General features: G+C 46.9%; 2 protein-coding genes and 1 long non-coding RNA gene across 3 annotated transcripts; all 3 read left to right on the top strand.

Annotated features, from left to right (window-relative positions):
• The first annotated feature begins 2,914 nt into the window (after nucleotides 1–2,914).
• Nucleotides 2,915–3,646, top strand: LOC144111517 (uncharacterized). Its single transcript, XR_013310073.1, has 2 exons — nucleotides 2,915–3,357; nucleotides 3,449–3,646. It is a non-coding gene; the product is annotated as an uncharacterized LOC144111517 (long non-coding RNA).
• A 12,065-nt stretch (nucleotides 3,647–15,711) lies between these two features.
• On the top strand, nucleotides 15,712–64,926 carry LOC144110447 (putative rRNA-processing protein EBP2). The gene is made up of 8 exons (XM_077643346.1): nucleotides 15,712–15,891; nucleotides 16,271–16,357; nucleotides 24,312–24,517; nucleotides 33,193–33,406; nucleotides 38,172–38,247; nucleotides 59,970–60,069; nucleotides 61,033–61,177; nucleotides 64,777–64,926. The coding sequence occupies exons 1-8, from the start codon at nucleotides 15,856–15,858 to the stop codon at nucleotides 64,831–64,833; spliced, it is 921 nt and encodes a 306-aa protein (XP_077499472.1). The 5' UTR covers nucleotides 15,712–15,855; the 3' UTR covers nucleotides 64,834–64,926.
• A 2,642-nt stretch (nucleotides 64,927–67,568) lies between these two features.
• LOC144109788 (uncharacterized) lies at nucleotides 67,569–70,711 on the top strand. Its single transcript, XM_077642577.1, has 3 exons — nucleotides 67,569–68,171; nucleotides 68,808–69,230; nucleotides 70,676–70,711. Exons 1-3 carry the CDS (start codon nucleotides 67,569–67,571, stop codon nucleotides 70,709–70,711), a joined length of 1,062 nt encoding a protein of 353 aa, XP_077498703.1.
• Nucleotides 70,712–71,322: the final 611 nt, after the last annotated feature.

Genomic DNA, 71,322 nt, shown 5'->3' with positions numbered 1-71,322 from the left:
CGCAGGACTGTTCCGCATAGTGTAGTCGATTTTTCTGTGCCAAAATTCCAAATTTGATTTTTGGTGGAGGGTTACCCTACCATACTCCCTTAAAAACGCACTGATATCATTGCCTTCAATACCTTTGATATTACTTTATTCATCGGGCGCACACGTCCACAAGACAATAACGATAACACGAGGGGATCGCATTCCAGGATTCCACCACGCAATTGCATGCTTCAGCGTTAAAGTGGGTATTACGAGATAGTAACTAGGGCCACATAGCAAACACGCGTGCAGATATTGAGCCAGGTGATGGCAACAGAAGCATATAGCGCAAGTATCGCAAACCTTCGTGATATTGTTGAATTGGGCATTTGAATGCTGTATTTTCTGCAAGGTACAAAGTTCCGCTTTTTGGCATGTACAGTGTATACATGAAATTATGGTGCACATAATCCTCCATGTTTTTCGAATATTTTTCAAGCATTGTTCATTCGTCACTGACAATGACAGTGCCTTCAGTTTTAACACCTTTCTACACAATATTTTCTAAAGTATTTTTTATGTATTTTACAGAGTTCCATGATTGGAAAGGACAGGAGGAAGCGAGCCAGGTGTGCAAGTTCGTAATATCCACAGGTGAAAAAAGGCTCACCAACGGATGTACGAGGACCTACTACGCTTGCAACAGGTCAGGAGTGGCACGACCAGGTCGAGGCAACAAGACTCGTGCGATGAAAAGTCAGGGAAGCTGCAGGAGCGGCAGGACATGCCTTTCTTTTCTGATCTTTACTAGAGACGAGGGTACTGTCAAGGTATCGTACCAAAGGTCGCATTATGGGCATGATGCAGATGTTGAACACCTGAGTATGACTGACCAGGAAAGGGCAAGCATTGCGGATGACCTTTCGAAAGGAGTGCCCATGAGGACAATATTGAAGAAAATAAGAGAATCGGTGACAAGCAAGCTAACTCCTCTGCATTTGACAAATCGCATGGACTTGCACAACATCAAGCGGCAATATAACCTCACAGTTCCTGAAAGATGTCATGATAATGATGCTGTGAGTGTAAGCATATGGGTGCAAAGCATGAGGAACAAGGGGCAACCTGTTCGCTTGTACAAAGAGCAGGCAGTTGTTGACCCAACGAATACCTTTAGTACAAAAGACTTTGCTCTTGCCTTAATGACGGAGCCACAGGAAGAGCTGCTGAAAGTTCTAGGTACAGGAACAGTCTGTGTTGATTCCACACATGGAACAACGGGGTACCAATTTGAACTGGTGACTGTTCTGGTGCTGGATGAATATGGAGCAGGATTGCCTATGGCTTACTTCATCTGCAGCACGATTAATGAGAAAAACCTATCAGCATTCTTTGAATCCCTGAAGTCCTCCACAGGAGCCCTGTCAGCTAGAACTTTCATGACAGATGATGCATCCGAATACTTCAAGGCCTGGTCAACAGTCATGGGCCCACCTCAACATCGACTACTCTGCACATGGCATGTGGACAAAAACTGGAAGCGAAGGATTTCTGAGAAGATAAAAGGAAAAGAACTCGCAGTAGATGTTTACCATGCTGTTCGTACACTGCTAGAGTGCCCAAAAAAAGACGAAGTGGCTGAGCTTCTCGAGTCATTTCTTGCCAACAAAGATCCCAGGCTTCAGGAGTTTATTCAGTACTTCAGAGGAAATTATGCTCACCGCCTGGAGATGTGGGCCTACAGTTTTCGAACTGGACTTGGCATCAACACAAACATGTATCTTGAAAGGATGCACAGGACTTTAAAGCATAGTTTCCTGGAAGGTAAGAAGAATCATCGTGCTGACAGGCTCATCACTGCACTGATGGACATGACATACGAGTCTTTGATGAAGAGAGTACAACACATTGTGAAAGCAAAGAGAACGAGCAAGATGAGCCGGATCGAGAAGCACCACAGATCTGCTGTGGCAATTACTACGCCTGCCAAGAGGAATGAAGATGGAACATGGACTGTGCAATCCCAGTCCACAAGAGGCCTCACATACAGGATTTCAAAAGAGAAAGGTAGTGCCTGCTGCCCTCTGAAGTGCAGCGAGTGCATGGTGTGTGTGCATAGCTATTCATGTGATTGTGAGGAGCACCGAATGAGCTTGACGATCTGCAAACACATTCACTGTGTGGTCATCGCTGGCGCACCTGAAGGAAGAGATCAGAAGATCCTGAAAGCTACTGAAGCAGTGTCATCCAATTCAAAGGCAAGCGAGGCTTTCCACATTTTGGAAAGTGTTCAAACAGCAGAAGCCTCTACAAGCATGACAAAATCTGACTTGGTCTTGGCCAAGATGGAATTGCTCAAAGAGTATGTCGCAGAGCAAGAAATTCCTCAAGAAGTGCACAACAAGGCCAGCAAGCTTTTGGACCCTGTACTGAAGATTTATGAAGGCACTAAGAAGCAAGAAATGCCCCACACATCAAGGGAGCCTGCAAACAAGAAAATCGAACACCAAGTCAGGTTTCATTCCACTAAGAAGCAGAGGCTGTCCAGCTCAGGTACAAGTTTTTCAAAGCCAACTGAGCTTCAGAAGGAGAACATAAAAAAGCAAATCCTTAACAGCAATGATGAGGCAACTGTTATAATAACATCTCCAGGACACAACTACATATGAAAGATGAGATCGACTCTATGGCACTCTCTTCTGGTTTACAACCCGTCTACAAGTTCATCTGTGTACTTATAGACCTCACCTATGAGGTGTGCAGCTGTCTCGAACCAGATGGATGGTGTGTGCGTTAGAGCGCGAGAGGCACCTCCATACTGGCCATATATGCTGCAGGTAAGTATATTTTCCTTTCAGCAGCAGCTTTGTGGTACCAGTAGGATGGTATGTGCGTTAGAGCGCGAGAGGCACCTCCATACTGGCCATATATGCTGCAGGTAAGTATATTTTCCTTTCAGCTCAGTGTGTTGCACACTTAAACAACTGAAGCGAAACCTACAGCACAATGGTTTCTCTGCATCTGGCTTAGCCAGACCATTTTTTTCTCTCGGCAGAACCTGACTGCTAGAGAGCGCGTCTCCCAGGTGGCGGATAGGGAGGCTCTTACCAAGCACCTGAAGTGTGCAGCTTGCAAAAGGCACAATAAGTTTGATTAAATGAGGGAACCTTCTGACATGGTGTGTCTTATAAGTACAGAGTGCTCGGTAAGAGTGGTGCATGCACCCGCGGACCAACAGGGGTTTCACTGCCTTGACACATTCCCCACCTGTACATGCTTCCTTTTTCCTCAGGTCCATGGCTACACATTGCTGGCAATTCACAAAGTTGCTGTTAGGGTGCAACTTGATGCAGACATTTTCTGAACAACTCTGCTAAGTGGCACATGGTACTATTATGCGCTGTCAAATAAGAGTTCAGTGTGTGCAGAGCTAAAAGCGACGACTGTTCTAATTTGCGCTGTTGTGATTGTCTTTCAGGTGACAAACAACCAAAGAGACGTGAAGACAACATTGATGGCCTTTCATGATTGTACTGAAGATGTCATTAGCATCAGTTATTGAAATACTTGGAAGATCGCAACTTATACTATGCCTTACCTTTCCTTCAGATTCTAGTATATTGCAATCTGCCTGTCATAGCACAGAAATAAACCTATATTTATTTTGTTCCTGCAACTGCGTTGTCGTCCAATCTCTTTGCAGGTACATGCATCCAGAGATTTGAATTCATTACCAGCATTGTCTGGCGTGCAGTGCAGAAATAAACAAAGCTGCAACACTTTTTAAAGATGCATTGTCACCACAAGCAATCGTAAATTATTTTTCCACTAAAAACAATCTATACATTGTAGATTGTTTACATATTTTCTTAAGCACCCACATAAATTAAAGTAGATAAACTGAGGTGTGACAACTGAACAGATGTGTGAATTGAGATATGGTTAAGTGAGTGCACAAAATAGACAAAGGGACCACAATAACACTGTTCATAACACTGCTCAAAATGCTATACTGTTGCAGTACTGTAGAATCTGCAGAAAGGGCCACACAGCATTTCACTGAGTTAATAGGTAAGATAGATTAGCCTGCATTCATAGTGACAGTCATTAGAACAGCTGCATGGCAAACTCTTTAAGAATGCATCCAAGTCATGAGAGCCTTTTTTTATTAAATAATTATTGCATTAGCACTGCACAAATATTTACTGTTTACATTACAATAGACTACATTGGTAACAATAGCTTGGATTATCATCTCCTGATATGCGTATACAGTTGAGCTTAAAGTGGTATAGACACAAAATTTTTGCTTACATCTTCTTTGAAATGATGCATCAAACATTAGTATAGACGGGTCATCACTTGACATTTGCCTACGGCCGCTAAATAATTTGTAACAATGTCACTAATTAGGTTACATTGTTCACGATACAAAATGTGTGATGCATGTTCTAGGTTTGGGCTAGGATTAGTGTAATGTATGCAAGTCATTTTTCATTTACAGGAGCTTATTCTAGATGTTCAATAAAGCCCAGGAAGGTGTTAGCAGAACACACAGTTATTCTTTTGATTCCATGACAGGTATGACTTAAGATGAACACCAAGATATTTATATCTTGTGATAAGCACGCTAATAGCTGTTATCTGGAAACTATCTGGAGGATATTCGGGCACTCTGTGAATGATGAATTCAGCATTAGAGACATTAAGGAGCAAGAAATTGTTTCATCGAGATGTGACCTTTAATATTAGCAGTCCATATGAGCAATCACACTGAGGTAAATCAAAGCATCATCAGTGAATAATCTAGTCATGCAGACAATCTTATATTACGTGTCGATCAACGACTGGTTCCATGTGATGAGTATAGGGTAAACTGTGCTTGATGACCTGCTTCAATTCGAACTTCCTCCCCCATAAAAAGTAATGCTGATATTCATATGCCCATACACACGCCCATGCCAATATTCATATGCCCATACACAGAGTGTTTAGCGTGGGAGAGTTGAGATGCAAATATGCAGCAGTATGCAGGCCTCCATTACATTTCTGCTACAAAACAGCTCGAATGAGTTCTGCACCAATTGCGTGAATTAATTATCAACTCTTGCAGGAGAAAATATACAATTTAGATTTCAACAACATATATCATACAAATGCTCACACTGAATTCGAAAATTTTGCTGAGGCTCTTGAGTCTGCCATATCGAAATGCACATTATGCACTACCCGTAGGTACGAACAATTCTTTGTGCCTGTGGATGAATCAGAACATACTTGAGGCTATACAAGAGAAGGATCAATGGTATCGTAAGTGGAAACGTCAAAAAGAAAACATTTGTTATTCAAACAAGTTCAGATCCTCCAGAAACTATGGAGTGGCATTAATACAGATGAGAAAGAAAGAATACAACTGTATGCTAATACAGAAAGCAGAAGGAAACTCCTGAAAAATGTGGGATGTGGGAAATAGCGTAATCGGTAGACAGTTAAAACAGCGCGTAGTTCCTGAACACATTGATGAAAACTCAGTTGATAGGTTTGATAATTCCTTCACAAACATTGGCCCTGAGTTTGTAGCTCATATCCCTAATCTACCATGCTCTGTTAATGACCCTTGTGTTCATGACACCTTCTTACCGCAAGCTGTTGCCGATTGTGACATCACAGCAATCAAGAAAACTCGTTGCAAACAAGGCAACCAGACATGACGGGATTACTTTGAGAGCATTAAAGAGAACATCCACCAACTTGCTCCACTCCTATCAACAATAATGGATCATGCAGTTTACGAAGGTATTTATGCAAATATTTTGAGGATCGCTGCAGCTATACCAGTTCACAAACAAGGATAGTAATGATTCAGGCAGTTACCGTCCAATCTCGGTTTTGAGTATCATTACCACTGTGTTCGAAAAACTTGTCGGAAAGCAACTAAATGACTACTTGGAGAGAACTAGAATCGTATCTCACTGTCAACAAGGCTTCAGAAATAACAGGTCTACATCTACAGCAGTAATGGCATTGTCTCAAGAGTTATGTTCATCTTTGCATAATTATGAAATGTCTGCAGCCTTGTTCCTAGACTTAAAGAAAGCATTTGATACTGTTAATCATAACATTTTAATTCACAAGCTAATGAAATATCTGCAGCCTTGTTCCTAGACTTAAAGAAAGCATTTGATACTGTTAATCATAACATTTTAATTCACAAGCTAGAGCACTATGGTTTTAGGGATTCCACTCTTGATTTCTTTACAAGCTACATTACTAACAGAAAACAATTTTTCCACATAAAACACTTAAAATCATCTCGACAGCCTGTGTGTGCTGGAGTGCCTCCAGAGGTCAGTCTTAGGCCCTGTGCTGTTGAGTGTTGCTTGCTAATACTTTGTTCACTGATCATTTATAACCAAGTTTCATGTTGGCATCTTCTGTTGCTGTAATAACAAATGTGTACAATTGGCCTATACTAGCTTCGGCTATTGACCCAGCAGTTTTTGCAAACGTTTTGTAGTATCTGAAGTTAAAAGAAAGTACATGCTCTGAATTAAGCATCTGTGATCACGACCACTGGTAGAGCCGGATCAAACAAGTGCATTACGTCACAAGTTGAAAGTAGTTGCTTCACTTCATGAAAGCTTTGAACTGCCTCAGAGTCCCAAGCGAAAGCAACGTAGTGTCACAAGAGCCTGCGCAGAGGCTCAACAACACCTGCATAGTGAGACCACAATTGGGACCACTTGTTAAAACCACTTGTTTTGAGGCGGCACCACTTGAAAACAAGTGGGACCGTTTGGAATCCCACTTCATATTTGGAATCATTGTCTATAAAGTGGGGACATTTGGAATCCCACTTCATAGACACCTCGAATTGCCATGAACTACTTAAGCGCACACTCCAAGGGAATGTTGAAAATCCGCTGCAGCACGAAGAGGCTCATGACTGAAAAAATGCAGATGCAGGAACCATTGGAAGCAAGCTGTTGTCAATGCACAGTGTTTAGAGTAAATGGTACCACAGGCCCACAAAGCGCAGATTTTGTTTAAAAAATCGGCCGTCTTGTTAGCATCAATGCCGCAGTGTCCAGGTATCCAGTGAAAGCGCATTTCTTTAACATGTAGTGGAATGAAAAATCTTAGAGAATGGCCCAGAAGAGCGTCCTTCGAGCCTTCGAGTGAGTCAGGACAGAAAGGCTGTCAGCAAGTATAATGACATCAGTAACGATGCAAGAGACCTTATCTATAGGGCCAACTGAACCCCTAGAAAATGAACAGCGAATATAGGTGTATAATCAGGGGCCCGAAACGAATAACTGCAATCTAGAGCCAATAGCTGCCTATAGGCGACTTCATGCAAACATTTAAAGCGAAAGCCTTTAATGGCTCTCGTTATCCATCCGTCCGCGAAATCTGTCACACAATGACGTCATCAATGGTATAATAACTGATATAACCCATATAGTCTTAGCAATTAAGAAGTAATTGGTGATTAGAAATTGCGCATTAGTTTGTAATTACACATTAATTTGTGAAGTAAATTAATAGCTCAAAACGAAACGTTAAAAATAAAAATAAATAACAATTTTAAAGAAACAAAAATAAAAAGGAAAAATTAACTTATGTGACAATGCAGTTTCAGAAGCGAAAAATTAAAAATAATTAAATAAAAAATAAAAGAAGCAGCCACAGTGGGCGCAGAAAGGCTTTCGCCTCGCGCACTTTACATCGCCAAAGTGACCACTGAATTTTAAAAAAAAGTGCCTCTTCGTACAAGCGATTAATCGCCTTTTCCCGGTTCGCCCTGCACCTTCGAGCAACAATTTCATCCTATGAAGTTGTCCGACGCAACGCCAGAAACGAGCTGATCACGAACAACAGTGTTCACGGAATTGTCGAAGTCGCAGTTCTACGCAGGTTCGCGTAACTGAGCAATGTAAACCTGCAGCTGACAGGCTCGCCAGGGTTCTGTAAACATATCTTGAACCGCGGTAGCGTTCCGTCGTGGCTGAGGACAGACGGTTGCAAGTGCTGAGCGCGGTTTGAAACGTATCTTCGCCTTTCGTAACTTCACTTATGGCGAATTCCACTGGTGGATCTGAAGTGAGGCGCTCGAATCGCAAAAGAGCGCCCCAAACCGCCTCGGAGCTGATCCGCCATTGGTCGGCGTATCAACCTTGTGAGCTCCGTTGGAACGGAGTTGCTCCAATCGACCAGCGGAATTCGCGCGGTCGGTCCAGGTCGACCAGTTGAACTCGAATTCGTCGTCGCGGAGCAAGAAAAGCTGCTCCAGCACGACCAGTGGAAATCGCCATTAATTTAGGTCCCTGCTCCTTCATTTTGCGCTCGTGGCAGGAGGCGTTAATTGCGGAACGACGCTGACCTTCGACGCCGCGCGACTGCAAAGGCATGGCTTTGCGCCGGGTTGCAGAAAACTCAGGCCAGACGCCTCTAAGTAGGTAGAAAACAGTGCCTTCCACTGGTTCCATGGTACTGGTGACTGGCCCGGTGTTTCTAGGAATGTACGAGGGGGCGTAAGATCCCGTGCAACTCATAGTAACTGTTTACCTCGTCGACACGTTGTTGTATTGTAGATGCAAGATCGAACGACACACCGGAGCGAGCGATGTCATGATGACGCCAAGTTTACGCCGAACCCCCCCCCCCCCCCTCTACTTTTCTTGCGTCACGTATACGTGGTGTCAAGAGACATGCATGTGACTGAAACTCTGAAGAAGCGAAACTGAAAGTAAGACAACCGAAACTGAAAATAAGAGAAGAGAAACTGAAACTGCCTCACAGTTCATTGCCTGATGGACACATGCAGTATCACGTATTATTTAACGTCTTCATAAAACCGCTGTTTGTTCTTCTATAGGATTAGCAGCATTAGTATATGTTTGCTATTAATGACACCCAGGTAATGAACATGATTTACCAACTTAAGTAGTGTTGGTTCTGGTGTAACACACGAAAAATTTATAGGCATGCCTTTGTGTATACGCCAGAAATGAAATTGTGAAGCAAGCCTTGAAACTGCCTGTGCATTTCTCATAAAAAAAAAGAAAAACATTATCTTGTTTTCAAAGCATGCGTGTCATCTATATCAGATGTGACTAATGTTGAGCTATAACTTTAAATGGCTCATGCTGGCTGCCATCAAAAATCACTTTTTTTTTATTCAACAAACCTCATAACTCATTTCTGTCACGAAAGCAACGAAATGCTTCACTTATATCTCATTGCTTTGGTGCAGTCATGGTTCATTATGCAATGTAAAATCTGATTCACGAATATTTTTGTTACTTGTTGCACGATACGTTTGTTCCTGAAATTCAGCACATCCACCAGTATTGCGTTCCCGCGCGGCTTTCTTTTTTTTAACTGAGTACAGGTGAATAGCCACCGGATTCTTGGCTGATCGCCCAGTGTAGGTATGTGCCATCTATCTTTTGATAGGCTAACAACATCAACAAAATTCGTCTTTCACTTCCAATCATGTGTGCTGCGGTATACTTTTTCTTCGACTTTGTATTGATTCCATCCGTAGTAGGCATGGGAGGCATTGGCCACGCTATCAGCTTCCGCAAGTTAGGTTCACGCAGAATTTGTTAGCTCCGCTTCAAGTTGATCTGATCTCCTTGCAACGAGTTGCTGAAGAAAACGGGTGTACGGGGCAGTGCGGGAAGAAGAGTCGTCGAAGGAAGACATTTGTAATGTTTCTTGAATATAGCCAAAGTTTCTGTTATCGTTATTCAGTTTTTGTCCCCCTGTGATTTATCAGCTATTATTCGAACCCCCAAAGTTTAAAGTTCAAAGTAGTAGCATTACTTTTAGATTCAGAAGAAGCTACTAAACATTACAATTGGGATATATTCGCAGGATCTGGCTTGGAGCTATTCTGTTTGTATCCCTGATTATACTCCTATATTCTTCGTAGAGTTTTTGGTTATTTTGGCTCTTCTCTTAATTCCCAGGCATGTAGCTTCAGTTCTCATTCTTGCAGACTGCCTTTCAGTTCTAGTCTCCAAAATTCCGGAAAATCGTTATTGAATTGGTCGCTTAGGTTTTATGTTCCGTGCACAGTGCGTGAGATCCACTTGGTCTGAGTACCTGCCTATTCGGGTGTTTATTTTAACGAGGTGGCTGATTTATTGGCAAGGTCAGCTCTCAGCGCTCCTGTAATCTTTCCTGTCCTTCACCTCATTATGTTGGAAACTTCACGTTTCCAGCGGTTCCAACATATTTCAGCCAGCTTGAGTGATCCGTTGCTCAATACCGTGGATTTTCACCACTTAAATTACCCATGGAATGTCCAGTGGTGTAAATCAAGGCGTTGCGAGGTGTCAGTGACGCTTCTGCGATGCAAAATCCCTCACTTAAATTTATACTTGCGCCGATGCGGGTTCGCTGCGACAAACCTTTGTGTCTCATGTGGGCAAGTTGAAACAATAGGTCATTTTCTCGTCTCTTGCCGGCGGTTCGCAGTTCAAGGAAAGCAGTATTTGGAGGTCCCACTTTCGAGGTTAGGCCTCCCTCTATCTCTTCCAGTTCTTCTCTCGTTCGGTGCGAGCGCCACGGAATTCCCGTTAAGCAGTGTTTGTGGCTACCTTCATGATCGCATAAGTGCGACTGATCGGTCACCTTGTTAGCTGCATACAAAATTCTGTTGCATGTCTAAAATGCTTGATTCTATTCTCGGTAATTCATATTTCTTAAATTTTATTGAATTTTCCAATTTTTATTCTGATTCAGTCTTCTACGCCGCCGCCTCACGTCTTTTTTTTCCCCCGTGCAAATATTTCATTGGCAATCTCCACTGTACCTTGGCAAATCCCCCCCGCGTGGGTATGTGCCATATACGTTTACTGACGTGAAGAAGAAGAGTGTGGGCTACAAACACTGTCTGTACTTGTGCTCTTCCTTTTATTTGTTGTCTGTTTGCATTGTAAGGCATTAATAGGTAGAAAGGCATGCACGTAATGGGCATACCCTGTACGCATGAATGCGGAAGATGGTCATGGTTGTCCAAGCATTGCCATCAAAGCAACGGGACCTTCAAGAAACAGCTAGGATATGGTTGTGACCCCTCACATGCAGTGATACTCACACAATTTGAAAATGTTGCAAGTTACAGCAGTCCCGTGGTTATATTGCTGCAAAACAATTAAGCTAGCCCATTCATGCGGAGATATTTTTAGAGGCTGCCAAAAAGGAACATGTCAAAAAGTTACACGTCCTGTTTCATTGTGTTTGAAATGAGGCTTAAGATTAAATTAATGTTACAAATACGCGCTGAAGAAATGAAACGATTAAACTCTCATGTGAAGGAAATACAAAAGGGTATATTTACGAAAACTTATTTACAAGCTAAAATAGCATCGCACACACACTCTCACGGGTTCCTTGTCGTCTGTCACTTGACTGAGTCGCCTCCAAGCGCTGCAGGCTACCGCGCACCTGCAGTGCACCGGAAGCGCACACACACACAAACACACACACTCTCACGCGCACACGTGCATGGGTCCACTTGAAAGGAGACGCCGCACGGCTCTCCGGTTCGTACTTCTGGCAGCGGCGGCATTTCCCGCGGCCCTAACGACCACACCAATAAGCTAACGAAGCGGGCGCCCATCGGTCCGTTCGCAGAACGGAGGGTGCCGCCAAGGACGCCCTCCCGCACCGAAAGCACACATGCGGGCACAAAAGAACGCTCGCTGCGCAGAACGACACTCGCAGAGAAACACATGTATATGAGAAATGGCCCCTTCTTACAAATGATGGTGGTAAACGAAATGAACAAGCAACTGCTGTGCAATCCATGCACTGTCATGCAGTAATTACTCAATCACAGTCCAGTGACTGCAGAGCGGTCTGCAACCAGTAACTTGCAAAAAAACTATACTATGCAGCGAGTTTGTTTGCACGGTATTTGTTACATTTATCGAACGATCACATGAAATTGGTATGGCTATTTCTACACAGTGCATTTCCTAAAGACTCCTTTCTGCCATACTGTACTTTTTACCCAAAATGCTTCTTACAGAGTCATAAATTGTTACGTACGCGTATAAAGATGTTTGTAGCAGGTGTGTGAGCCTGAACAAAAAAAAACCTTTTATTTTCCTTAATTCTTCAGTATTCCTGATTATGACGACATATGGGCATTTATATGTTAGTACAATTTTTTTCACGCATCACAATTAACTGATGCACCGATGTGTTTGGTACACATTCATCTTCAGACATTTCATGTCTGTTTGGTCAAAAAAATACGAAATAATAGTTGACTGCATTAGTTTTGGCTACCATCACACAGCATGCTCTTGAAATTCCTCTAGCTGTTGTACAGAAGTCTGTAATTGGCTTCATTGCATAGCTTCATACTTGAACCATTTAAACTCTGCAAACTGTTCTTTTTACCGCACATGGCGACATGGCATGCGAAGCCGCGTGGGAACGGGCGAGGAGGATTCGGAGGTACAGCTGCAACTTCGCTGGAATCCAAAGACAGCTAGGCACTTGTCACGGTTAATTTCGGAAAGGCGGCTATGCCCCAGTAAAGTTGCGTAAGGTCTTTCCTTGCAGACCTTACTAAGTTCCTTCACTTCGCACCAGAAATGCTCACCGCCCGATTTTCACGGCAATGAATAAGCTTGCAAGGAATGTTATCGGCGGTCGCACGTGCATGACAATCCTTTCGACATGCGTGACGATGCCCACCGAAGGCATTTCAGGCTGTCGAAGGGACTTGTACGCTGGCTAAGCGAAGAGCGCGGAACATGCGTCACCGACAGCCCCCTTCCTTTCGCCGTCTTGTCCATCGTGCGTCGCGCCGAGCCCGACAAAGAAAAGGCCGTCACCCCCCCTTCCCCTTCTGAATCGAGGGGCGGGAATTCCGCAAATAGTTTCCCAGAGGCATCCTTTTTTTTTCATGGGGTCAAGGAAGGTGGCCCAAACAGTGCGAGGCAACGTTCTCTGTTCATTCTAGAGAAGCAAGCTTACACTGCAAAATTAAACCTTGTCTTTCTCTTCCAAATGCAATTAACTAGGAGTCCTGTCCAAAACCATTTCAGGTTGTTATGTGGGCACCCCCAACCTTTTTTATTTCCGTGTAACTCCAGCACTTCTTCACCTTTGTCATTGTAGCCGCTATTGTTCAAGTACCATGCAACATCTTGTTATTAAAGGACCTTTTTAATTGGAAATGAGAGCATGTGCACAAGGTGGAAAGCGCGTGATCTGCCAGGAAACACTAAAGCGGCCCCGAGAAGGGATCTTTATTAAGGATGCCAGCCATCTTGGGCCTCTCCACTTGGCAACGACGACAAAGCGTGTGCGGTCCCTATGGTTAGGCCCCAGCTGTGGAAGCCATCCTCGGACACGACCATGACCTTCGACATCTGATGTTTTTATTTAAAAACACAGGGACCAAAGTCGTGCTGTATGCAGTGCAATCGCCATGTGGTTCCATAATCATCCATTTAGCCCGGCTCTTTGGACGGATTCAGGAAACGACTGAAAAGAACAAAAGTAACGAGCAAACAAAGGTGCGCTGCATAAAAGTTAGAACGTAAAGAGACGAAGGCACGCTGCGCTAATGCTGTAGCGAGGTCTAACATGTAAAATTTCGCGGCTGGCGTCGATTTCTACAAAGCGCGAGTAGTGCCTACGGAAATAAACAAAGGCGCACTGGAGATGGGTAAGTCTGTATACAAGCACGAGTTTTTGTCTCTACCAGCGATTTACTAGCTCACACCGCGCGATTTTGATGTCTGGCGTCGATTTCGACAGAGAGGGAATACGGGCACGAAACGGGACGCTCGCGATCTGCCAGGAAACAATGAGGTGGCCCTAAAAAGGGCCGTTTGCAGGAGCACTTCAACCGCGACCTGCAGCGGCGTGGCGGCGCGGTGAGCAGTAGGCCCAGCAGTGGTCCGTCTTGTGCCCTTTGGCTCCGCACCGACGACACCGGTGCACGACGTACACCTCTCCTGGTCTTGCCCTTGAAGCCGACGCTATCTTTGGTCCGTAGATCTTGACGAGGGCCGCGACGATAATCTTTGACATCTGGTCGATGCCCCGGTCTGCGGCAAACAAGGACAGCATCGGCTCGCCAGAAGCATCCAGGAAACGATGCTGCAAAAAAAGTTACGTTACAAGCGCCGCAATTTGGCGAGTTCTGCACGAGAAAACTTGCGAAAACGTTGTTCAACCCTTACCTCGTGATTGAGAACGTGCACGCCAGACAAGCGCTTCAGATGGCGACGCCGGCGGTCCTCAAACCGCGCCTTATGTGGGTCGTCGTAATGGAGTTGCAAAATTTTGAACACCAGCACGACGTGCTCCTGCAGCAGGAAAACGAGGTCCTGGAATGCGCAAGGCATGTAGGTAAGCGGTACAGCACTTCATGAAGCGAAATTTGAGATAAAATGCGTACCTTTATGTCGCTGGCGATTTCTCGCGGGTCAGCGCCTTTTGGGGGTCGTCGCAATGTCGTGGAAGCAAGAACTGTACAGAAATTTCAGCTGGCTGCGCCGACGAGCGCACCACGCAAAAAAAAAAAAACCATACCTGGACAGCTTCCGAAACGCGCGCGCCGCCGCCTACGCTCACGAAGAGAATGCCCGCAGACCACGCACGCCCGGCGGCCGGCCAGCCGGCCCTAGCGATTCCCTAGGCACTCTAGGGACAGGCCGAGAGAGGCGCGGCGAACCCACGTCCGGTTGAGAACGAGGGAGAAGCAGAAAAACGTCACGGAGAAGCGCATCCCATCGACCAATCAACGTTTCCAGCCCACCTGCACCGAAACGCTTCTCCCTAGCGCGCTGGTTGGTCACGGCGAGCAAGGAGCGCGCGCTGTTGACGAAAGCGTGGCGCCATCTGGCGCCGCCGCCCGGTGATCCTCCACAAGCTTACGATGCGCACTGTCTGCTAAATGTGAACTGAACGCATCATTCCTTGTGACCGAAACGAATAGAGTGCAATGGCTCGATCGGATCAACTCTGCAAAGCCGCTCTCAGATACATAGAGAGTACCCAGAAGTGTTAGTGCTAGGTCGTAGGATGTTTACAGAAAGGCGCAAAGTCCGTCGATGCAAAAAGTAGCCAGAGCCTCTAGTGGTGTATTTTTGTTTTACTTGCTTTACAGTGCTTTTATCTAGGGCAAACAAGTTGGTTTTGTTAATGTAATATAAAACACAAAAACTTGACAAAACGTATCTCTAGTTATTAACACAATTTGCAATACCTTTACTCTTTGTCAAATCATAAAGTTCGCCCACCGTGATGTCATATCTGATGCTAAAAACCGCCACTGTATGGTGACACCGTCAGCGCCATGAATTTGTTTTTGCGAGCTAATTAAAATATTAAAAACAGGAGTATACGTGGTACGACTGATGCTAATAGCATCACTATAACTCTTTATATGCAACCAATGGGCAAAAAATGCACTGAAAATGTGTTTCGGGGCCCCTTAATATACTGGCTGCGTACATGAATAATTATGAGTATGCAAGCGAGAGAGCGACGAAAATGGAACCAAATAAGATGAAACTATCCTAATCTACTCATAAATATGAAGTTTTTCTTTATCTTATTGCTATTTGTATTTTTTAAAGTAATATTAAAGCAAGTACGAGGAATTGTTTTTTTGCTAGGTAGACAGCGCTATTGTGGCCATGCTGGGAACTTTTCTAGCGTACCGCGGCATTGCTCGATAACGGGCTTACGTTTAATGTATATAAAGTGGCCGCGGCTGGCAGCGTGCGGCGTGGTTTTGACTTGCGGAGTATTCGTGTGCAGCGTGAGGCTCCGGATTTACTTGTGTTTCAGTGCCATCAGTTGTGTTTTTGCTATCACTAGTGCACACCAGAAGAGGAAATGTCTGACTCGGAATCTCTGGACACGGATGAAGAGGTATACCTGTCAGTCATTTCTACTATGCGTGCGTATGACAGTCGCAACACGTGTCCAAGCGATGTTTACTCGTTGTAGAGAGAATAGGCCGTCAGTGAATCGTTTACACGTTTTTGGTTTGTCATGGCCACTGTTTGGCGAAACGTTTTTATAACAGAGGCGCCGCTGCTTACGAATACTGTCTGGCAATGTTGTTGGCCATCGGTGCTTTCATTGCGATGTTTAACGAGGAGTTTGGAAGCGCACTAGTAACTACCTGTAGCGCGACAGCGTGCGATTTCGTTAGGATGTTATGTTCGTTTGGAGCGAATCCCAGCCTCCTACGGGGTGCCGAGATCGGTGGTAGATGGGCGATCGTTTGATCACTTATCGCTTTCAGCTGCAAGAGAGCCTGGCGAAAGGCGAACTAAAGCCCGGACTCTACGCCATTGCGCCTCATGTCAAGAAGGAGTTCATCAATAACACGGTAAGCGACGCCCGATACGTGATCTTCAACTTCCAAAGTTCGTTTTATTGCGGGTTGAGCCGGGTTTTTTTTTCAAGGCATTTCAATCATTTTAGCCGCTCGAGTCTGTGTAAGCACACCCCGCGCGGGCGACGGGCATTACTGGCTTAAAATGCCTTGAAAGGAATCGTACAATGCAGAGCAGTGATAATTTCTTGATCTCAGAAGATTTGCAGGGCCACACCAAAGGGCCGATCTCGTGTCAAAAAGGCCGGACCATCTGACGACGCAATAATCGCAATTAACGTCCATCTATCTTGGAATTTTCCGAGTTCGATGCACGGGACAAGTTAAGTGCAAAGATATGAAATCGACCTGAAGCTTTCTTTTGTATTCATGAGTTAATGTTAAATATGAATGTTAATTAAATATACATCTTGTCACAAAGAACACCACCAGCTTTCACATCTTATATCGAAGAAGTACCGGCGGTTTTCGGATAGCAATGTGTTAGCAAATAGTTGCTGACTGTTCAGTTTGGAACGAGTGTCGTCAGCAGTATGCCGACATTGACACAATTGTCCTCATTTGCAGTCTTGAGGGAAACTTTTGGCTTTCTCACTTTGGCTGGGGGGCCCACCACATAGTTTATGCCCTGTTTTGGCTTCAGAATTTATGCTGGCCTTGCTCAGCTGTAAATAATACTACCCAGTTTCATGCTCCACAGGCCAAATTCATGTCAATCTGTGGCCAAGGCTTCAAGTTCTAATGCCTGTCTTGATGCACTAGGAAGCTGCTCACAATTTATTTGCTTTGTGCTGTTCGGCACTCAGCTAGTAAGGATCAGTAGGCTCGATGAGAATCAGACAAACCACTAAGTCATTAGCCTATGCTCCATCTCATCAGTAATTTGCAGCACTGTGGATGCTATGGCGATCTGAGCCTATAAGAAAGGTGTACAGAAGGGTGGCTCCATCACTCGGCTGTGTCTCCTGCACGCAAGAAACTCAGCCGACTCTGGGGACCGCATATTTCCAAATCGAGACACACCACTTTGCAGCAGGCCTCCGCAGTGCTGTTTGTGCAGACTTTCTCTTCTACTTTAACCTTTGAAAGAAACACTTACCTTTTTCTCCAAAAAAAAAAAAGCCTGAACTGCCTTTACAATTACAGCAGTAATTGTTTGAAAAATAGTTCTACACTGTTCAAATATTTGAGAGCCTATTTGTTGTGTTCCTGCAGCCCTGATCAGCTGAGAGAGCTGTAGCTTGCTGCAGACAACTTGTGAAATAGACTATAGGTGGAGTTTAGCTTTACATAGTGTGTAAGTGCTTCATGCTTCAGAAACCCAGGCTTTGTTATTGCCGTTGTTTTTCTCGCTGTCATAGAGTCCGAGTTCACCTTCCTCACCGCACTTCATCTTAACCATGTCTGTGCTTTTAGGATGTCTTCACCCATTTATTCACCTTCATTTTCCTTTCATATTTTGGTGCTCACCGTGTTCATTTCCAACATGTATTGGGAGGTGGCTGCGCTGTACCTATCTGTTGGACATTATAACTCATTACCGGCTGAGCCTTTGTTGCGCGAGAGTATGCAGTGCTGGCCACATTTTCCGCTCATGTTATCAGTGCTCTTCACTTTTTAGCTCTGTGTCTAATTCTAGTGGAAATTCTGAGGATGGTGAAAAGAAACAATGCTATTGAACAGCATAAAAGCTCCATGTCCCCACACCCAACCCACAGAACAGCCAGCTGCTACGTGCCAACCGCAGTCAGCAAACTGGAGAGAGGGAAATCCCCCTCTCCTCTGGTGGGAGGAGGGAGAAACTGGAAGGGGGCTGCCGTGTTGTCCTCGAAAGTTTTTTGTCGGCAGTAATTTTTGCAAAGTTGGAACTATAATAAACCAAGTAGCCTGGGAATGCTCTATAAATGACATTTCTTGTACCAGGGCCTGTTTTCTGTGCAAAATGAAAACAAAGTGAAATGCAGCGGTTGGCAGTACCAGCCTCATTGTGGCTGCAACCTGCCAGTACTGGTTGGTTCCTGTGTGTGTCACGCACATTGCTGCTTCGTCCGCGTTCAGTTCATATAGTTGGAATTTCATGCTGCACGGAAGCAACTAGCCTTCCAGGTCTTAAGTTGGCCTGTATTGATTGATTACTGTGTTCTGACCACAAACAAGCCACTTTCGCTCGAAAACAAGCTTTTACAGTCTAGGGAAGGCCAAAGATCAAATACAAGTATCATTGTTGCTGGTTATGTCATGTCATGACAAGCATTGTATGCCTGAAGTGCAGCTACATAGTCATTCACTTTTTACGGTGATCATGGAGTTGTTTTTATAACTGATGTCTCAAGTTTGAATGCAGTGACGAGGAACAAAATCGATTGTTAAGGGTGATGAGGATGTTAGAAACTTTTTTATTTGTCAACACATCTTTGCTGAAACCTGGCATATAGGTATATCATAAAATGCTGAGTTTAAATGTAAATTTAGATTGCGGATATCTCACCTGGAAGAAAATATACTATAAAATAACATATCCTAATTAGGTCATTCCTCACCGGCCTTCATGGTCATTTGTCAGTTAAAGAACGCTTTTTTTTTTAAGAATATACAGACATTTCCTCCTTTGAAACTTTTAATATGAGCTATTTATCAATATTGTTTTGCTCTGATTACTAGGCAGAAGGAAATAACTTTTTCAGCTTTCCACACCGCCAAATTTTATATCTGTAAAAATCTCCAGAAAAGAATTCTTTATGCCTTGGGCTTGGCGCATGATGGCCTTAGTTGCTTATGTGCCATTAAACCCAACACAACAACAGACATTTTCAAAGGTCCATCACACATCATAAAGCTAACAAAATGCCTATAAAGTCATATTGTTGATCATAAATTGCAAAGTCTGAAATAAAAAACGATGCCGCGTTACTTAGCCTACATTTGGCCTAATTGCTAATGTATCATGATTGAAGGAAAAAGAGAGGCCTATAGGATATGCATTGGACCTTTGGAAATGTCTACATATTCTTAAAAATGCTTTTCTTTAGTTGGGAAATTACCATAAAAGCCTGTCAGAAATGACCTAGTTAGGATATGTTATTTTGCATTATATTTCTTTTCAAGTGAGATTTTTGAAGTCTATATGTATACTTGAAAGCACAATTCTATAATATACCTGCATGCTAATAAGTTTCAGCTGGCTATGTTGAAAAATAAAAAGTTTTTATGACCGTCATCCCCTCCAATGCGCTTTTTCCACCAATAGATCTTATCAAAGGCATAAAAGCGATACTGTTGATTTTTACACTGACTAAAAGATTGCATGGAGTTGTCCCCAATGTCCTTTTAAACAGGAATATCTTTAGAAGCAAAGAAGTTTGAAAAGCGAAGGTTTGAGGTTTGAACAACCTGGCAGGCTGTCACATATAATGAGACTAAATTAAATTTTAAAGGAAAGAGTTGTGAAGAAGACAACGTGAATTAACCAATTAACCGAAGAATAAAGAAGAGGAAGAAGAAGCATTCGGTGTGGTGGAGGGACATGATTGGTGGAGAAGCATTTGGTGAGGTGGAGAGATGATTGGTGGAGAAGAGAAGAAGACGACGACAAGGCTTACGTGGACTAACACCGAGGCTATAAAAGGTCGAGTGAGAGCGAGGCACTGGAGGGAACAGCAGAGAAACAGAGGCTCCGGCGGGTCAGGGACACTTTAGCTGGAAGAGAGCGACGCCGGCTACTGCTCCGTTCCGCTCGCGTTCTACGACAACGCATCCTGAACTTCCTGCCGTGCCTGAGTCCGTTCCGGGGAGTCGACGGAGGGCGCTACCACCTGCTACGGCCAGGGGTATCTCCAGCGCTGTTGCCACCCATCCGGGTGGTGCCCCTAACACCAACAACACCGGCATCACCTCCACGGGCGCTTGGACCTGGAGCTTGTACGACGCAGCAAGCTACGCCAGCCCAAGCGCGTCGAAAGCCGCCAGCGACGCCAGCCGAAGCACGTCGAACGCCGCCTCGATGCCGCCTACGGGATCCATACAACGCCGCAGCCGCACCGAACCAACCGTGAGCACGAACGCCGACCACGAATAGTAGAATGCTAGTAGTAGACGCTGGTAGCAATGTGCCCGGGTCGTGTGTATTTATAGCCTTTGCGTTTTGTGTTAGATTTGTTAGTTTTGTGTTCTAGTGTGTGTGTCACGTAGGGTGTATTAAATGTGCGTTTGTGTGGGTACACCCGTCGCCTAGTCCATTCTTTCGGTCCGAGTGTTCTCCGGAGAGATCCGTGACAAAGGTAAGTGGTGAGCCTGTGCCAGGATTAATTTCCTTTTTTCTTTTTGCGTTGGCTCGGATCTTTCCGATCTCTCGACGGCAGAAAGGATGGATTTGGCAAGAACGTTAGAACTGGCGCTCAAGCTAGGGTTAAGCAAGGAAGAGGCGATGCATCTCTATGAGGAGGAGGGAAAGAGGCAGAGAGAGGAAAGGGCACAAGCACGCGCAGACGCTCGCGAGGCAGAAGAGCGAGAAGAGAAAACTGCTCGTGATGCAGAAGAGCGCGAGGTGAAAAGAGCTCGCGAGGCAGAAGAGCGAGAAGCTAGAAGAGCCCGCGAGGCAGAAGAACAGGAGAAAAGAAGGATAGAGAACGGGAGAAGGAGTATTTTGTGGAAACAGGTGCATGTCGCGGGAGGATATGAGGAGATCACGGACAATGATCAGCGTTCCTTAGCGGGTACAGAATCTCCTAGACCGGCCAGAGTTTGTCCAAGAAAGCTGATGGCTCCTTTCGATGACAAGAGAGATGATTTGGATGCATATCTGCAACAATTCGAGTGAATAGCTTTGGGGCAAGGCTGGGAGCGCAGTGAATGGGCCATGGCATTGAGTATGTGTTTAGTCGGAGAAGTGCTGAATGTGTTTGGAAGGATGCCTGCTGCTGATTCCATGGACTACGATAAAGTCAAAAAGGCACTCCTCCAAAGATTCAGGCTTACGGCAGAGCGTTTTCGTGAGAGATTTCGCACCGCGAAACCTGAGGATTCGGAAACCGCTAAGCAGTTTTCCTGCAGGCTGACCAACTGTTTTGATAGGTGGCTTGATATGTTAAACACAGAAAAGAGTTTTGAAGGGGTGCGTGACAAGCTGGTCACAGAGCAACTTTTAGCACGCTGCAGCTCGAAGCTAGCGCTATTCCTGAAAGAAAGTTGTGTTCATTGGAAGAGTTCGCCGACACTGCAGACCAATTCCTTGAGGCTCAAGGGCTAAGAAATTTGAGTAAGGTAAAGGAGGAAACCCAAAAGACCATAGAGACAGATGCGGTAAAACGAACAGTATATGGCGATGCATCTAAGGCGCCAGTGAGGTATTTTCTCTGCGGCAAGGTGGGACACCGTGTAGTTGACTGTCGGACTAGTAGCGTTGCCCAAAAGACACAGGTTGTGTGTCAAGGTTGTTAGACCGGGGTCATACTCTGGATGAGTGCCGATACAGAACGCAGGACCAAGCTGCATGCGTTGTCGACTCAAGGGTAGAACTTGTAACGCCACCCGAAGTTCCACAACTGAAAGGAGAGCAAACGCCGCTGCAAAAAGGGGCAATGAGTTGAATACCCAAGTCAAAAGTAGCAATGCCGGTGGTGGTTGGGCAAATAGGGGACCGTCCTATATTGATGCTTAGAGGCAGCGGAGCCAACACAGTCTTGGTTCGGAGAAACCTGGTGAAGGACGAGGATCTTACAGGGGAATCATCGGCCGTCACTCTGGTAGACAGCACAGTAAGGTACCTTCCTTAAGCCAGGATTATAGTGTCCACGCCATATTATACTGGGCAGGTAGTGGCAAAATGCGTAGACCAACCCATCTACGATCTCATCTTGGGAAACATTACGGGTGCAAGAAGTGTCGAAGACCCCGATCCCGAGGGAAGGATGCTCGACGCTGAAGAACATCCAAAGGAGGAAAGGCCTGCGACAGCTCAGACGGGTGCTGTCAATTTCTCGTCGGCAGTGGAGACAAGAGCTCAAGCGACAGCCCGAGCAACGCAGCATCCGCTCTCTACTCCTGTTGCGATGTGCTTGAGCGTAACACCGGGCGAAATTGCAATTAGGCAAAAAGAAGACCCAAGCCTGAAGGCCTGCTTTGAAAGAGTCGGGGAAAAGGTGAAAAGAAGAGTCGGATGTCATTCGAATATCAATTGGTAAATGTTCTTCTGCACAGGGAATGCATATTTAGTTCAGGAAGGCGGGTCCAACAGCTGGTGTTACCATGAGATATGCGAGATACCGTGCTACGCTTAGGACATGACGCCATTATGGCCGGACACCAGGGTGTCCAAAAAACGGTGTCTGGGATCACCGAGGAGTTCTTTTGGCCGGGTGTTCAGAGTGACGTTAAGCACTTTGTTGGCTCATGTGACGTGTGCCAGTGCACAGTCCCGAAGGGAAGAGTTGGTCCCGTAGCTTTGGGCAAGATGCCAGCTATCGGCCTACCACTTCAAAGAGTGGCTATTGGCATTGGATAAAGAATTTGTTCTTCACAGTGAAGTACCAGACAGAGTACTAGGAACCGTACTTTTGCAAGAGCATCAAACAGTTCTAGCTATCTCTGGAATGTATCTTTTTGGTTTTGTTGTTGTTGTGGTCTTAATGTATCTCTGGGATTTATCTTGTTGTTGCTGTTGTTGGTATTATGTGATTATGCAAGGGAGTGTGTTGTGGACACGAACATGTTTATTAAGGACTCTGTACGGACAGCGGCAGTGGTGTGTTAGTGTTCTGAACACACAGTTTGGTGTGCTATGTTAGTGTCGTGCTCATGGTGTGTGCTGGACATCTACGGTGTGTTGTGTGCTGGGTCCAGAATCGCCACAGAAGATAGTCGGTTGGCCGGATGGCTTGAAGATGAGTGTGACGTGAGCAGTTTTTCATGGAAAAACTCTTTAGAGAGGGGGCCCTCGTCACATATATTAAGGAGCCTAAATTAAATTTTAAAGGAAAGAGTTGTGAAGAAGATGACGTAATAAAGAAGAGGAAGAAGAAGCATTTGGTGAGGTGGAGAGAGATGATTGGTGGAGAAGCATACGGTGACGTGCAGAGAGATGATTGGTGGAGAAGAGAAGAAGACGACGACAAGGCTTAGTGGACTAACACCGAGGCTATAAAAGGGTGAGCGAGAGCGAGGCACTGGGGGGAACAGCAGAGAAGCGGAGGCTCCGGCGGGTCAGGGACACTTTGGCTGGAAGAGAGCGATGCCGGCTACTGCTCCGGTGAGCTCGCGTTCTACGGCAACGCATCGTGGACTTCCTGCCGTGCGTGAGCCTGTTCCGGGGAGTCGACGGAGGGCGCTACCACCTGCTATGGCCAGGGGTATCTCCAGCGCTGTTGCCACCCATCCGGGTGGTGCCCCCAATGCCAACAACACTGGAATCACCTCCACGGGCGCTTTGACCTGGAGCTTGTACGACGCAGCCAGCGACGCCAGCCCAAGCGCGTCGAACGCCGCCAGCGACGCCAGCCCAATCACGTCGAACACCACCTTGACACCGCCTACGGGATCCATACAACGCCGCAGCTGCACCGAACCAACCGTGAGCACGAACGCCGACCACGAATAGTAGAACGCTAGTAGTAGACGCTGGTAGCAGTGTGCCCGGGTCGTGTGTATTTATAGCCTTTGTGTTTTGTGTTAGTTTTGTTAGTTTTGTGTTCTAGTGTGTGTGTTACGTAGGGTGTATTAAATGTGCGTTTGTGTGGGTACACCCGTCGCCTAGTCCATTCTTTCGGTCCGAGTGTTCTCCGGAGAGATCCGTGACACAGGGTAAATTCATCATCTTTCTTTTTCCCGAGCACAAACCGTTTTTTGGATCAGGTTTCAACGAGATTCTGCTAGAGCTTGGCCTGAAACTTTGTGGCGGCATCCACAGGCCATATTTGCCCTTCAGAATTGTTGACCGTTGGTTCTGTCATTGCAGGCAGCGCTGAAACAGAAGCTGGCAGAAATGGAGCTCGATTTGGATTGGGTCGAGACCCTGACCATGGTGAATGGGCTGGCACCTTTGACGCCGGAGCTGTCGGAGCAGTTTGGTGACATGGAGCTGCAAAAGAACCGCAAAGGCACTGTGGTCATGGGATCCAATGAAGACCCTGTTCACCATGACTTCAAGCGCGAGATGGCCTTGTGAGCCCTTTTTATACTTCTTTTTAGCTCTGGACTTTTGATACATGGAATGGTTGTACCAGTCCTAGGTGAGCAAATGTAAAGGAAGAAAGACGCCAAACATTTGATGTCTTTATTCTTTTCGCATGTGGAATTCACCTATGGCCTCTGAACGATTTACAGTGTAACTGTTCTTTAATATTCTTTTTTTTTCAGCTGTCAGGCTATGGCTGGGACATACAGCAGAATGTGGGATGATCTAAGGCATCCAAAAGCTGAGATATTACGGATAGTTCATTTTTTGTCTTCCGAGTTATTGGGCAGGCTGGTGTAGGAGTTGGCGTGAACTTAAAGGAAGGAAGCAACAATTGTGCTGCAGTTTTCATATGCCTTGCACGACTTCAAGGCATCTTGTATGTCATAGCCATCGTTTGTCAGCTGAAACCGAAACTGGAACAAAATTAGATTAAAAAGTTTTAAATTATTTACGTGACTTAGGCAGATTCCATGCAATGATTGATGTCTTCGGTGTCATTCCGAAAACAGAGCACACGACGAATATTTGGTTCCTCTGCGCCTGAAATGTCAACTGATGTTGTGGACTGTCTTACGGGAAGCTCTTGTGGTATAGCTTGGAACGGAACGATTTGCAAGCAGTTTGATTCACTCATTTCATTTTGTCCAAGAATGTTGCCTCAGTAGTTTGTTTCAAGAGCAAAACGAAATGTGCTGTAGAAATGAATCGATACTGTTTCTGGACATGTACAATAAGATCTGTCTTGCTAAAACATGGCTCACAAGGTTTTGTGACTGACCCCCTCACGTTAACCAAGTGTTTTGCCATTTCGCTTGCTGGGATATGAACTCTTGAAGACGCCGGCCAAGTTGCGAAGAAATTGAGAAAGCAATCGTGCGTGATGTGCACTAATATACGCAAGCATTCATAAACTTAAGTTCATAAGTTTATTAGCCAGGCTGGCCTTTGAGAAAGTTTGCATTTTGTGAATTTGCGACACAGTGCACTCAGTTGCACAACTAGCATGAGTCTGTACACTGTTCCTGATGAAGATTGAACAGAGTTGTCTTTGCTTGGAATGCTGGTTGCATTTGTAAGAATTTAAGTTTATTTGGTTCTCCCTGTTAGTCATTGGTGTCTTGTAAAAGTGGCAGTGTCACGTTTTTGGAATACTGTTTCTGTTCACTTTACCTGCTTTTCTGGTTTTTGCGGTGCCCTAGTGTGAACCATCATTGGCTGTTGTCCGCGCCCTCATTTAGCTCATATTCATCAGTATTTATTTTTTATTTATCCACAGCACCAGCTGGCATTACAGTGGGGGAGAGTGTACAAAAGGAGAAAACGTGACATAAGCATTGTCAGCCACAGAACATATCAACACCGTATCAAGAAGAAATGACAGAACAGAAAAGACAAAAATGCTCACAGCACCACAAAAGTGAAATGGTCATTGTAATATAGATAAGAAAAACACTACAGTCAATCCTGAATATATCGAACAGTTATAAAACCACCTTGGGAATCCCATGCAGAAAATTGCAAATTGCATTTAAAACCCCTATAGCAAGTCATGTGGAGATGAGGTTATAGTAAACTACTGTGGAACATCGATTATACGACTTTGAGGGGACCACGCAAAACCGTCGTATAATCCGGGCGTCGTATAATCGAGAAACAGGGAATATCGGCAGTAGTGTTCAGTCTTGCCCGAAAAACTGATAGCAACAGCCTGAATAAGCACATGGCAAGAATCGACACCACTCTAAGGGTGGATCAAATTATTTTAAAAATGTCAACACTCAAGCATTTGTTCGGAGGAAGTGTGAGCAACTCTTTATTCTCACCTTTAAAAGAAATCTGTGATTTTTTTCTGAACATTTGCCCAGCCGCGACGCCTTAGTTTCCTCTCGAGAGTTGCAACATCTGACAGCAGGTCGCCGTCTTTGTCGTGAGCACAAACAAACCCCCGAATATTGTTGATGCTGCATGACACATCTGCGTAGGTAGGAATAGACACGCTATCTTCCGTAACGTAGTCCGTGACCTCTTTGTCGGAGGTGCCTGCAGCGTCAGCAGACACTGTCCACACACACACTTCCGCTTCTCAACCTCTTCTATTATATAAAGTTTTTCTCTCAGGGTGAGTGATTTTAGACTCCACGACATCGTGAGCCGCACTGGTTGCAGCCGAAAATACGCCAAATTTCATGCAGACCAAGAAGGAAAGCACGTTATCGGAACACTGTGCAGCACAAAGAGAAGCAGTGGCCCAAGCCGGATAGAGCAAGTGGCGGTGCATTTCAGTGCACGTGTTAGTTTTGTATCTGAAAATAAGACTTATCCCATTGAATTTTTAATATTTGTAGTATAACTTAGGTGGTGATAAATGTCCTTGCAGAAAACTTCCTTGACGTTAGAGATTTGATCCTGCTTTTTTTTTTTGTAGCTGAAATGCAGTAGTACAACATTCTTGCCCCCAGGAGGCTTGCCGTTAAAAAAAAAGAAAGAAAAAGCAACCACAGTGTGCGGCCAGCGCGGCCTTTCTTTATGCCGCGGCTATCACTGTGGTTGACGGGAGCCACCTTTCCGAGCTCTTTTGCTTTTTTTTGGGGGGAAGATTACCGTATTTACTCGAATGTAACGCGACCACGATTGTAATGCGAGGGTCGACTATTCGGGTGTGAAAAGGGGAAAAAAAAACTACGATTGTAACGCGAGCGTGAACTTCGGGCGTGCGACAGAAAAACCGAAAGAACCCGAATGTGACGCGAGGAACCGACATCGCACAGTTCTGAGGGTCAAAGACAACTTTATTGAAATACAGTGAAACCCCGTTCATACGTTTTTCACCGGACCGCGAAAAAAAACATAACAGCCGGGAAAACGCAACAGTGAGGAAAGGTCCGAAAATGAATGAAAACAGTGCAGCTTTGCCTTGAAACAATTATTTCGACATCAAGTGAGCTTAGGTCTTAAAAAAATCGAGAATGGTCGATTGCCGTTTTTCCACTCGCTGGAAAACACCACGCGTTTCTCGATGGCCTGGAAAGCCGCATTGCTCTCAGCGTCGCTTTGAGGTGCGACGTACCTGCGGAGGAGGTCCAGAGCCGCGACGGCGTTTCCAAAGCTCGGGTCCGCCAACTCCCCGGAATCATGCGGCTCGTGCTCCTCGTCGTCATCACAGTCTGAGGCTTCACTGGCGACCGAGTCTGCAATGATCTCGGCGATACTCTGACACTCGGACATCACGACAGCAGCATCCACGGCGACGTAGTCATCATACGTGACTCCCGTGGCACCCAGCGCATTCAAAGCTTCACTCAGCTCTTGATCATGAGAGGCTGCTTCCGTCTCTTCAGCTTCCGTGGCAGTTTCCTTTCCGCCGTCCGTGATCCTTGGCGATGTCGACTCTTTTCCGCGCTGGCTCCCTGTCGACTGCGTTGAGAACATCCAGCTTTTCCTCGAGGGAGAGCGCCTTGCGCTTGCGCGACGCCATCAAAGGATGACAAATCGCTCGCGGTGTTAGCGAGGCCCGACGAGGCGTAGGCAGCGTAGGTATTGATGGGAGGACACGGACGACTCGGATGGGTTGAACCGCACAAACAAAGTCTGGATTAGCGAGGCCTGACGAGGCGTAGGCAGCGTAGCTGTTGACGGAAGGACGCGGACGACTTGGATGGGTTGAACCGCACAAACAAGAAAGACTGGATTGCTGCGGGCCCGCGGGTTTTACTCGCTTCGGCTGACGAGGCAGTGGCCATCTATTGGCAATCTCTCCAACTCACGTGCGGCTTTTTATGGCCTCCGAGATTACCCACACGCGTGCAAGGTGGTGATCTCGGAGGCCATGGTCTTGTAGCCAATTCCGTAGCCAAAGCCTGGCCAAGACTCGTCAAAATGGCGGTTGGCGCGCGTTGCCCGGCCGGTTTCGGGTGCCAAGTTGCGACGTATCATGCGGGAACGTTTTCACGGCTACAACGTAACAGCGGCTACCCAATACATTGGATCCTATGGGAGCTATGCCGAGACCGGACAAAAACGACGTAACAGCCGGGAAAACGCAGCAGTGAGGAACGTAACAGCGGGATTCTACTGTACAAGCCAAACAAGTATTCCTATACACCCTCATCCTCACGGCAGTTGTCGCCGTCACTGTCATCATCACAGCTTGACTCTTCTTTGTCACTAGCTGCCTCCCACAGCAGGTCGTCCTGGCTTCCATCTAGAGCATTTGAAATTGAGCATTTCTTAAATGCGCGGTAGCCCAAATCATGAGGCAGCCCGTACCAGGCTGCTGAAACCGAGTAGGCAACGGTAGACGCGCTTGGGCATTTCAGCCTACCTGCAGATGTTGTTGTTGATCCGCTTTCAATCCACTCCCAGTATAATTGTCGCAAGCGATCCTTGAAGGGCTTGTTCATGCAAATGTCCAGAGGCTGGAGAATGGAGGTCATGCCACCAGGTATAACAATGAGATACGTTCGGTCACGCTGTAGCTTTTGTTTGACGCCGGGTGTCAGGTGACCTCTGAAAGAGTCCAGAACCAATATTGCTTCCGGATGCAGCAATGCGCCTGGCCTTCGGTCCCACATGCTTTGTATCCAATCTATGACAAGATTCGAGTCCATCCAACCTCGTGACAGCGCACGATAACGTCTTTCGGGAAAGTTTCCTTCGGGATCGTCTTCCGGCGAAAAATGATGAACGGAGGGAGCTTGTGGCCGTCAGCCAAACATGCCAGCATAACGGTAATCCGATTTTTTTCATTGCCTGTGCTTCTAAGGCGAACTTCATGCTCACCAGACTTGTGCACTGTTCTGGACATAGGCATGTCCAGATACACGGGGGTCTGGTTGGCATTACCGATATGTCCAAGTGGCATGTTGGTAGAGCGACGAAGATCGATGACGTAGCGCTGGAACTCTCGAAGTTTTGACTCGAATTCCCCGGGCAGCTTCTGGCAAATAGAAGTCGTGCATCGAAGGGAGAACCCGACCCTTCGCATATACTTCCACACCCAGCCTCGTGATGCTTTAAACTGGTTTTGGGTCAAACCCATGTCCCGCGCAAGCTCCTGTGCTTTGCACTGAAGCATTTCAGTGCTTACTCCAAGTAGTCGGGAACGTTGCTCGCTAATGAACTTTGCAAAGTGATGCTCTAACTCCGGGAAGTGGCCTTTCTTGGGCCCCCGAAAGCCTTTTCGCAGGCTGTTGTCAGTTAAACAATTCCTTGCGATGTTTCCTCCATCCCCTGATCGTCGATTCGTTGAGGTCCAGACGTCTTGCAGCTGCTGAATTTCCCACTTTCTCAGCAAGCAGAATAGCGTTGCGCTTGAAGCCAGCTCTATACTGAGCACGTGAGCACGCATGTCATTCTGGTTGAACACAGCTCGACCGTTTGATAGGGGTAGGCCTAAGACTCGAAGCACGGAACGCACAACTACACGCACTGGCACCAAACACTAGAAAGAGCGAACAAAGCGCTCTGCTCCATGCCCTGCTGCCTGTTAGTCACGTGGCCACGTTTTTGCGTCAGTTGCAAGGATTAACAGAAAGATGGCGGTCGGATCGCTCACTCCTTTGCTGCCGTCTTGGCGGCGATTGCGAGCGCTCGGGGCCTCCAAGATGGCTTTTTCAATTTGCGGTCACGGAGGCCACACAACCTCGCTACAGGTTGCGAGCATTCGTCAAGAGGTGGCATCGCGCCAGTGATTCTAGCTGGCGTCGACTCTTGTTGGCTTGTTCTCGCTGGCGTCGTTTTTTTTTTTTTATGCTTGCGATTACGTTGCTGCTTTGGCCTAGTACAGTAGAACCCCGCTGTTACGTTCATTGCTGCGTTTTCCCAGCTGCTACGTCGTTTTCATCCGGTCCCGGCATAGCTTCCCTAGGATCCAATGTATAAGGAACCCCGCTGTTGCGTAGTAGTTGTGAAAACGTTCCCGCATGATACGTCGAAACTTAGCACCCCGAACACGCCTGGGCTGAAGTAGGCAACGCGCTCCAACCGCCATTTTGACTTTTGGGAGTTTTGGCCGGGCTTGGCTATGGAACTGGCTGCAAGAAGCCGCACGCCAGTTCGAGAGGCCGCCACTAGGTGGCCGTTCGTGAAAAATGTACGGTTGCCGCATGGTTGTTGGACGGGTTGACTCCTCTTCTATCGTGCTATCGTCATTGTACATTAAGCCTTGTGAACGTCGAACTTGGGCTTAGATGGCGTCGTGCAAGCGGAAGGCGCTTTCCCTTGAGGAAAAGCTGGACGCATTAAACGCAGTCGACAGGCAGCCAGCGTGGAAGAGAGTCGACATTGCCAAGGACCTTGGTCTCCCACCCTCAATGCTTAACAGTATCGTCTCCAAACGTGCCGAGATAGAGGAGAATGCCGCACTCTTCGGCCTGAAAGGAAAGCAGGCTCGTGGTGCCAAGTATGGAAACCTCGACGAGGCTCTTCTTACCTGGTTCAAGCAAGCTCGCGCTGCCGGTGTCCACTTCAAAGGCAGCATTTTGCGAGAGAAGGCGATGGACATAGCCGACAAACTGGGCATCACCGACTTTGTGGCGTCCAATTGCTGGATCGACCGTGGTGATTTCTAGCGAGCAAAAGAAACGGCAAGCCACCATTCTGGGCTTTTTTAAGTCTTAAGCGCACTCTATGGAAATAAATTGTCTATAGTTGAAACTGCACTTTTTTCATTCATTTTCGGAGCTTTCCTCACTGTTGTGTTTTCCCGGCTCTTACGTTTTTTTCCCCTGTCCGGCGAAAAACGTATGAACGGGGTTCCATTGTAGTTGTGACCTGTGGTTTGCGTACTGGTTGACCGGCGAGTTGGAGTGCGTGATTTCGAATGACCAGTACAATCAACGCACACGTTTGACACATGAAACGATTTTAATAGTGTGTGTTTGGTGCTCTTCATAGCGTTTTTAAACCTAGTATTCGATTGTAACGTGGGGGATGACATTTCCTTTCTACTTTCGGTAAAAAAAACTTGCATTACATTCGAGTAAATACGGTATTTCGCATTCATTATCAGCTGGCTACAATGTGCCTATGGGACAGCCTACGTCTGCTTAGAGCTTTTTTTTTTCTGCGCTGTACCAGAGCTGTCATACGAAGCGGGGTCAGCTTAAAATTGTGTCGTATAATCGAGGATTTTAATACATTGTCTCTATGGGAGTCTTGCTGGAACCAAACCGATTTCTCGTACAGTGCGGGTCATCGCATAAAAAGGGGGCCATATAATCGAGGTTCCACTGTACATACTCTTCTAAGCGTGAAGCCCGAGGCACTAAGGAAAAGGCTTTTCACGGCTCTTTATGTCCAACATATTTCCTGTCAAACCAGTTTACTTCGAAGAAAATGCAGTTGTAGATGCTGTAGGTATCTTTATGCTCTAGGTTTCTAGTAAATGGAAGTGTTTCAAATGAATTTTAACCTTTTAAAGAATTTCATCAGTCTTTAGCACAACAGCAAACATTTCTAACCCTTCATTTGGTGCGAGATAGCCTTAACGACTGATACATCACAAAACCCAACAAATGAAACCAGTTTTCTGCCCACTAGTTCTGCATTTGTAGATCTTCCTGCAGTACTCATCATTGTTTGTACTTTTCTGTTATGTAGGAGATTCCTTTACTCACTGCTGTGTTCTAGAACCTGTAACGTGCTGTAAATAAGACATTAAATAATTTGCTGCTCTATGAAGGCCTTTCTCGGTGGTAGGCATCTCCATAAGCTAGTTTTCTCCTGCAGTAGTCTTGCAGGAAGAGGCACAAAGGTACCACCATCTTTGACATGTACCCTGAAAACATAGCTGGCCTACTAAAAGTGTGATACCTGTTTAATTGTAACTGGATCTCACGGTACTTGCCAACTCATATCGGCATGGCATAGCAGACATGACATGTTGACTAACCCGACATGTGTTCGGTCTGTGTATCAGGGCCTCTTGCAAGTTTGGACTTGATGCAAAGCCTGAGGTGGCACTCTATTTGGAGCATTGTCTCACCTTATTGCATCAGCAACAGAACAACTTGCCTTGGTACAGTGTGAAGAAATGACATTGTAGCTGCACACCTCGTCTTTTCCGTGCTCACACGCACTCACCTGAGTTATGCCGGAGCAGCCGTAAAACTTCTAGTTCTCTATCTTAAAATTAATTTTCTCTGTTCGTTTGGCATGTGCGAGTTTTGCTTAATGTTTGGGTACGTTGTAATTGTGTCCATATTCGGAGATATTGCACCTTGTTTGCGAGGATTTGAAAGGTTTCATATCACATCGACAGCTCGTGAATCTCTAGCGGCCCCTGTTCCCCTTGCCCTCTCTGCGAGTCCCCTCCGTTACCCTCAACGACCATCGGTCATCTCATTTTCGCATTTTACATGCCTAGCCTACGACCATTTCTTTCTTTTGATTTCGACTAGGATGTCATTTATTCACTTGCATTCCCTGACCCACTCTGCTCTTTTCCACTCTGCTCTTTAACATTGCCCCTGTCACTTTCCCTTCCTTGGCTGGTTGTATTGTCTGCAGTTTGATTTTTAGCCTTTCTGGTATCACCTTAGTTTGGGCCCCATACAGGCTCCCTGCAAATGCTGCAGCAACAGATGTGATGTACTGCTGTCACTGCGAGATCTTTGCCCTGCTCCCTTGGACGATGGCGCCTGTTCTCTCCCTCGTGCAGCTACCGGCAGGCCCAGGCGGCCGTGCTGGAGGGCATCCCTCGGCTCCACCAGCTGGGTGTGGTGACCCGGCGCTCCGATGACTATTTTGCCCAGATGGCCAAGTCAGACACTCACATGACCAAGGTGCGTGAGAAGCTGCTTACCAAGAAGGTGGCTCTGGAGCGCTCCGAGAAGGCCCGCAAGCTGCGCGAGCTCAAGAAGTTCGGCAAGAAGGTGTGTGTCTTCATCTTCTCTCTTTGCCCTGTCCTCTGATTTGGGATTTAATGGCTGGTTGCAGCTGTTGCAGGCTCTTGAATGAACTGAAAGTTTACTTCTTAGAAACGATTGATTCCTTTCGTTGAGTTCAGGAGTTGGGCATCTTGCAATGCACCTTTTTAAGCTCATCGGCTTCCACAAGTTGATGTGTGCCGTATTGCTTGGTTTGGATGCGCCCCATCTCCAATGCTAAATTTAGCGCGCATGCGGGCATCCTTTAGTGGTACTTGAGGAGCTCGTCAGCGGTATAATTGGGGCCGTTGCCACTGGTCTGGCAACGTGTGCAGCTGTGCTACAGTGTCTATACCAGGCATGGCCAACTGTGGCTCCTCGCGAGTCCATATGTTGCGTGCAGTGCTCTGCCAACTGAGCTACAGCAGTAGCTGTCCAGTCTTCCAGCGTTCAGTTGTAGTGTGGTTTTTACGCTAACCCCGAAAGTTTGTACCAGCACTGCGCCTGACCTTAGCTGTGGATGTGGGATGTTTTGTTATATACTGTAGGGTGTCGTGTAGAACATGCAGAGAGGGCGACAGCTGTGCAAGAATCTTCTTATGCTGCCTATGGCATCAAGGCCACCTGAACCCAAGTCCCTTTGGGCAGCAGTGGGACATATGTGTCCCACTTACTTCCATTGCTGGCAAACAGAAAGCAGTGAACCTGGATTTTTTGTGCAGAATACTACTGTACTACGAAACAAGTTACTAAGCATGTTTTTATACTTTGCTGTTCTTACAAGTGTGAGTGTACAATTTGACGAGTCCCGTATTGGCGGGGGAAAAAAAGAGATAAAAAATTGTTAAGCTGTAGAGCGTTTTCCATCAGTAAACTGCCTTGTAATACTTCTTGAAGCAATGTCTAATTCTGTTGCAAGTTTGCTTATGCGTCGATAAGATAGTACGACATTTGAGGCCTTCTTACGACATACCTTTTTTTCCACAGAACCAGTGGTCAAAATGCATTGAAAGTAGGGGTGTGCAAATATTCAAAATTTCGAATACGAATCGAATATCTGATTTGATTCGTATTCGAGAAATTGATGTTCGAGAATCTCCGAATATTCCAAAATTCCTGAATACTCGCCAGCGATCGTATACTGCGCAGACTTTCATAAAATTGACCATGGCAGAACCACAATATCTGGGCATATTAGCCAATGATCCAGTTAAAAATTCCAGGAAGACGATACAGAGGTCCTATTCCCTTCCTTTTCCGTCGTTTATCACGAGGTCCGATCGCATTCCGACGCCGCTAGGCTTGACCTCATGCGAAATTCCGCATGGGGCCTTTCCCACATATCACCCGTGCTGCGAACAAGATGGCCGTCGGCCCTCTTCGAACAGTCGCAGCGTGAAATCGCGCTTTTTTTAATCCTTCGGTAATACTTTACACATTTAATTCCCGCGTCTGAAGAATGCGTCCTGCCGCCTTCATAACTTTCAGAGCGTGACTTCCGCTATCCCTTTTTGTTAACTAGCTATGCGGGAAAGCCTACTTGCGGAATTTCGCGGGAGCCTCCTGAAGGGGCGCGTCGAGTTCTTACAATAGGGCAAGTGATCCTGTAAAAATCTCGCCTATTGCATGGTGCATTGTAAGCCGTGCACCTCTTTAGTGGGCGTAACGGCAGGTGTGACAACGATCCGGAAAGCCCCTATCGCTAGGTCTAAAAATAGCCCGGCCACGTAGTTTCGGTTTCAGAGCTTCGCCACTGCCCCGCGGCAACTGCAATTGTCAGCCCGCGCATTCGCCGGTAGTCCAATCCCAGCTTCGTGCGGCTTTTGGACGCCGACTGGCGTGTCACAGGTGATTTATTTTTCCTTTTTAGAAGCCGTCTCACCGTTCCAATGCCAGTGTGTGTTCCCCTTGCTTCCATTTGTGTTCTTCTCCAAGGCTCGTCACGGGCTTACAGGTGTTAGCGCGATGGAGCTGCCTCATAAGGCCTTACTGCATCTTCGCATTTTCGGCAGGTTTTTTTTTTTTTTTTCGAGGGTCGCAGGGAAGTTATAAACCCAGGCCTCCGGATAAAGCGGGCATTTCTTCCGGTCCCTTGAACTCCGAATGAATGAGGTTTTACTAGTCATCATGTTATTTTTTGTTACCAGTCTTGTCATTTTATGGATTTTGTTTTGTATGACCTCGTTACAGTTTGGATACTGTTATCCGGTGATCCATAACCAACTCGCCCAACAACTGGTTTTGGTTTTGGATGCTGTTATGCTGTCTCATCAATAGTATGCATTTTTGTGTACGTTTTTTTATACGGTACTGGGACAGCCTAGCTTTGTTCATTTTAGTTGCAAATACCATACATTATACAAAAAAAAATATTTTTTTTTGTGCTGAAGAGATATTCGATTCGATATTCGAAGCCACTTTTTCTTCATATTCGTATTTGATTCGTATTTGAAAATTTCAATATTCGCACACCCCTAATTGAAAGTGATGTCATTGATTTACGAGAGCCATTTTGAGTGTATACAGCTTGCGTATTATAGAGGGTCAAGCTGATGAGCAGGCAAAGGTAGGTAAATGGAGGGCTTCTTACAACATAAATATGAACAAAGTCAAAGTACTTTGTGCTGCTGGTGAACAGTCTTAAGGGGAGGCTACACGCAACAGAAATATACGTTTCAAAGTAGAAGCTTGGGCAGCTGGTGCTGTCACTCAGTTGGTAAAGCACCATATGGGACATGGCACAATTGTGGATTCGGATCTCGTCATTGGCATATGATTGTCTTTTGTTCTACATTGTGTTAGTTTACCTCGATCTAAAGGATAAACACTACTAATTTTCCAGTTTGATTGGCACCATTGCTTAAAAAAATCCTATTTGTTTTCTCTTGTTTCATTAACACTTGACCCTCTTGAGGGGGGAAGAGAGTCTTAAGAGATAAATTTTTTAATATTGGACTTAGCATAATGAAAACTTCATCTATTATGTATTTTAGTGTGCTGATTTCAAATATGGTCTCCATTTATGTGTATATTATATTGTTTGTTATTAATTCAAGAATTTCGGTAAAATTATTCTGACAACTTTTTGAAAAAATTGGCTACTCAGATTCAAAGAATTTTTATCCCAGTGGATTCTACTATTATTAATACTTGCAATAAGGGTACTTTCGGTGTTCTAGCCCTTCTGTAACCAAAGTTACACTATTTTGAAGTTCACATAAAAGTGGCAAGGAAAAAAGTGATTTTTATTTATGCCTTTTAATATTTTCACAGTTTATTAAGAGAGCTCTTAATGGTTTTATTGCAAGGTCCAATTATTCAGCTTTCAAATAAAACAAGAATGGTGAAAATCGCGCAAACCAAAGCTGGGAAAAGCTTGTCAGCAGTGTGTATGGTGGTGCAGAAAATGAAACTGAGAAAAACGCAAAAAATGAAATCAAACATTTTGAGGCTGTGTAAGCACATTACAGTGTTTTAATTTTCCAAAACAAACAGCTTAGAAGGCGCATAGTGAATAGTCTGAATCACATTTTTGCCGTTGCCGCCGCTTAGCAAGCTGCAAAAATGATTCCGAGGGTGCTCACTGTATTGTGAAGCAGTCTGTCGATCGCCACCAAATCTATGACCACATCGGTGGCTCCGCAGGCAATGGAGTGTTGGCGTCTACATGCTCGTTCGCTAGCGTCCACATCTTGCGCTAGGTTGCGGAAATTGCTGCCAAACTGGCGATATTATCATCGGCGTGCTTCGCAATCCTCGCGATCAGTGCTGGGCAGAAATGTGTCTAATCTGACCCGCTGCTGCCAATCTCGCCCGAGCCCGCAATTTGCTCCGTGTCGAAGGCGGACGCCGAAGCTGGTAAACAAGCGCTTATCACGACCTCCAAATTGCACTCCTGTGCCTCGTTATTCCCTTATCCCTCTTCCGATCACTTTTAAGTAAAACCATCCTCCGGCTCTCCGTCATCCTCTGCAGCCGCTATGTGCACCGCGTTCGGAACGAACGCCGGAACGGCTGCCAAGGTCGCGTCATCCACCGGTTCACGCTCAGGCGCTCTGCACTCCGCTGCTGCTGGTTGACATCACAGCCGACAAACTTGTGTCTTCCGCTTACTTTCTGCTGCCTTTTTTACGTTTTTTTCCCGAAACTTATGCACATTGCGAACTTCCGATACGGTTTCAAGCCACGGTGGTCTTTTTCAAAATGGCGTCGCAGGACGAGTGCGGAGCCTTCAAAAAAATGGCACCGGCCAATGAGGCGTTTGAATTTCGCCACGTGGTGTCCAACAACCAATAGCATTGCCGCATTTTATATTTTGTTTTCTGTCATTTTCTCGGCGACCAATCGCAGTAGACCTTTCGTTCTGGCGGGAAAGAAAGCTGAGGCGTTGCTCTTTCAAACTAGTCCTAAGTCTCCTAGCTGCGCTGGCCACTTTTGACGCGACACGCGACGCAAAACGGGCATTTTCTAACCTATTTTCGCAAGCTCTCTTGTCAAAATTGCATCTCTGTGAGTCGATTTCTCGTAAACTACGCGGTATTCAGCCATGAAACTTGAAACTAAGATGGAAAATGATGAGACTTATCCTACGATGACCAAATTGAAAAGTCGACTTTTTCACGATTTTTTGGTCCCAAAGACCCGCGTCCCCTCTTAAAGGTCATAGTTATATCGTTATGAGGTCTTCATTGCCTCACTATTGTGTACTTGGTATTTCTCATCACGGAAGTTTGTTGTTTGTTGGAGCTAATGTTGTTTGATTGTTGTGCAGGTGCAAGTGGAAGTGATGCAGCAGCGGCAGAAAGAAAAGAGAGAGATGATGGAGAACCTCAAGAAGTTCAAGAAAGGCAAGGGCTCTCTCTTTTTAATGCATTGGCTCTTCCACCGTACACTTCGTCTTCTCAGTCATGTCTGGACACTTTGTGTAAAGGGTACCGGACAGTGGTTGGGTCCTTCTCTTATGTCCATTGCAAGATGATAAGCGTGCTTATGCAAACAATTTTAGTGCCTGCAAAAAAAATACAGTGGGCTCTCGTTAAACGGAACCTCAAGGGACCGGGAAAATATGTTCCGTTTATCAGGAGTTTCGTTTAAAGAGAGAATAGGTTCAGCATTGCGCAATCCGCTTCCGCGTGAACCCTATGCGGCTGGCGCGCGCGCGCGCAGTTGGCAGTCTCAGCGTATCTCAATTTGCGAAATCTAGGTAATAAGGAGTACGGTACACTATGAGAACAAACTTTATTAGAGAAAAATAAGCAGTGAATTTTTGTTCCAGTAGTACTAGTACTGAAATTTAAAAAAAAAATGTCAAAAGAGTGGGAATTGCCACTTATTGGCTAGTGAAAAAGGATTTTATATTTGCTTGTTTGAGCTCTCGCAGTCGTTTTCTTTGAGGACCAAAGCGTGACGTCTCGAACGCCTCCCGCAGCTTGTCCTTGTCCTGAAGAATTCTTGTTAGGCTGCTTTTGGGGACGGCGTACTTCGTCGCTAGCTCCGTTTTCGTGAAGCCACCACTCTCGAAGTCGTTGATGATCTCCCATCTTCCTTTCCAACGCAAGTGCATTGTGCGGTCGTTTTTGCGCTGCCATCGGACCGAAGAAAAGCTCTAGGGCGTAGGCCTAACTGAACACAACCGCCGTGAACGCGAGCGAGCGATGCGGAGGGCAGTGTACGAGCAAACCGGAAACCGCCGGAGACGGAAACCGGAGTGGTGACGCGGGGAGGAGGAGGAGGGGAGCATTGATGCGTACCGCGATGGCGATGCGCTTGTCCAACTAGTTGCGGTTTCGAGTTTTTCGGTTCCGTTAACGCGGTGGTCGCAAAATTTGAGTTCCGATTAACGAGATTTTTTTTACATTGGCTTAATACAAAACCAACCAATCGCGAGGCGTTTGTTCCGTTTAAGCGGTAGTTCCGTTTAACCGATTTCCGTTTATCGAGATTCTACTGTACCTCTGCTCTGAGAAATGCCTGCATCCCCGAGTTTTGAGTGTTGACCCGTGCTGATGCTTACAGTGTCAAGTGCTGACTTACCTGGCCAGCTTCAAGTGTGCTTCTTAAAAACTGTTTAAAAACATACCATGTAGTCAAGCCAACCTACACTGACCCCATCGATAATGAGCATTAATTCAGTGTGAATGAAGGCAATAGGTCTGTTGCAGTGCATGTTAGAGCTGTAGCACTGAGTTCCGTATAGAATGAATGTTCGTTACCTGGGACTCTGTTACCTTAGACGCATAAGTGCCGCAAACTTTCCAACCGAAGGGGCCTCTACTTTCCTCTTGAGGCTCACCTGTGTGCTTAAGTAGCCTTGTGGCATAGAAAAAAAAGCGTGGTAGCGTGTTCATGAGTAGATTGTGTTACCTGTTCTGTTCCTCACCGTCAGCCACAACACCCTGTGTTTCTTATTACAGCAGGCCATACTGAGGGAGGGTGTATCGTGTGTTTTTCATTAGCATCGTTCACAACAGCTGACTTGGCGTAATTTTTTTCGTGTAGTATTTGTGCAAACCTTGCCGAAGCTGCCATCCTAGCAGCAGCAGCAGCTCGAAAAAGACACGCATTTGCCAAACGAGAAGCTCCAGCCCGAAACTGGAACAACTAGCCCACATATATCTCGAAACGAGTGCCTCCTGCCTCATATTGCACTGAAAATTTGGGATAAATAGATAGTGTAGAGCATTTTCTGTTTGCGTAGATCGCACTGTCACATAGTGTGTCATTTTGCTCTTCCGTAAGCCAGCCACATTTCACTGCTCGTCAGAGATGTCCTGACAAACACAAACTGTTTTGAAGCTAGAAAAAAATTGACTGAATTTGCATGTGAATGTTTTGTGACAAGGGTGGCTATAACATAAGTCACAACAAAAGAAAATAATTGTTTGTGAGGCATCTTTTCGATTGTTAGCCCACATATGTCAAAACTTCAGAAATAAAAAAAAAATTGAAATATTTTACAGTATGAAATGTTTTTTCACTTCACGGTTCAGAATCATCCTTTTATTGACAGAAGTATTATTCTCAAAACAGACCTTTGAGCCATGCTGCAGTGTGGGATACTAGGCAAATTCGCTACTTGCTACGCATGGTAAAGCTTCAGACATCTTCGCATTTCTCATTATGTGCAGTGGTTTCTTTCTGACAGTGTGCAAAAATTATTTTTCTTGCAGAATTACAATGTAGTTGGGGTTGAGTTTCAAATATGGCATCCAGAGAAGACTCGCAGATCTTTCCGAATGCACACAACGCACAAAACTGAACGCATACAACACACCCCTTGCACAGGAAAAGTTCAGACCCTCTTGAACCTATGCTAATGGGTGCAAGCTTTTACATGATAAACTTTTAGAGTTACTTCTCAAAAAAAGCAGTGTCCTTCTTGTAGGGTGTTGCATGTAGTAGACCCCCTTTAAGGGGGGAGACGGCTCTTGGAGGCTAAAAAATCGCAAAAAAAATCGATTTTTTAAAAATGGACTTTTTGAAATCTGCAGCTGTTTCTCTACCAGCCTGTGAATTTTCTAATCTCCAGAGCCAATATTTGAGCTGTAAAATGAGGATAAAACTTCGATCCGAGCTCTCTCTCGGCAGATTTTCGCGCAATAATGGGGCTTTTTCCGCGACATCCTATTATCGTTTCACTGCAGTGATCGCGGCCATCTTGGTTTCATTTGGAAGAGCTGCTTTTCGTTTTGAATTTCGCGCAGTTGCTGCTCTTTTATGCTTATTGGATGAGGGAGAAAATGCCGCCAAAAAGCAGTCGCAACGCGCGATGCTATTCGCTAGTCGGTGCACGTGACTGAAAGTTGCTATCTAATTGGCTGAAGGGTCTCGTGTCGTCTGCTGGAAGCGTCTGTTGAGCGCAAGCGGTAGCCATCTTGTCAAGGTGTGTTCGCTGGTGCATCTCGCGACGATGTCAACGCCGGCGCCAAAGTTCCGCACGACTCACAGATATGGGAAAAAGAGGAAAAAATCGCTTATTAACAACCTGAAGAAGAGCGCCACGGTCACCTTGAGCACTGCGGACACCTCAAGCGCCGTGGATACGACTCTGCCAGCAGATCGGGAAGTGCCGTCCGAGCTAGGCCTAACTGCGGCGCCGGTCGCGGAAGCCTCATCGGGCAGCGGTCGTGTTCGTCATGACACCCGAATGCTGCAAGCTTGTGAGATCGAAGAAATGGACAAGAAAGCTCAGGAGAAACTTCAGCAGATGGCATCAGCGGCAGCGACAGAGCGCAAGGCAGCGTTCTTCGGTGGAATGGGAGACTCCGCAAGTGCCCCACCCAGCGATACCTTCTCCATCGTCAGCTTGCGTTTGGTGAATGAGATGCTCGCGTCAGTGAAGTGCAAAGTATGCAACGGCGACGGGACGATTGAAAAATCCGACAGAGAGTACGGCCTCGCCGCCAAACTGACCCTGACATGTGAGAACTGTGGCGACATTTCATCTCGATGGAGTTCGCCGCGTGTGGAGACCGACCAGACAGTTAGCCCGTTCGTGGTGAACATCCTCGCCGCCCGTGCGATGCAGTCAACGGGAAACCAGCGTGCCGCGTTGAATGACATATGTGCGGCTCAGAAGTTGACTTACGACTGCGCGCGATCAGTTCGGGAAGTTTACACAGAGTTGAATTTCGGGAATCCGGGCAACATTGCGGTGTCATTCGACGGCTCATGGATGACATGTGGGCATTCATCGCACATCGGCGTTGGAACTGTGATTGAACTGTTCACAGGGCTTGTTCTTGACTTTGTTGTTCTGAGCAATTTTTGCGCCGGCTGTGAGCAGGGCCCCAAAGAAGACGAGCCGGCGTACCCATTGTGGAAGCAAAGCCACATCTGCCAAAAAAACACATCCAAGAAGGCTGGTGAAATGGAGGTTGAGGCTGCCCTGATCTTATTTCAGCGTTCCCTGCAGCAACACAACCTCCGTTATACCACAATGCTGTCTGACGGGGACAGTCGCACGTTCCCCGCTTTGGAAGAAGCTGAAGTGTATGGATATATTAAAATCCATAAGGAGGATTGTGTGAACCACGTGCAGAAACGCATGGGCACTGCTTTGCGCAACGTGGTTACTAAACAGAAAGGTGCTGCTGGAGAATCGCTTGGTGGGAGAGGCAAGCTCACGCAGGATTTGATCGCTAAATTGAGCTCTTATTATTTGTGGGCGCTCAAATCCCACATAGGTGATGTGGAGGCCACGCAAAAAGCTGTGATGGCCACCTACCATCATGTGACGTCCAACGACTCCACTTCAAATCAGAGCCTCTGTCCAACAGGCCCTGATTCTTGGTGCCGGCAGAATGCGGCAGAGGCCAGAGGCGAGGCAATGCCACCACATCGGCACAATCTACCTCTTCATGTCTGCAATGTCTTACTGCCTATATACGAAAGGCTTTCAGACAGGAGACTGCTAGAACGCTGCCAACGAGGCAAGACTCAAAACAACAACGAGAGCTTGCACTCAATGATATGGTCCCTTGCTCGAAAGGAAAGGCATGCCTCTCTCTTCACAGTGCAGGCTGCTGTGGCTGAAGCAGTGATGAAGTTCAATGCAGGGAGCGAAAGAACTGCTGCACGTATACTGCAAGAGCTCAGCCTAACGCCTAGCCCCCAGACAACCAAGCGCATGCGGGAAAAAGATGTCCAGAGGAAAACAGCATCTGTGCAGAAGCGCAAATCTGCAGAAAATCTTCAGCGCACACTGAAAAAGCGCCATTCCAGTCACTCTGGTCAGACAGACTACATCCCAGGAGGCTATTAGGTGTCTGCTAATGCCAGTATGTGAACAAATTTGAAGTACTTTGCCATAAACAACACTTCGTTTGTTTTTGCTGTTTTTCTCAAAATGGAAATTTTGGACTCGTAGCAAATCCCAAATTAGCATATCTCAGCATATATGGCAGATAGAACCACAATTCTTTTTTTAGCACGTAGCCATATGTGTACACTAGGTAATGTTGGGAGCAGAATTTGTAATTAAAGTTCAGAAATTTTTTAATTTGCCCTATTTCTCGATTGCAAGTTAGGCACTATTTGTACCTTGAGTTTCAATGTCTTTAAAAATTACTTATGACGGTAAAATCAAAAAACTGTTTCCAACATTTCATCCCTTTCGGTTTGTAGAACCTAACAAAGTGCAATTTATTAACTTTTTTAATGTGCTTTTTTTCTTAATTGTACTTATTAATAAAGGGTATTAATTAAGTGTATCTCAGGAACTAATCAGCCTACCATGCAACCAATGACATTTTTGGAATCAGCATGAAAAACTAGTCAAGGGTGTGTAATTTGATTAAATTTGGTGCAGAAACAACAATCTTTTCTTTAAGAGCAGTCTCGCCCCTTAAAGACCAACTCCAAGGGACCATGAAGACTGTTCATCTTATCAGAAGTTCATCTAATCAGGAGTGCTTCTAAGAATGATGTTTGAGCATGCAGTGTGTGTCCAAATACTTTGTATATGTGAACAGAGCAATGAAATGGTCTTTTAGGGAAAAAAGAAACTGCAACATAAGCATTTACTGCACTACTAGTGGTCTGCTACACATTGATTGACCTAGTAAGGCATCTGGCACTGTTCACTGTTGTCCAGTGTGTTGTTTCTTTTGTGTGTCTGTCGAGAAAATCGTCTGGCTGCAACAAACGCAGATATCTCACTTAAGGGGGGATGCGGGTCTTGAAATTGCGAAAAATGGAAAAAAATGGCAATTTTCAAAAATTGCGATTTTGAAGTCTTTAATGTCCCAACTATGCCTCTACAAAATATTATAGCTGAATTCCAACTCAAAGTATGAAAAAAATGGCAATTTAGAAATGTCGGTGAGCTGAAATTGAACGCCAAGCCTGAAGGCTTGCCCCATTTTCAAGCTGCCGTAGCTCCGCGCGACGCGAACCGATCGGCGCCATCTTGGTCTCGTTTGAAAGCTTGTTTCCCGCTCTCCATTTTGCCGCCTCTCGGCACACTGTAGACCCTCGCACAGCAGAGCCATCAGCACCCGTTGTCAAAGGGGGAAAGCGTTGCGAGACAGCCGCCGATTGGGTAAAACGGGCGCCTCCTCGAGGCGCAGCCCTCTGATTGGCCATGACGCATGCTTTATCTCCTGCGTCCCAGCGGCCGCGTTGTTCGGCTCCTTCCCGTCGTCTGCTTTCGCCTGCACGCCCGTCATTTTTTGCTCTTCTTTGTTTACTAGTATTTTTCATTCTGCCTTTTTCCTTATCGTTCTTGTAGATATTTTGGCTATTGAATTGCTTCTTTTAGCCTCGGAATTTCATGCTTTTGCGTGTATTTGCCTGCCTGGTGCCTTTGTTCCGTGTGTCACGATGGCCCGAGACGTGTGCTTGAAAGCAAGCACGCGAAAAGCAGTAAGCAAAAAGAGACGCGCAGGGAATAAGAAGAGCGCTACATCGTCGAGAACTGCAGCTTCGGTGATGCCGCACGCTGCTGTGCCCTCGGTGGATGCGGCTGGACTGAGCTCGCCAACAACAGCTTCGCCGGTGGACGCGGCTGAACAAACTCTGTTGACGCCAGCTTCGCCGATGGACGCGGCTGGACAATTATGATCGGCGTCAACTTCGGTGTTACCGCAAGTCTCTGCAGTTCCGGTGGATGTGCCTGGACTAAGCCCGTCGAAAATGTCGACTTTTGATACGCTGCAAGTCGCTTCGAATTCCGTGTCGTCGGAAGCGGTCGAGCCGGCTGACCTAAGCCCAACGTCGACATCGGCGTTTCCGCACGCCGCTTCGGTGTCGATGGACGCGGCTGAACCGAGCTCGCGTGCTGAACGCTTCAACACGGTGTTTTTCACGGAGGCGGAGTGCGCGGGGCGTGAAAAATACGCCGACATCAAAACTTCATTGGCGAAGAGGTCCGCGACTTCTTGCATGTTTGTGCTAATGAACGTAAGCACAGCAAGTGAAGACGACGATCGCGGCACAGAGTATATCATCGTTGACCTCACTGTGCTAAAGAAGCTGTTTGCGTCCACAAGCTGCAGCAAGTGTGGGATGGCCACTCTCCAACTCGCAAAGTGCAGTGAGAGAGAATATGGCCTAGCAGTGAAGTTGAGCTCACATGCTCAAATTGCGATTTCGTCGAGTTGCACTTCTCGTCGCCACGAGTGCCTGGGAAATCCAACATCAAGCCCTCTGAGGTCAATTTGCGGGCAATGAAGGGTATACAAAGTATAACAAGGGAGCGACTGCCCTAGCGGATTTTTGTGCCACCATGAACCTCTCTCACCGAGGACTTCACCACAAGACTTTCAGGGGGCACATGGACACCATGGTGAAAGCTTGCCATGCAGTAGCTACTGCTACAGAAGCAGCAAGTGTCAAAGTGGTGAAGGATATGTTTAAGAACTTCCTCAACCCACCAGGAAATGTAGATGTTATATTTTATGCCACATGGAAAACACGTGGTCACAATTCAAATATTGCAGTTGGCTGCATCATAGAGCTATACACTGGCCTAGTACTGGACCACGTTGTGCTCTCGACGTACTGTCGTGTGTGCCAAGGGGCACCTGATCCCAGTGATGATGGGTACTGTGACTGGGCTGTGAACCACAAGTGCATGAAAAACATTGACTGCAATGCCGGCCGGATGGAGACTGAAGCAGCTATCATTTTATTCAACAGGTCGCTGGAAAAAAAATGGGTTGCAATACACAACAATAGTTTCTGATGGTGATAGCTGCACCTTTCATGCATTGACTTCGGAAGGCATGTATGGATATCTATCCATTGACAAGAAGGACTGCTTGAACCATGTCCACAAGCGGATGGGGACAGCTCTTCGCAACTTGGTTGAGAAGAAGAAAGCACAAGGAGAATCTCTTGGCGGAAAGGGCAACCTCACCCAAGATAAGATAAAGAAAATTACAAGCTACTACGGGTATGCCTTGCCGAGCCACAGCCAGGACGTTGCAGGCATGAAAAAGGCAGTGCATGCCACGCTGTTGCACATGACCTCGACAGATGAAGCCCCAGACCACAGTTGCTGTCCTCAAGGGGTTTTTTAGTGGTGTGCCTTCAATCGTGCTTTGGCGAACCAAGTGGAGCTGCCACCACACAAAAACCCTCTGCCAGGCCACGTTCGCACTGCTCTTGAGCCAATCTTTGCAAGGCTGGGAGACGAGGCCCTCTTGGAGCGCTGCAAAGATGGCATGACACAGAACGTCATCGAGTGCCTACACTCTGTCATTAGGAGCCAGAGCTCCAAGAACATGCATGACTCTTTGCTGGCTGTTGAAAGAGCTGTTGCAGAAGCAGTTTCCCGCTTCAACCAAGGGATGGCAGCAACCAGCAGAGCTGTTGCAGCACAGCTTGGTTACAGGCCTGGGAGCTGCCTCATTCATAGGAGCCTTGAAAAAGATAAACAGAGGCTGTGCAGGTCTGATAAGGGTCACACCGATGCTGAGAAGGTGAAGAAGAAGATGGCCAACAAGCACAAGCCTGACAGCACCCAGGACTACTGCCCAGGACTTTTGTGAATGTGTGGCAGATTCAAAGAAAATAGCAAGTGATTTTCTAAGCTTTTTTTTTTTGTCAAGTGCCAATGCAATACAGAGGTTTTCACAATCTTTACGTGAACAGATTTCTGTAAGTTTGGTGTTATTGTGTTCAGTGATGACTGGGCTGCATGCTAAAGCATTAAATTTTTCCATATGATCAGTAAACAAAAATGGCAGAGTAAGCAAACTTTGAATGCAATTTTCTCAGCTTTGCTTTTTTGATCAAATGCCTTTGCCTTACGGAACTTTTCATAATGTTTGCATCGACTGATTTTATTGAAGTAGGTATCATTTTTTTCAGCAATACCTCAGCTACATCCTAAAGCTGTCCAATTTTCATTAAACCCAACAGACTAGCAATTAGGTCAGATGTAAGCTAATTGCTCCCACATTGTTTCTTTTTTATTCATTCATGACCTATGTGATGACTTTTTAAAAATTTCTTTAGCTTTAGGATGTGCAATGGGTCCTTAAAAATGACAGCATTACTTTAAATCTAGTTTTTTTAATTAAGAAATTACCATAATGGCCTGTAAGAAAAGACCTAAGTGGCATAAATTATTTTGCCATATCTTCATTTGTAGATGAGATATATAAAATCTGAATATATATTTAGGATCAGCATTCAAAGATATATCTGCATGCCAATTTTCAGGAAGATATGTTAAGAAATAAAAAAAAAGTTCTCAAGACCCCCATCCCCCCTTAACCTTCTGAGATATCCTTCAGTGCCCTCACATTGTTAGAAGAACTACACTAAAGTGTCCAGGCAAGCGCTAGCTGCATCACAGGTCACCAGTGGAGATTCAGGCGCAGCATCCATGCTGTTGTTGTCAGCAGCAGTTTCTAATGATGGGTTGAGAACCTCGTCAATTAACTCTTTCGGGACCACCCAACATAAGGCAATTCTGATACATGCTTGAAAATATTTTTTGATTCAATGAAATTTTTTCACTATCTTGTTGAAACATGCATTAAAACGAAGCTAAGTGATTGGACTTTTATTGCAGAAAAATTGAAATGACTAAACAGTATACATAATTAAAGAAAATCTCAAAATACAAATTTTCTCTTCAAGTAAACAAAAAAGTCGGAAATTTTTGCGTATGAATGTAAAAAGCAACACTGCCTTGCACACTTGAGAGGCTAGAGGTTTCGTTGTCTTCCTCGCTTGAGCTCCCTGCTGGCTTACGTCTAATTAAACCTGGTTTTGAGTGCTTCAACCATTTATCGGTGACAATATGAAAGTAAAAAGCAGCACTAAAAAAAATTCCAGAGTATACAAAATGTGGTACAATGCCTCTATGATAACTTTGAGGCAAAAGAACTTTGCAGGCTTATGTACATTTTTTTTTGTGTGTGTGATTTCTCACATGACTCACATCTGTGCACGTTCTCTGTGCCACTCAAGGAAGCAGTTCCACGAAGCATTGAGGTGCAAATGCGCGTTGCAGTCACTGCAAAAAACAGTAGTTTTCACCTCATTTTTTGTTTGCTGATAGCAGAGCTTGCAATTTTTACGTCTCTCCACTTTTTCGGGCTTGTGAAGTGGGGGCTTTGCGGGTAGTGGTGGAAGAGCACGAGTTTGCTTGGCTCCTTCAAGATGAAGAGGCTGTTGCACCAGTTCCTCCCTGAAAGCTAAATGGTCGAAGGAAGCATTTCTGGCCAGCTCAGGGACTTTTGGATGTAATTTGCGGTATTCTCGGAATAGTATGAAACTATTCACGCATGCAATGTCGATACAGTGGAAGAAGAGAGTCTTCCACCAGCGGGCGCTATTCATCAGTACATTGTAGTAGCCAATCATCTGGTCCGATTTATCCACTCCAAGCATTCCAGAATTGCAATCGTGAATTAGCAAAGGTTTTGGGATCGAATTTTGGGTCCATGTACTTCCACTTCTTTGTCTTCTTTTTGCAGTAACTGTCTCGTTGGCTGTGTGCATTGGGCTCATCATGTTCACTACATGTCGGTCTTTCCATTGCAGATAGAGAATTTCTTGGCTGCGCAGCCATCTAACTTCACCTCGTTGAGCTTTCTTTTCTCAGCGCGCATCTTTCAGCTGAGCAGGGAATCCCCGGCAGTCTTTTCACGTAGTCCCGCAAGCCAATGTTTTCCGGTCGAGGAGGTGACTGAACAGGTGTGTGGAGATGTAAAAAGTTATCCATAAAAATTTTGTAGCCCTGATCAAAGTATTCTGCTTGCAACTGGCAAACTATATCAAAAGCCAACCCGTGGGGCCCTGGCTGCCCGCGCTTGCCTGTGTATACAGCAAACTGCACTGTATACACGGTTTCCGGGTCTCCAAGGACGCACAGCTTGTAGCCCCACTTCGTTACTCATAGTATCATTTTGCGCTGAGCAATCACTAGGTGCCACAAACCCCACATGGCGGAAGGCATTGGCAATGGTCACTTTATTAACCTGCTCCCAGGCACTTGTCAGTAAGTGGACAGCACTTAGCAGGTTCACTGTGTACACTTCACTGGTCTCCATACTGTCACGCGTGAGTGCGGTGATCACTGAACACAGGAACGCAGGATCCGACGAACGTCTGCACCACAGCTCAAGATCGCTGACACCTCCGCTTCCTCTTCTTCGAGACGGCGTGTGCTTCAGGTCAGCGCTAAGCGAAAATGCGGAATGCACTGTGTCACTGGCCCCCGGAAAAAAAAAGAGCATCGTCCCGATGCGTAGCTGGTGTGTTGAAAAAGAAAAAAGTTCACCAAGGGAAGTTCACGTGTTGTGCGGCCGTAAGTCCAGCTCTAGCGCTACCGCTCGTAGTAAGGCTTGAGGCGGACAACGTGTACCACCTCAGGGTGCTGGGAGTGCCGAGTCTTCTGAAAGCCGTCAGGAATGACCTCATAGCTCAGGTCTCCAAGTGGCCTAATGACTTTGTAAGGTCCAAAATACCGGCAGAGGAGCTTTTCGCTAAGTCCGCGTCGGCGAATGGGAAACCAGACCCACACACGGTCTCCTGATGAGTACCGAGCATCACGGCGTCGAAGGTTATAGTGTTGGGCATCTCGGCATTGTTGGTCGAGAATCCTCACCCTGGCTAGCTGACGAGCCTCTTCAGCGAGGTGCAGGAAGGTGTGAAGATCCGCATTCGGGTCGATGTCGTCCACATGCGGTAACATGGCGTCTAGCATTGTGGTCACGTCGCGGCCGTAAACGAGACGGAACGGTGGCATGTTTGTCGTTTCCTGAACGGCCGTATTGTATGCAAAGGTGACGTATGGGAGCACTTCGTCCCAAGTTTTGTGCTGAACGTCCACATACATGGAGAGCATGTCACCTAGCGTTTTGTTTAAGCGTTCCGTTAAACCGTTCGTCTGAGGGTGGTAGGATGTCGTCCTTCGGTGGTCTGTATGATTGTGGAGTAAAATCTGCTGTAGGAGGTTAGCCATGAAAGCTGTACCCCTGTCGGTGATTAGGGTCTCCGGGGCACCGTGACGCAAAACGATTTGATGGATGAAAAATTTTGCTACGTCAAGGCAGTGGCACTTAGCAGAGCTGATGTTTCTGCGTATCGGGTCAGATAGTCAGTTGCCACGATGACCCACTTGTTTCCCGAATGAGAAAGAGGGAATGGGCCCAGCATGTCCATCTCGATCTGCTGGAAGGGCCGCGAGGGTGGTGCTATAGGCTTCAAGAATCCAGCAGGTTTTGTTGAGGGCACTTTGCGACGCTGACAGCCTCGGCACGTTCTGACGTAGTGTGCAACGTCCGACTGAAGGCGGGGCCAGTAATACTTCTCTTTGATTCTTGCAAGCGTGCGGGCTACACCCAAATGTCCAGAAGTCGGTTCATCGTGTGAAGCTTGAAGGATTTCGTCCCTTAGGCTCGTCAGTATACCCAATGTCCAGAAGTCGGTTCATCGTGTGAAGCTTGAAGGATTTCGTCCCTTAGGCTCGTCAGTATAACAATAAGGTATTGCTGATTGTTTGCGGCAAAATTTTTCTTTACGAGGACACCATGGCGAACGCAGAGAGACGCTACCGAGCGCTTGAAAGCCTTCGGGACAGTCGGGCGGGTCCCGTTAAGAAACTCAATGAGGTCCCGAAGTTCTGGGTCGGCGTATTGTTTGTCAGCAAGGCTCGTTGCACTGATCGCATTTAAGGTGATGTCGTCGTCGTAGTTGCCGTCCTCCGTTGGGGATTCGACGGGGGCACGCGAGAAGCAATCGGCATCCGAGTGTTTCCGGCCGGACTTGTACGCCACTGTCATGTCGTATTCTTGGAGGCGCAGACTCCATCTGACAAGGCGGGCTGATGGATCTTTGAGGGTCGCAAGCCAACACAAGGCATGATGGTCCGTAACTACAGTAAAACGTTTTCCATAAAGGTAGGGTCGAAATTTCGACGTCGCCCACACGATCGCTAGACACTCTTTCTCAGTTGCTGAGTAGTTAGCTTCAGCGCGAGACAAAGAGCGGCTGGCGTAAGTGGTGGCTCGCTCTCGACCGCTGTGGATTTGAACCAGAACGGCACCCAGGCCTACATTGCTTGCGTCAGTATGAAGCTCCGTATCTGCGCCCAAATGTCCAGAAGTCGGTTCATCGTGTGAAGCTTGAAGGATTTCGTCCCTTAGGCTCGTCAGTATAACAATAAGGTATTGCTGATTGTTTGCGGCAAAATTTTTCTTTACGAGGACACCATGGCGAACGCAGAGAGACGCTACCGAGCGCTTGAAAGCCTTCGGGACAGTCGGGCGGGTCCCGTTAAGAAACTCAATGAGGTCCCGAAGTTCTGGGTCGGCGTATTGTTTGTCAGCAAGGCTCGTTGCACTGATCGCATTTAAGGTGATGTCGTCGTCGTAGTTGCCGTCCTCCGTTGGGGATTCGACGGGGGCACGCGAGAAGCAATCGGCATCCGAGTGTTTCCGGCCGGACTTGTACGCCACTGTCATGTCGTATTCTTGGAGGCGCAGACTCCATCTGACAAGGCGGGCTGATGGATCTTTGAGGGTCGCAAGCCAACACAAGGCATGATGGTCCGTAACTACAGTAAAACGTTTTCCATAAAGGTAGGGTCGAAATTTCGACGTCGCCCACACGATCGCTAGACACTCTTTCTCAGTTGCTGAGTAGTTAGCTTCAGCGCGAGACAAAGAGCGGCTGGCGTAAGTGGTGGCTCGCTCTCGACCGCTGTGGATTTGAACCAGAACGGCACCCAGGCCTACATTGCTTGCGTCAGTATGAAGCTCCGTATCTGCGTTTTCGTCGAAGTGAGCCAGAACTGGAGGTCCTCGCAGACACCTCCGCTTCCTCTTCTTCGAGACGGCACGTGCTTCAGGTCAGCGCTAAGCGAAAATGCGAAATGCACTGTGTCAATACAAACTATCATCCTTTGCAACCGAGAGCGCCAATAGTGCCTCTTCAAGCTGCTTATCACTCCCTGGTCCATGGGCTGCAGCTTCGCCATTGTATTTGCTGGTAGAAATTCCAGACGGATGGCAGAAAGCCCAGCGACATGAACGTGCACAGGACAGTTATCAACAACAAACAGAACTTTACCTTTCTGTCTCTGGAAGCGGTGATCCGTCTCCTGAAGCCACTGCTCGAAAAGCACTTGCGTCATTCATGCCTTCGAATTAGCCATGTACGTGACTGGCAGCATTTTTATGTTTTCAAAGCAGCGTGGTGCTTTAGACTTCTCAATCACCAACAACCTTGGCTTGTCAATCCCAGTCATATTCGTGCCCACAAGGACCATTACCCGAAGCTCGCTGTGCTTTCCCGCCATGCAGTTATCACCAGCAAATGCGAGCGTTTTGTTTGGAAGCAGCTGGTAGAATAGTGCAGTTTCGTCCACTATGCATATATCTTGAGGGTCATATTCTTCCATGAGGCCATTCAGCTTGTTCTGCCTTCAATCGCTGCAAGCCATTTCGTCCATTGCTGCGGCCTCGCCGACAGCACAACGAAAGGCCAGAGCATGCCTTCTCCGAAAACGGTCGAGCCAGCCATCGCTGCACGCAAACTTCACATACAGCCGGCAGCGCAATTTCTTCTGCTTTTGATTTCAATATCATTCCATTCACTGGCAAATTCGCATCGCACGCTCTTTTCACCCAAGCAAGCAAAACGTCTTCTATGTCTTTGTGCATAGCTGTGCGCATTCTCTTCCGCTTCGGCGCAAACTCACCATCTTGCAGAGCATTAGTAATTCGCTGTTTGTCTTTCACAATACCGCTCACGGTACTTTTCGTGATGCCGAACTTGCACACTATTTCGGTCTTTGAAAGCCGGCCGGTGTGAACTTCGGTTAAAACTTCAATCTTCTCACGAAGCTCAAGCGGCTTTTTCCGAGGTTTCGGCTGACTAGCCATACTAGCAACATGACGAACAGGGCACGCACTAAAACAAACAACGGACACCACAATGTGACGGCGTACAGACAGGTGGGAGATTGCGGAACACGACAAGGTCACGGTGCACACGCATACCATGAACAATCGATATGCCTACTGCACAGTTTGCACGGCAGCCAGCAAACGCATGAGACACTGCCACATGGCATCGGTAGCACTGGCATGACAACATTGTCATGTGATCATCATTGGGAAACAAACAGCGTTGGCTGCTTTTTCTTCTCTCTTTTTTCTCTTTGCCTTTTTTTTATTCTCGAGTTTTGCTGGCTTTCCTGGCTGGGCTGCCCGCATGTTCTTTCTCTCTCTCTCTCTCTGTGCCGCTTTTCCTCCCTGCCCGAGATTGTAGGAGGAGTCTGCAAGTTGCAAGAACTCTGCCGACACAACGCAAATCTACTGGCACGATAAAAGATTATTGTTGGGAGTTGCTGCAGGGGCTAGGGAGGGAGGGCGGGAGGGCAAGGAGTAGGGAGGGGAGGAGCAGCGGCAGTTCTGCTTTCGCAGTATCGCCTTTCCAACGAAGACGTGGTTAGGTCTCTACGCCTCCCCGCATCGCACGGAGGGTTGGCGGCACAAAAAAGCTTTAATCTTATTTCACTTTTTCTTTCTTTCCGCTGAAATACTGCTCAAATGGTCGAGTAAAGCTGCATGGCTTGGGCGCGACTGGTCGTGAAAGTTAATCTTAACCGAATAGCGCATGCACAGTGTACATCGTAAGCAGATTTTTTTTGCATTGGCTCTATGGGAAACCAAACAAACGACCTCCACTGTTCATCTTAACCGAGGGTTCATTTTAAGCGAGTTCGTCTTAATGGGAGTCTACTGTTTATGGGTTAAACTGATAGAGAGCTGTGCGAAGTAAACTCTATGCTGACTGCCCCGTGCTTAATATTAATTGAACAGAGGCTGCTAGGGTTAATGATTCACTTGGTGGCAGCATAACCACCTGCTCAAGTCAGCAGGTGAGGTTATTACTTGTGGAAAAATTTTCCGAGTCACCGTGACTCCTTTGGTTTCTTATCTTTCTTTAATAAGAGCTTCATGGTAGCATTCTTTTCTGCTGTGCGTGCTCTGTCGCAAGCCTATGCTAGCACTTTTAAAGGGGTGGTATTGCCATCAGTGGAAGCACTGCACAGTAAAAAAAAACCCCAGGGAGTGCAAACTAATCCGGTGCCCTCCACTGTGGCGTCTCGTGTGCAGCTCTGAGAGATTCAGCCTCACTAACCATGCCTTACTCCCTTTTGTGATACCAGCGACAAAGCTGGTTCTAAAAATCAGTCTTTAGGCGATCCAGTTTACTGCAGCTGGTGGTACAGTTGAGCCCGCTTATAACGAACACGAGCGTCACGTGGCGTCCGTTCGTTATATCCCGAAGTTCGTGGTAAGTGGACCACAGCTTTAAAGACAGTTGCCTGTCAAAACTCAAAATTAAAAAAAATTTTCTTTGCGAAAAATTTTCTGGTGGACGTCTGTTTTTGCAGCGCTGATCTGATGAGTGAGGCTTCCAGTTTATTTCAAGCAGAAGCGTGCTCTTCGCCGAGGCCCTTGGCATAGTCAAGGTGTCTGAGGCTCTCTATGTAGCTTATTCTGCAGGCGCGCTTCGGCGCTGGCTCCAAAGAAACGATGCCCTCGTCCGTGCACAGTTCCGCGGTGTCGTCGTCATCAACGGAAACAGAATCATTCCAACCAAAGTCATGACCCCCATGCCGGAGTCAACGACGAGCTGCGACAAATCGCCACCGGACTGGTCATCTTCCGAAGCATCAGGCTTGGCATCAGACACTGTGTCGACGATGCCTGCCTTTCAGAAGCAGTTCCGCACGCAAGTGGCCGTCATCTCCGCCAAGGCCGGTTTCATCATCTCTACCGCTGAACACAATGGAAACGGGCACGGTGTTCCCATCTGCCGTCCTGAATTACAACCAGGGCCTGAGATTTGAACGAAGCCAACGAAACGTCCACACCACAACAAGAGTGACAAAAACGTATGGCAGGGTAGACTTGCAACATGGACAAGCGGCAATCAATCTAAAGATATACATATGCACAGCGACCAATGAGGGACGTCCGTGAGCGTCAGTGCAGCCATCTCTTGGCTACCACGGCAGGCTTACTTCACGGAGCGTGGCCTCCAAGATCAGCCCAGGCGGCTTGGTTGATTGCGGAGGCCGTGCACGGATTTGCAAGAGAGAGAGGAGAGGGGAGCGGAGTTGCAAAGAGGGGCGGGAGGGCGATCTTGGAAGGTGCGTCGGCGAGGAAAGGGTAGCTAGCTTGAGAGCGGCATGAAACGGGGCCAACGGGGCGGGCAGTTCGCCTGTGATGAGGCTCTGGAAAACAAGCTGTGCGCCGGGCGCGCAACGGGATCGGAGGCAGGTTATCTCGCATCGCGGCACCGGGCTTACGCCATCCGTTCGCTGTAACCGATCAGCAGGGTTTAATGACGCTTGTTATACGTGTGATTTTGTGCCATTGAAATAATTATATTTTGATGGTCGCGAAAAGTCTCGTTCGTTATAAGCGAAAGTTCGTCTTAAGTGGGGCCATTATATGTGGGCTCGACTGTATGTGCTGTGCCATACCATTTTCATGAAAATTTTGAGTGTGCCACTTCAGCTGGTGCCTTACTTCTCCCCGTAGCTCCCATCTTTTTTTCTCTAGCTTCAGAGTGCTCCCTAATTGAAGTCCCCTGATTCTTCCATCATCTCAGTGTACAAATATTCATGTACACAGCAACACTTCTGATACTTTTTCTGCAAAACTTCAGTGACAAGGTTCAGTGCACTTGTGCTGTGCTCATGCTATGCATCAGATGGCAAGCTCAACGTCTGCACCAATCTTACCTTACTTACTTGAATCTAGGCTGGCCACGATTCTAAGCTGACACCTAAAAGTTGGAGGCCAAATAAAGCAGAAAACTTTCTTTGAATGCAGGTCTGCGAAACAGCAATTGAGAACGACTGCAGGGACAGCATGCAAACGGGATTTATTTCCACGAACCTGCTCCCGCTCACTCGTCCTCGTCATTGCTGACCTCCTTATCACTGTCCTCTTCGTACAGAGCACAGTCCTCTGTGCCATCAAGTGCACTGAGAATGCTGTACTTTCGGAACAAGCGCGCAACCAAGCTTTCCGGAATGTCATCCCAGGCTGTAGCAATCCAGCTAGCTAAAACTAGCAACGGCGTATTTGATGCGGCCTGTTGGAGTTTGCTTGAGCATTTCACTTGTCCCATAGAATGCCTTGCTCTCTTGCCAGCTCTCTCACTTTGGCAACTCTGTGGTCACTGGAAGTGCCGCTGACCTTCACAATTTCACAAAGTCTGCCAGTGCTGAATCCACTTGAGAATGGCAGCCTTTCTTTTGGCTCGTGAAGGCCCTCCTCGCTGTAGTGCAAGCAAAAAACTCATCATGCTGCCCTCTTCCAACAGAAAATGAGGTCGAAATGGCAGGTATTGCACGTGTGTGCTTTTATCGGCATTGGCTATGGATATTAATAGCTACAGCGCCGTCTTCTGTTGGCGTCTTGTGGGGGAGCCAGATGCATGCAATTTTTTTAGCAAACAGAACGGAAATATCAGTTTGCATACACCAGAAACTTACGGTAAATGAGCCTGAATTGACAGGAATCCACGGTATATTTTATTGGAGCCAAAATCTGTAAAACGTACATATGGTGAGATTCTGGTTGTCTTCATAACACACTGGTGACTGTGCATTGGGACAGTATTCAACAGCTGCCCAATTTCTTGAGTTTCAGTACTTGCTACGATAAATGTATTTCAGTGGAGATTATTAAAAAAAAAAGCACCTGTGTCCTATGTTTGTTCGTGCAGTTAGAGAATCACAGGAGCTCGCAGTTAATCCAGAGCCCTCCACAGTGGCGTCTCTCAGAGGCCCTTTGCAGCTTCAAAGTGCAGAGCTCCATACGCCATACCACATCAGAATGCGATCATTGAAATAATCCGCAGACCTCCACCGTGGAGCTTTGTACAGTGAAAGCTCGTTAATTTGAACTTCGATAATTTGAATTTTTGAATAATTCTAACTACACTGCTTGGTTCGGCCAAGCTGCATAGAGATCTATGTATAAAAAGCCCGTTAATTCGAAAGCGAGTTGGTTCCGCTGTGAACAATTCGAACTACACGCCGCCGCGTCTGGGCAGCTTGGCACACAGCACGTGGCCAAAAAAAAAAAAAAGCACCTCTCCATAGTTAGAGGCTGCGCACGTCCTAAGCGGGGACAGAAGATGGAACCAGATAAAACCGTGCAAGAGTGGGTAAAGCCTAAATGGCGCCACCACTGGTGCGGCGGCCGGTGGCGCCGGAGGGTAGGGGTTGCTGGCTGTGGCGGCGGCTGCCTTCCCTCATTTCCGCACAGCCTCCAAAACTCGCAACTAAATACTCGTTAATTCTAGCCCTGTTAACTCGGAAATACAGATCAGTACTGTCGGCGCAGTCTCTGCCAACGACCATGAAAGGCTATGACTTCGGACAGGCGCTACAAATTATGTGCGAAAAACTTTTTTTTCTTTGCGAGTGTCGTCCATCTTTACGCCCATCAGTCGCCACCGGAAGCACGCAGTCAGCCGCGATCATGATGCCGGCTTTTAACATCGCTTGGCCGTGGCCCGGTGGTCAACCGCTGGCCAGAAGCGGCCAACACGGGCTAACAGCGCGTACCAATCAGGGCGCGAACGCGTCTGATTTCCGCCCGCTTCTACAACATGGCCGCGCCTGCCGAAGCCTCGGGACCACGACCCAAGCGGTCTCTTGCTTGACCGCGAACTCATCGTTGCCGCTACTGTGCCTCGTGTTCACGGCAAACAAATGTCGCACGAAGCTTTCGCTTTGTCTGAATATGCCCGCAGCACAAAATTTTAGTGATGAAATGCGCCAGATTTTTAGAATGTTTCCGGTTTTTGAAAGCTGCTAGTGTTAGCCACTACGCGTCGGTTGATGTCAGGAAGCGTAGGAGGTTCAAACAGGTTAACTATTTTGGTTCAAAAAGGGGCCACAAAGAATAATTCGTCCTCTTTGTTGTCATTGAATAAATAATAGCTTAATTGTAAATGCACAGCTGTTCTTTTCAGCTTTTTGCTAAGCATATGGTGCCGCTTGTGGTGCTGCACAGCGGCGGTGCGGCAGCGTTCCGCCGTGTGGCTCAAAATCCGCAGCGCAAGTTCGCTCCATGTGGGTCGCCTCTTAAGGCGAATGTACTGAAAACGAGGCTTGCACAACCGGACAAGTGCTGGCACTCTGCAAAGTTCTCTTCTCCCCCTTGCTAGAGCTAACTTCAAAAAGTACACACCGTGAGGTTATTGCTGAGCAGTATCTTGGCACACTGCCAAGAAATGCCGTTGTGGACCCTGACATTGGGAAAGGGAGGGAAGTGTTAATGACTGACGCTTTTCTTTTTTTCAAATTCTTAGGCAAAAATTGGGGGGGGGGTGGGTCATTATGTGAGTGGGTTCATAACACGGGTAAATGCGGTACATATACCGTAATGCAAATGGTTCTTGTCAGTTTTTTCGAGGCCATTCAATAATTCGAACATCGGATAATTCAAACTTTTTTCCTGGTCCCACGAAGTTTGAATTAACGAGTTTTCACTGTATAGCTTTCAAGTCAGCTTTGTTGAGTAAAATATCTTGCCATATTTACTGCGCTGGTTGTGTTAGCCTGGTTCTTCCAGTTTCATGTTATCATCATTGTCCCACCTATTTGGCCCATTCCAGCATGGAAAGACAGATGACGACATTTAGTATGCACAAAGCTGCTTGCTCAGGGGCACAGCCACTGTACCCTGGTCTGGGTTCTCTGTCGAGGCCAACTTATACAACTGAATTTGAACCAAAGCCGTAACCCAAACTGTGATCTAGGATATGCTTGCCCTCAGCCACAAATATGTCGTCATTCGCTCATTGGCTACTGCAGCTATTTCGCTTTAGTTTAGCTATTTGTCTGTGCTATTTGTGTAGCGGAGAATCTCTTGAAAGGTCTTGGTAAAAAGCTAAACATATTACGTAAGTGCTCCGCAGAGATTCTATTGTAGAAGGACTCTCCCGTTGAAAGGTTGCTTGCTTACTTGTACGGGCCACTGCAGGTGTGCCGAATACGAAGTTAGCGCGGCGTCTGTGTTTAAGCAGCTGTGCTAAGGAGTGCAGACACTTAATGCCGTGTGCTGCTCTTGCAACCTGCAATATGGAAGCTTTTCAGCACCAACAGTGTTGCAAAACAACAGAAATAAAACTAGAGGTCACCGAGCCAATTTGAGCTTCTAATAAGAGTCCTCAGTGGGCAGCTCTCTAGCCCTCCCCGCCTCCTACAACCAGACACGAAGTATACCGGTTTACTGCCGAATGGGAACGAGATTTTTCTGTTCTGCCCGTTTTCAAAATCGGTCCTAAGTAGGACGCCCCTCGTAAGCCCACCGGACATCCGGATTCGGATTTTCAGATGCACACCCGACATCCGGATTTGGATGATCGCTTTCGGACTTGCTTTGTTCTTCCTTTGGATGTCCGAATTCGGCTTCGGACGTACGGACCTTAAACGGACGTCCGTCAGACATTGTTGGCCGTCTGGGTTCTGCTCTGTTTCCAGAAAAAAGTTGCGAAGTGTGGTGCTCATCACTCTGTACTTGGAGAGTAAACAGCCGCAATCTTGTTTCTCCTTTCTTTGCAGGCCAGGGATCGCTAGACTTCTTGGAGAATACTGGAAAGCAGAAAGGTCCAAAGCCAGCTGCAGCTGGCAACCAACCAGGAAAGGGCAAACGCCTCTCAAAGTGAGTCATTCGCATGCAATGGAGGGCGTACGGGTAGCTGCAGCATGTAAGGGAACACTCAGTTTGCACTCAAGAATGAATTCTGTTGTTATTCGAACAGTGAAGTGAATGTTTTAGCAGTACCATCCATCCGGAAAGAGCTGCCGTGGTGGCTCAGTGGTGATGGCGCTCGGCTGCTGACTCGAAAAGCGCGGTTTCGATGCCGGTCACGGTGGATGAATTTCAATGGAGGCGAAATTCTAGAGGCCCATGTACTGTGCAATGTCAGTGCACATTTAGGGACCCCAGGTGGTTGAAATTTCCAGAGCCCTTCACTATGGCGTCCCCATAACCTGAGTCGCTTTGGGACGTTAAACCCCTATAAAACAAACATCCAGAGTGAAAATAGTATTGTGCCTCTCACTCAAGCTTATAGAGTAATCGTTTGCTCAATGTGTACAGAGTGTTTCACCTAAGACTACACAATTTTTAAAAATAGGCTTTTTGAGTTATAAGAGCGCTTTTATCGTCATAGCATTGTCAGCTGTGTAGTACATCAGAATACAGCTAAGGCTAACTATAGCAGGCTGGTCATTTAATATTGAGCAGTTAACTTTTTTACTATTACTGTTAGGCTCCTTAATTATTGAGAGGTGCGGAGCCCACCGTAAGTAATATCTGTATCAGTTTTTAGAATTTAGAATACATGGTTATCCTCGGTGCTGTTGCCCAACAAATCTTGGCTACATTGCACCAGAATACACGCATTGCGCCAGAATAAATGTCAGAATACTAATGCAAGTGTGCTGGCATAAATGCAGTAAATCTCTCCTCCCACACTTGGTGTTAAAAACACTGACTGACAGCAGCATTTCGAACCACCCCATTTGTTGCTCCATGTCTCATTGCCATGGTGGAAAACCTGTGGTCAGTTTTCTCACCCTCCTCCTCCTCTTCTCTGGCACACTTTGTGCATCCTGCCAGGTCGCAGTTGAAGAGGCAGTACAAGGACAAGAAGTACGGCTATGGCGGGCAACGCAAGCGGTCCAAGTTCAACACGGCGAGCAGTTCGGCCGACGTGGAGGGCTTCAGTCGGAAGAAGCACAACATGGCACCCGGGGCTGGCAAGGTTTGGTCCAGTTTCCTGCCCTCTCTGTTAGGACTGCGTTTACACCTGTCAAAAAGTCAGGATGAGCATTGCCTCACATGGCGATGCTTTATGCTTTTTAATGTGCGAGCATTAGAGGGGACATGTAGAGATAGTGAAACCCTCTGAAGCTCTAGGGGTGAAGCCCTGCCCTCCGGATTGTGAGCAAACTGTCTACCGTTGCAGGTGGTAGTAAAATTAATGATTTGTCGCAAGTGTTTGCCCGTCAAGAATATCCTGGGTCACAGAAGCCCCACCGGAGGCAGCAGTGGCACATCGCTTAACCGCTGCACCAGGGCACGAGGACTCCCAGGGATCTATGAAGGAAAAATAGAGAATGACCGATGTCGCGGCATTAAAAGAAGATGACAAGAACAGAGAGGCCAAGATCAAAAATGAAAGTAGTTAAAAAATAAAAAAGAAGTGAGTATGTGATCAGCTAGTGTAGTGCGTAGTGGCGACCGCTCATTCATTCCCATGGTGTCACCCAAATGGGTGTCATTGAGTTTTTTTGCTGGCCTATATTAAATGTGGCCTCGTGTGCATACTAGCTGCAGTGTCTACTTAGTGTATGCATAGGTTGTGTGTCTGCACATACATACATAGTGCTACTTACGGGTCTACTTTTTTTTTTTTCAAAAATGATCATTAAAAATTGACGGGTCGACCTGTATGCAGAGCCAACCTATATTTAAGGGGTCGAAGGTAGTTTCATCCAAGCCAGTGGGAATATACACCTCGTGCCCATGCCAGTTCTAAGCAGGATGCATGGACCTGCATAAGTGAAAAAAAAATCGTGTATTCAATGGAAATTATTCTGCTGAGAAAAATTTGAATTGCGAGCCATTTACGGGGCTCGCTTGTGCTTTGGGTGTTGTTCTTGGGCGCTCAGTAGACAATGTGAGAGCAAACTTCCGATAACCCCAGTGGCGTAGTAGAAGCTCCAGACTGTGTGTTGTGATGGAATTTGAAACCATAGAACCTTTGGCAGTTATGTCTGCCTCTGTCAGCCAGGTAGCAGGCAAGTATGGAAAGCAGGACTGGGAGCCGTTTTATTGCGTTTGGCCGCTGTTTACCTCCGACTGTTTGCCTTGCCATTGTCTTGAGATGCGTGTGTGCTATGATGTGATGGGATTTCGAAACTACGTAATGAAGTGTGATATATGTGTCAACTTATATATTTTTGGCCAGCAACGTCTGCATATTGCGGGCCCGCCTTACATTCGAAGTCATTATACGTGGCTATATACGACACTTCTTTCGATACCTTTTCTGGTTTTATTTAGTTGTTAATGTTATATCCATCTTGTGCTCTTCTGTGTCTTATGTATTTCACTTTGTAGCAGTTGTTTTTAAGCTATTTTTTGGTGTGTAAGCACTACAACTCTTGTGTCAGAAAATCAATATGTCTGACCATACCGCATCTACTCGAACCTAGCCCGGCCTTGATTCTAGGCGGACCCCCGAAGTTCGTAAAGTCAGAAAATAAAAAAGTTTACTTGAATGTGAGCCTTATGAAAAAAGGCATTGACTAGGACTGGGACATGCATTTTATTAAGCTTGCGGTGCTTGTCGTAGCACGTCGAATGCTCACTCATCGTCTTCGTCAACATTGCTGACATCACTGTCCTCTTTGTAGCTGGCTTCCTCTCATAGTGCACTGTCTTCGCTTCCGTCCAGCGCGTTCGAGACGCTGCACTTGCGGAAGGCCCGCACAATCAGTTCAGCTGGAATTTCCTCCCATGCCGGGGCAGCCCAGTTCGCCACTTGGCTGGATATGTTGGCTAAGCGAAGCACACTTGATGCGCCTGGTCGATGTGAGCTGGTGGTCCTGATGCGTCAGCCAGTTGTTGTAGTGCTTCCGCAGCCTTTCCTTAAAGGGCTCGTTGATTACAACGTCGAGTGGTTGTAGCTGGCTCGTCATTCCTGTGGGTATCACCTGAATGTCCATACCGCCTTTCGAAAGCACTGACTTTAAGGCATCTGTCAAGTGGCCGCTGTAGGAGTCGAGAATTAGGAGTGACTCTTTGAACAACAGGGCCCCGGCACGACGTTGCCAAACGGTCTTCACCCAATCTTCGACTAGGGCGCCACTCATCCATCCATTCTCTTGTGCGTGCACAATGACGTTTTTTGGGAAAACCTCGCCGGATGGAAGCATTCTCCGCTTAAAAATGAGGTACGGCGGCAGTTTTCGCCCATCGGCCATGCAACATAACATCACGGTAAGACGTTGCTTCTCATACCCAGCAGTTCTTACTTTCACCTGTTTTGTGCCCTTCTCATTGACTTTGTACTCCACAGGCATGTAGAAATAAATACAGTAGGGTCTGATCGGTTTTACCGATTTGGCCCAGGTTGTACTGCTTCTCCAGCCGCTTCTTGATCATAAAGCGCTGAAATTCCACTAGCTTCTCCTCAAAATGAGGTGGTATATTTTGGCATACGGAAGTCCACCGTCGCAGGCAGAACCCGAAACGCTTCATGAAACGCGTGACCTAGCCCCTGCTGGCTTTAAATTGGGTCTGTGGGACGCCTCTAATGTTAGCGACCTCCCTCGCCTTTTGCTGTATTATCTCCGTCGTCACGGACATTGCACCTTGCTTTTGCTTCCTGATAAAGTTGGCGGCATCCTTTCCACCTCGTGGTGTCGCCCGCTCTTGGGCCAGTGAAGGCCATTCGCTTTGCAGCGCAGCTGATGAGCTCATTCCGCTGCTTCTGCCACAGGCGCACATTCTTCTCATCCACGCCGAAGTCGCGCTGGGTTTTTAGGTTTGAGGTGCTTTCCGCTTAAAAGCCGCGACATAATGGCATCGCTTGGTAGCCCCATTGTGCCGCAAACACGGGCGTTTCTCGAAGTCACGTGGCGACAAACACAAGCAAGTAGCAGACGGCGAGGCATTTGTTCACAACGTTCAAAAAGCCTGCGCCAACAAGCAAAATGAAGCCTGCAAGCAGCTGCAAGCTGTGGCCGCGAGATGGCGTTGCGTGTTTAGCAGTTGCAAGCAAACCGCATCCTAAGCCGAGCTCTGACTTTCGTAAACGTTTTAAAAACAAAAAGCGCCGGCCTACATTCGAGTGAATATGGTATTTCTGAAGTCTCTTTTAACAAGTGACAAAGTGGAGAGTGTAAAATCCTTCTCTCCAAGTGACGTCAGCTAAGGATAGCTACCGGAAGGCTACAACCAGCCACGTCCCTGGCTCTGGGGCACTGTCGAAGGCCAAGAGGTGCAAAAGGGTGCTGATCGCCTGGCTACCAGATGTTCACGTTGCTATATCTTTCATGGCGCTTTCAGCAAGTGCGAGATAAAGTGTTAACTGTTCAATGGATGCTTGCCGCACCATGGCTAGTCACTTGTTTAGTGAGGCAAAGCCAGCTGCCGGCCATCTGAGCAAGCTCAGCTTCGCGCTCGGCGGTTCGATATATCTCTTATGGCATACCTCTTTCGATATGTAGACTAAGAATTGCTTGTGTTTTTAAAAATATTTACAAACAGTTCAGTATAACCAGTAATCCTTTATATCTGTGTTCGTTATATCGTGGTTTAATTGTATTTTAAAATTTTCCTGTTGCCTTGCAGAAACGTCCTGGCAAGGCAAGGCGGCAGAATATGAAGAACAAGCAGAGCAGAAAATGACGCTGTCCTGCTTGTTGTGTGCACTGGACCAAGAAATGAGTGGCTGCTGTGAGTTGACTGAGAAAAGAATAAACTGTACATGTTTTTTGTTTATTGTTGTAAATCTGGCATATATATCAAGGCAGCTGCTGGTTTGCGTTCTGGTGCTCTTAACCTCGTACTCAACCCCTGGGGTCACTTGTGGCATATTTCATCAGGCGTGAAATTTTGAAATGTCAGCGTCTTTTCATTTTAAATGTGTAACATGTTTTGGATGATCCACAAAATAATAACAGAGATGCTTCTTACGTCCAAGAGAAGAGGGCGTTGCACACCACACCATGCGCACCATGTATGATCTACCTGTGGCAGTTTGCAGAGTTGTTATAGTACCACAAATGGCTGGGTACTGGCTGCAGATTGTTGCCTTCCGTCGAGATGCACTCCGCACCTGTGCCTCTCTTGCTGGCATCTAACAGATATCATTCTATCATACCTTCGCGACCAGGGATATTCTCTGGCATTTATGTTTAACAGCGGGGTGCTTTGAAGGACGATAAGAAATCACACAAACCCAGTGCTTATGTGGAACTGAAATGTAATACACAAAATGCATAATACTTGATAGGCTACCAAAGGACTAAAAGTTAATGTGTAGCTGCAGGACGTGCAGACACTTTAGCAACAGACAATTGAAGATAACTGCAATCGATTTTTGTCTGAAAGCAGCACTTATTTATGTAGTCGCAGCTAGAACACTGCTCGGGCTTATTTCTGGAGGCCCAGCCCTGCTTTTGCCAATTAGATCCCAATGAGCTGTGTTGGGCTGGAAAAGGCATTTGGTGCCATTGACATGTATCGTCGACCACCTTGCAGCTTAAGGATGATCAGAATACGGAAGCCTGTAGGAGTTCTGTTACAGTGGACACTACAACATTGTAAAAGCGGCTCTTTTTTTCAGTGAGCCAAGTATTTAGAATAGAATAGGGTAAATCAACAAATGCACATATAGTAGTCTGCCTACAGACTTTGCGTACCACAAATATAAAAGAGGTATACAGGCCTAGGACAGGGTTAATTGGAGAGACATGGGAGAGGCCTTTGCCCTGCACTCGGTGTAGTAAGGCTAATGATGATGACAGGTGCCGACCCTCGCTATCTTCGAATCTTATGCATGACTGAAAATTTATTGAGTTAGATTCCTTGTGTGCTTTAAGAAATAACATGGCACTGCTCTGAACTGGTCATTGGAAACCTGATTTAAACCTCAGGTGTCCTGAGAAGTAAGAGTCAAGAGGAAAGGCTAATTAGAAATCATTTAGGAAAACTAACGAAGGTTGCAGGCTCACAGGTTATAAATGCGATACACGAAATTATCTCAGATAAGCTGTGTTCGATGATTATGCAACCGAACCTTGGTATAGAGAACAGGTAAAAAATAGTTTGATATTGCTGAAAATCGTAATATAAAAATTTAGTAAACAAACGCACGCGTGAGCAGCGCAATTTAATTGGTGATGGGACAGAAACTAGGGCACGTGGTTATACGTAACGTGCTACAAGTATAATTAGTTGCATGTAATCAGTTATATTTTCTTTTAATTTGCAACTAATTGATTACTTTTCAAGCAATAACGTTCCGGGTAATGAATATACTTTTTTCTGCAGTTGATTACTGGTAAACAGTTACTTTTTTCCAAAAACAAGTTGTAACCGGCAGTGCAGGATTGAGAACCTCAACCTGATGACAAACACTGGTGCTAATAGAAATCTTTCCTTCATGACAGAGCGACAATGGACACAACCTGACGACACACTGGTGCTAATAGGAATGTTTCCATCATGACAGAGCGACAATGGACCAGCTGTCAAAAAGCATGACATGCGATCATGTCCGTACCACAACCGCATTACTGCTATCCTCTATGGCAGTTCTCGTCCTGAGAAACATCACGTGACCACTCTGTAGAAACCGTGGTAGGGACCCTGTTTTGTCAGATGGTGCCGCAACTTGCTTCCCACTACACTGAACTCGCAGGCATGCACACACAGCATGGGGTAACAACAAAACGCGACGCTTCATAGAGGGCTTGGACACTAAAGCCCTTTGCTCCAGCACATACACTGAGAGAGTGTTCAGTGTAGCTGCTGCTCTTCACGAGGAAATGTGGGAAAATTATTGATTAAAACTGAGACGTAGCTTCTTTGGAAATGAACGTCTAACAATCTATCAAACAAGCTACAGTAGTTCTTATGTAGTCTGGGTATATTTGTGTTAAAGCAATAAACGTTGGAAGGAGAACAACACAACAGTAATCGGTTACTTATGCATAGAGTTACTTTTTTAGTGCTCTAATTGAACAATTGCTGCGATCAGTTGCATTTCAGATAAAGTAATTTGTTGTGTCCCCTATGCTGTGTCCCCTTCTTTTGTTCTGTTCTGTGTCACCAGTGTTCTTTTCTAACGGCCACTTGCCCCTCTTCGCGCGCCGTCGCGAGATGCCCCCCACGGCGGGCCCCCGCGCCCTCTTGTTCTGGGAAGCCACTCCCTCGCGTAAACGCCGCGCCGTCCCCTCTGTCCTTCGGGCGGCAGTTCGGCTTCCGCCTCGGTCGACGCTGGTCGCACCCTCTTTAGTAGTAAATAAACAGTGTGAAATTATAGCGTGTCTTTTGCTGCATTGACAACAACTTCCGGACACGACAGTGGCGACGAGAAAGGGGATTTGACCCGCGCTACGCAACGCTATTGACAAGCCATGGCTACGCGAGGGTTTCCTAACCAGATACCAGAATTCAACGGCTCATCGTGGTCATCGTGGGTTGGACGCCTCCAGTTCTACTTTGAAGCTAACAACATCACAGACCCAGCCTTGAAGAGGGCCAACCTGCTGACGCTGTGCGGGGAGCAGACCTACGACACTGTCTGCGCCCTTATTCAGCCAAGCACACCAGCGGCAGAGTCTTACGACGACATCGTAGCAGCACTGCAAAAGCACTACGACCCAAGGCGATCCGAGGTCTACAGCCGGGCTCGCTTCCAACGAAGAGATCAACTGGAAGGAGAAACTGTGAGCGCCTACATAGCAGCGCTCAAGAAGCTGCCTGCCCACTGCAATTTTGGGACGCTGACCACAACAGCTACCGGGCAGGAAAGAGAAGCAGCTTCTTCTGCTAACACGACCATGCTTCCCTTGGGCGTGATGTTACGTGACAGGTTTGTGTGCGGACTGAGTGACGAGTCACTGCAGCAGCGCATGTTCGCTGAGAAGGATCTCACGTTCAACAAAGCTTACGACATCGCCGTACGAGCGGAGAGCGCCGGTCACCAGCAGAGAGAGATTCGCCGGAACACCGAGCCGGTACACCAAACAAGCAACCAGGTACACAAAACTCCTGTTGCTGCGAAATTGGTAAAGAAAGCACAACGCTGCTGGCGGTGTGACGACCAACACAACCCCCTGGAATGCCGATTCCAGTCAGCCACGTGTAATTTTTGCCACAAGCGAGGGCATATCGAGAGAGCTTGCATTAAGAAACGGAAGCTTGTCAAGATAAAGTCACCTTCCCAGCCTAATCACAGCGTCGACGCCTCAGAGAATACGCCGCCATCTGATGTCCATGGAACAACATCAGCAGCACCATCTGTGTTGTACGACCTGAACACCATGAATCTCGGCACACGACCGAAGATTTTTACTGAAGTAAGCGTACATGATCAACTGATTAAGTTCGAGGTGGACTCCGGCGCAGCCTGTACTCTGATCAGTGAGGACACATTCCGAACTTCGTGGCCATCTGGCGCACCAACCCTGCAACAAGACGACGCACCTGCGAACGTGGTCAGGACAAAACCTGCCACTATTGGGCTCTGCCAACGTGCGGGTTAATTACAACGGCAAGACCCATACGCTACCTCTGCTGTTGTGAAGGGCTCAGGATCAAGCCTCCTAAACTGGTTTACTTCATTAGGAGTGACCATATGCGGCATACACCAGACGCCGAGCCAGGATGTGGTTGAGCAACTGCAAGAGAAATACGAAATAGTATTCTCGGAAGAAATTCCAGGAAACGGAGGGCCCCCAGTCACACTGGAGTTGTTGGGCAATGCGCAACCAAGGTTTTTGAAGGCCAGGCCGGTGCCGTTTGCTCTCCAAACTTCAGTTGAAAAGGAGTTAGACAAACTGGAGCAGCAAGGTGTCATCGAGCCAACGCAACATTCACAATGGGCCACACCACTTGTGGTAGTTCGCAAGAAGAACGGAACCATACGCCTCTGCGGAGACTACCGGAGCACCGTCAACCTTGCGACTAAAGCATCCTCTTACCCGCTACCGACACCTGAGGAAGTGTTCAGTATATTACGTGGCGCAAGAGTCTTCAGCACATTGGACCTCACCCAGGCGTATCAGCAGCTGAAGGTGAGCGAATCAACGGCAGAATTACTGACAATACACTGAAAGGCTTGTACAAAGTCAAGCGACTGCCTTTCGGCGTAGCTGCAGCCCCGGCCATATTTCAAAAGTTCATGGAGACAGTGCTTCAAGGGATCACAGGAGTTTGCGTCTACCTTGACGATGTCATCATCAGTGGCGCTTCCATCGAAGAGCATGCAGCGCGCCTAGAGCTTGTTTTTCAAAGGCTAGCAAGCGCAAATTTGTGCATAAGCAAATCTAAATGCTGTTTTGCGGTGCCAGAAGTGCAATTTCTGGGACACCGAATTGATGCAGCAGGCATCCACCCTACCTAAGACAAAGTGCGAGCAATCACCGAAGCGCGAGCACCAACAAACAAACAGACAGGCGTTTCTCGGACTCCTAACGTTATACGACCGATTCTTGGAGCAAAGAGCTACCGTGGCCAACGACTTGTACCAACTCCTTCGGAAGGATGTGACATGGACATGGTCGTCACGCCATCAACGGTCATTCGACGCCCTGAAAGACCTGCTTCGAAGATGTACAGTCCTCCGCCACTACGACGAAAGGAAGCCTCTGCTTTTGGCTTGCGACGCATCTCCGTACGGAGTCGGCGCAGTTCTGTCGCAGACTGACGACCAAGGAAGGGAAGCCCCTATCGCCTTCGCCTCACGTACGTTGTCGCAAGCAGAGCGCAACTACGCGCAACTTGACAAAGAAGGGCTAGCTGTGGTCTACGCGGCGACACACTTTCGCCAGTACATTGCCGGCCGAAAGGTGACGTTTATAACATCACCGACCGCTATTGGGCATTTTGGGACCAAAAAAACCTATGCCATCGACGTTGTCTCCACAAATGACCCGTTGGTGCATCAAACTCTCAGCGTACGACTACGATCTGATCTACCGCAGTGGGAATAAACATCAAAACGCCGATGCGCTGAGCCGCCTGCCACTAGACGCAACTGTTGACGAACCACCTCCACCTGGAGACGTTCTCATGCTCGAAGCGCTGCCAGATCCTCCGCTTACAGCAGCCACAGTTGCAGCATCTACGCAGAAGTGCGCAGCTCTCCGGCTGGTTTACACAGCTGTTCAGCAAGGCAACGTGCACAAACTCAAAGGGGACAACTTCGACGCTTACCGCAGGCGAGCTACAGAGTTGAGCACCCATCGCGGCTGCATCATTTTTGGGTCTCGAGTTGTGATTCCGAGAGAACTACGCGCAAAAGCCATGTCTCTCATCCACGCTGGACATAGGGGCGTCGTTGCGATGAAAAAGTGTGCCCGAAGCTACATGTGGTGGCCTGGCATTGACCACGACATCGGAACAATGGTCCGAGATTGCAAGCCTTGCCAGAGCAGCCGCAGCGCCCCGCCTAAAGCTCCTCTCCCAGAATGGGAAAAACCAGACACACCCTGGCACACCTTGCACATTGATTTTGCAGGACCAATTGAGGGCTGCATCTTCCTCGTGGTCGTAGATGCCTACACCAAGTGGCTTGAGATAAGAGAAATGAAACAGACGACTTCGGCAGCAGTCATTGACAACCTAATTCTAAGGGGGGAAGGAAGTGTTGTGTCCCCTGTGCTGTGTCCTCTTCTTTCGTTCTGTTCTGTGTCACCAGTGTTCTTTTCTAACGTCCACTTGCCCCTCTTCGCGCGCCGTCGCGAGATGCCCCCCACGGCGGGCCCCCGCGCCCTCTTGTTCTGGGAAGCCACTCCCTCGCGTGGACGCCGCGCCGTCCCCTCTGTCCTTCGGGCGGCAGTTCGGCTTCCGCCTCGGTCGACGCTGGTCGCACCCTCTTTAGTATTAAATAAACAGAGTGAAATTATAGCGTGTCTTTTGCTGCATTGACAACAACTTCCGGACACGACATAATTGTAATCGGTTATTTTATGCAATTTGGACAAGACTGCTCGAGCCACTTGTAATGGAGAAAATAGGAGACCTTTTCCGATATTTGAACGCCATTTCGAAAGTGCGCATGGCAATCCCGGAGTCCACGGAAAACCGTGCCCGCCAGTTAGGTTGGCTTTCTCACACAGCACTGCTAACACAGCGGTGGCGGGCTAAGCGCCAGCTACGGTTTCT

This window comes from Amblyomma americanum, chromosome 11 (assembly GCF_052857255.1).
Source record: "Amblyomma americanum isolate KBUSLIRL-KWMA chromosome 11, ASM5285725v1, whole genome shotgun sequence".
Taxonomy (NCBI): Eukaryota; Metazoa; Arthropoda; class Arachnida; order Ixodida; family Ixodidae; genus Amblyomma; species Amblyomma americanum.
Note: the sequence above shows the minus strand (reverse complement) of the source record. Positions and strands in the feature narration are given on the sequence as shown.

Excerpts from the sequence above, each read along its gene's own strand:
- LOC144110447 (XM_077643346.1), top strand. The coding sequence starts at position 15,856 with ATGTCTGACTCGGAATCTCTGGACACGGATGAAGAG. Across the intron at positions 16,358-24,311 it reads AGGAGTTCATCAATAACACG|GCAGCGCTGAAACAGAAGCT; the intron begins GTAAGCGACGCC and ends CTGTCATTGCAG. Across the intron at positions 38,248-59,969 it reads CCTCAAGAAGTTCAAGAAAG|GCCAGGGATCGCTAGACTTC; the intron begins GCAAGGGCTCTC and ends CTTTCTTTGCAG.
- LOC144109788 (XM_077642577.1), top strand. The coding sequence starts at position 67,569 with ATGGCTACGCGAGGGTTTCCTAACCAGATACCAGAATTCAACGGCTCA. Across the intron at positions 68,172-68,807 it reads TTCGCCGGAACACCGAGCCG|ACGCCGAGCCAGGATGTGGT; the intron begins GTACACCAAACA and ends GGCATACACCAG. Across the intron at positions 69,231-70,675 it reads AGGCGTATCAGCAGCTGAAG|GACCAATTGAGGGCTGCATC; the intron begins GTGAGCGAATCA and ends TTGATTTTGCAG.